Source organism: Chenopodium quinoa, unplaced genomic scaffold, assembly GCF_001683475.1.
Source record: "Chenopodium quinoa cultivar QQ74 unplaced genomic scaffold, ASM168347v1, whole genome shotgun sequence".
NCBI lineage: Eukaryota > Viridiplantae > Streptophyta > Magnoliopsida > Caryophyllales > Amaranthaceae > Chenopodium > Chenopodium quinoa.
In genome coordinates, this window is record NW_018744626.1 from 1,577,799 (window position 1) to 1,649,461 (window position 71,663).

The 71,663-nt window shown below is 33.9% G+C and overlaps 4 protein-coding genes across 7 annotated transcripts in view; 2 read left to right on the top strand and 2 right to left on the bottom strand.

The window, feature by feature from the left end:
• Window positions 1-1,035: 1,035 nt before the first annotated feature.
• Window positions 1,036-3,424, bottom strand: LOC110700389 (protein transport protein Sec61 subunit alpha-like). Its single transcript, XM_021877928.1, has 6 exons — window positions 3,081-3,424; window positions 2,366-2,593; window positions 1,921-2,275; window positions 1,711-1,835; window positions 1,486-1,621; window positions 1,036-1,275 (listed from the first exon to the last, which is right to left on the bottom strand). The coding sequence occupies exons 1-6, from the start codon at window positions 3,422-3,424 to the stop codon at window positions 1,036-1,038; spliced, it is 1,428 nt and encodes a 475-aa protein (XP_021733620.1).
• A 3,314-nt stretch (window positions 3,425-6,738) lies between these two features.
• Window positions 6,739-54,998, top strand: LOC110700390 (serine/threonine-protein kinase ATM-like). Of its 4 annotated transcripts, XM_021877929.1 has the most exons (79): window positions 6,741-6,995; window positions 7,098-7,206; window positions 7,306-7,449; window positions 8,545-8,706; window positions 8,811-9,009; window positions 9,117-9,270; window positions 9,364-9,536; window positions 10,015-10,102; window positions 10,973-11,076; window positions 12,388-12,486; window positions 14,022-14,078; window positions 14,253-14,337; window positions 15,387-15,461; window positions 15,895-15,936; window positions 16,066-16,136; window positions 16,780-16,828; window positions 17,958-18,029; window positions 18,191-18,352; window positions 18,761-18,850; window positions 19,709-19,893; window positions 21,016-21,616; window positions 21,725-21,796; window positions 22,031-22,195; window positions 25,962-26,087; window positions 26,803-26,930; window positions 27,698-27,854; window positions 27,940-27,986; window positions 28,060-28,123; window positions 28,375-28,449; window positions 28,761-28,880; window positions 29,122-29,307; window positions 29,848-29,969; window positions 30,062-30,131; window positions 30,285-30,412; window positions 30,533-30,674; window positions 31,715-31,855; window positions 32,629-32,727; window positions 32,838-32,884; window positions 34,041-34,230; window positions 34,306-34,527; window positions 34,700-34,771; window positions 34,930-34,999; window positions 35,558-35,675; window positions 35,784-35,907; window positions 36,030-36,173; window positions 36,333-36,416; window positions 38,689-38,736; window positions 38,833-38,937; window positions 39,063-39,149; window positions 40,325-40,633; window positions 40,752-40,867; window positions 41,989-42,055; window positions 42,148-42,222; window positions 42,529-42,648; window positions 43,385-43,549; window positions 43,632-43,730; window positions 44,650-44,801; window positions 44,884-45,085; window positions 45,167-45,214; window positions 45,319-45,402; window positions 45,893-45,976; window positions 46,885-46,965; window positions 47,735-47,824; window positions 48,891-48,953; window positions 49,205-49,345; window positions 49,519-49,575; window positions 49,694-49,753; window positions 49,914-50,008; window positions 50,114-50,222; window positions 50,944-51,033; window positions 51,229-51,308; window positions 51,387-51,465; window positions 51,561-51,607; window positions 51,678-51,777; window positions 52,598-52,729; window positions 52,828-52,962; window positions 53,049-53,114; window positions 54,016-54,159; window positions 54,660-54,998. In XM_021877929.1, exons 1-79 carry the CDS (start codon window positions 6,921-6,923, stop codon window positions 54,735-54,737), a joined length of 9,117 nt encoding a protein of 3,038 aa, XP_021733621.1. In that variant the 5' UTR covers window positions 6,741-6,920; the 3' UTR covers window positions 54,738-54,998. The 4 variants fall into 4 exon arrangements, 2 of the variants coding, with proteins under 2 accessions (XP_021733622.1, XP_021733621.1); XR_002507202.1 differs by lacking the exons at window positions 53,049-53,114; window positions 54,016-54,159; window positions 54,660-54,998 and having other exon boundaries at window positions 6,740-6,995; window positions 52,602-52,729; window positions 52,828-52,844; XR_002507203.1 differs by lacking the exons at window positions 50,944-51,033; window positions 51,229-51,308; window positions 51,387-51,465; ... (5 more) ...; window positions 54,016-54,159; window positions 54,660-54,998 and having other exon boundaries at window positions 6,739-6,995; window positions 49,668-49,753; window positions 50,114-50,219.
• A 10,477-nt stretch (window positions 54,999-65,475) lies between these two features.
• On the top strand, window positions 65,476-68,950 carry LOC110700391 (probable inactive poly [ADP-ribose] polymerase SRO5). Its single transcript, XM_021877931.1, has 5 exons — window positions 65,476-66,658; window positions 66,776-67,026; window positions 67,116-67,246; window positions 67,372-67,470; window positions 68,546-68,950. Exons 1-5 carry the CDS (start codon window positions 66,120-66,122, stop codon window positions 68,597-68,599), a joined length of 1,074 nt encoding a protein of 357 aa, XP_021733623.1. The 5' UTR covers window positions 65,476-66,119; the 3' UTR covers window positions 68,600-68,950.
• Window positions 68,951-70,731: 1,781 nt separating this feature from the next.
• The window catches only part of LOC110700392 (probable tRNA N6-adenosine threonylcarbamoyltransferase), a 3,130-nt gene continuing 2,198 nt past the window's right edge, over window positions 70,732-71,663 (bottom strand). The window contains exon 4 of the mRNA XM_021877932.1: window positions 70,732-71,663. This exon is cut by the window's right edge and continues 121 nt beyond it. Within this exon, the coding sequence (XP_021733624.1) occupies window positions 71,449-71,663 (215 nt within the window). The 3' untranslated portion in view covers window positions 70,732-71,448.

A 71,663-nucleotide genomic window follows, 5' to 3' on the forward strand; every position in this document is an offset into this window, starting at 1 on the left:
TGTGTCTTTATTTATAAATGGGGCCCATAATTAGTGGGCCCAAGGTCCAACACTCTTTAAAGTGGGCCCACATTAAATTAAGGCTAGTGTAGTAGTAGTAGTGGTGGCTTGGAATTGGACTATATCGTCCATTAGTCCGTAGATTGTAGGACAGGTGTGATTAGCAAGCTTCTATGCATCAAAGAATGTGCTTTATGACACACTCACCTTAATTATTACGGATTATTAATATTACTTGTGTGAATTCAAGATAATTTCCTTCTACTTTAAGAACCATTTTGATCCCTTGTTATCCATCTACTGTATGTAACATTGTAATTTATATGCACACAATTTTAATTTTTTTTAAAGTTTGAAATTTTTTAGCTTAGTATTGTAAGATAAGAGCATCTTCAATGGTATATTGGTATGCAAAAACAACTTGTTTATATTTATATTGATTGAAAATTACAAGAACATAACGGAGCTTAAAATTGGGGTGGAAAGATTGCTCAGTCAAGCTACATTGCTTGAATTTTCAAAGAATACACTGTTCACTTAAATTATGACATGTGTATGATATAAACATACTCAAACTACTCCCTTTGTTTTTATTTAAGTGCTCTCGTTTGACGGCACACTTAGCTTGCCAATTTACAACTTTGAATAATGATAGCTCTAATCCATAAGTATAAATTTATTTGGTCAAAAGAGTGTCAAAGTCAAACTGAGCACTTAAATATTTAAATATTAAGTGAGGGAGTACATTATTTACGAAGTATTTTATATCTATACAATCAATAAACTAGCTCATAATTCTAATCTTTCGAACAATCAAAATTATGATTATGAATATATATTAGTAAATTTGTATTCTTTTATAATTGGCATTAGTATTTGATGTTCCACTATAAACTATATAGTGCATCAAACTCATTCCAGCCCAACTATCTAGCATTCTAGCTTCATCAGCTCATATTTGCGCATTAATATATTTATTTTCATACAAAATTTTATCTTTAACATGTTTTTCCATTATACATACGTTTAGGGTGCTCAAAGCCCAAGGAATCCTAGTTCACTTGCTCGCTCTTTCTCAAATGTCTCGAAGTACTGATAAATGATGGTCACTGCAAGTAAAATTCCAGTTCCTGAGCCAATGGCACCCATGAGATCTGCCAAGACTGTCAATGCACCAATGCACATGCCTCCAAAGGCGGCAGCAGTGGGAATGTAACGGTTGAGTTCCTTCTGCAAGTTTGAATCACGGTGTCCAGGCATAACCATACCTTGCTCCTGCAAAGTCACAACTCAAATTAATAACACATTGCTGGAAAATTTTAGAATATTATTGCAAGGTCAATGGATCATCTCACAATCACACGATATACCATGAGATAATCTTTCAATCAAACAGACTGCTTTTAACAGTCTCCTCTCCTATGACACCAAAAAAATATATAAAAATAAACAAGAAACAAATTTCACTGTTATTCTATATGTTACCTTGAGTTGTTTAGCCACATCCCTAGCAGATGATCCAGAAACCTCAATCCATGTCTTTGAGAATAGAGCACATGCGGAAAGCATGAAAATTATATAGAACATAGCATGGAAGGGGTGTGCTGCCATGTCTGCTAAGCTGCAAGTTCAACAAATGAATAATGAGACTTCTAATCAAACAACTGGCAGACATGAAACTAATCAAACTAAAATGGGAGCGATACACACCTGGCTGGGGCAGTAATATAGTAAGCAAGTCCACCAATTGGGATTGATTGACCACCATATTCAGACTCCTTCCACATGCCCAACAAATTTACAAAGAAGTTCCTGCCGTATTTCCTGTATAGCAACTGCACAAATCCACAAACATTTAAAATCTTGGGAATAAATCATAAGATAAGCAGTGAGAACATAATCAATTGCTAACTCCAGTACCTGTGAGCAGAAGTAAAGGTTGGACACAAGAGCAGATACAAGAATGATGGGCATGTTGGAGGTGTAAAACAACTTGATGGGATATGAGCCCTGTTGGCCACGAGCGCTCTTTGACCGCACAGCCAAGACAACACGATATCCCTGGATGTAGATGACAATAAGGAAGACCAAGACAGTGGCGAGCAAATTGGTTACATTGGGAAGGTTCTGCCTAAAAAATGCCTCACGAAGGGCCCTAACTTTGTCAGTTCTGGTAATTAAGAGATGGAACAAAGCAATTAAAGCACCCTCAAACTCAGGTCCACGGCCAGCATTGATGGTGGTTGGGCTGAATGCTTTCCAGATGATGTTCTCACTACAAATCAAGAAAAAAAAATGTTTTAGCAAAAATAATCTACACCTTAATGAGATAGAATACCACAACACAATAAAGATTAAAGCTCACCAGATGTTGGTTGCAATGAAAAGTGAAATGCCAGAACCTAGACCATAACCCTTCTGAAGAAGTTCATCAAGGCAGATCACTACAATACCAGCAAAGCATAGTTGAAGAATGATAAGAATTGCGTTGCCAACACCAAGTTGTCCAACACTTCCATACATGCCAGAAAGAACATATGCTATAGCCTCACCAACAGCAATCAGAATACCCAACAACTTTTGTGCACCATTCCTAAAGTTTAAATAAAACATTATAAAGATTAGAAATTTATACAACTCCAACGAAAAAAAAAACAAGCACAACTCACGACTAGGATACACAACTCATCCAATCTACAAGCTCCTGCAGCTAAAGGTTATAGTATTATAACAAAAACACTACATTCCTGCTGAAGTATTCAGTACAACTTGAGCAAAAAAAAAAAAACAGTCACATAACTTAAGACAGTCGTACATTTGCTCACACAATCTGAAATCAAGATACAGGAAGCTATTGCATTTGCATGAATAAACAACATATTCCTGCTGTATCGTCTTTCACCGCATAATAAAAAAATAAAAAAAATCCCCTCCCACCCTCCAAGTTGACATTTTATAACAAATCAGTTATTGATACCTACAAGTAGATTACTAAATATGAAACTTGATAATTCTAAAAGAACACAGACACAAACCATAGCATTCAACAAAAGGATACAAAAGCAGACTATGATACTTACAAAAGTGCACGATCCTCTCGGACATTGTTGTCGACTTCAATAATCTTAGACCCTGCCAAAAGTTGGATGACCAAGCCAGAAGTGACAATGGGAGTGATACCAAGCTCCATGACGGTTCCACGGTTGGAAGCAAGGATGACACGCATCCAATAGAACGGGTCAGCCCCGGTGGTGGAGTGTATTCCATAAAGCGGAAGCTGACTACACACCAGAAATACAAACAAGGAGATAACAGTGTAGATCACCTTTTCTCTGAAGGGTACCTTCCTGTCTGCTGTTTGCACCTCAGGAAGAAACGAAAGAAACGGTCGCACCAAATGCAATACTCTGAATCCTCCTCCCATTCTCAAAACTACTCAATTAAACCACAATTCTTAACACCTGACAAAACCAATTCCTTAAATTAGCCAACAAAATCACCTTGATACCTCATCAAAATCGATTGTGCAACTACTACTACGACTATTAATTTCCAGAAAATACATGTTTCTCTCGATGATAAACAAACATTTATCACATGGCATTTTCGTAAATAAAGGGTGATGCAATACATTAACAAAAACCGTTTTTATTCTATATGACAAGCAACACATAATTCAATTCTAACATTAAAGGTTCTGTAACACATTAGTAACCAAAATTGATTCAATGAAAAGATACATAGGTAATTTCAGGGAGAAAAGGGCATAATTGATTTAATCATCAAATTAGGGTCATAATTTTCTTTCTATCAACAATTTTCGCTGGTTATTAAATTTCATAAAACCTTAGTAATTATATTCGAACCCTAAACTTATAATTAAATTAATTTAGATCAACGATAAACCCTAGATTATGATGACATGATGATTACCAACAAAAAAAATAAAAATTTACCTCAGAAGCTGCTTCAATGCAGGATGCAAGTATCAGAAGACGCTAAGTTGAATGCGCTTCAATGGAGAAGTGAGAGAGAGGAGCGAGAAGAGGAGGAAGTCCGTTTTATGTTATTTCTTATTCACAAATCACAATTAAAGCTGATCGATATTAATTTGGAAGAAGATGATACGGAGTATATATTGATATGGTAGGAGAAATTTTAGGAAATAATGAAGACTATGTTGACAGGAGAAGGAGAACATTCTTTAAGTTTGAGGAAATAAAATCTTTTCAAAAAGATTCTCCTAGTACCAAGACTAATGTTCACTAAAGATTTGTTGGCATTGACCAAAAGACTCGTGTGGACATAGTCCACAATAATATTATTGTTGACTCGAGATTTATCCACACGTAACTGATATTATATTGAACATAGTGAGTTAGTGACCCTTATTTTTAACATAGTAACCTTTATTAAAACTTGTATGATGTTTAATATTATTGTGAATTTTGAATACAATGTTATGTTCCTAATTTGAACATAGTGACCTTTATGATTCATATTAACCAATATATAAAATATTTCATTAAAAAAATTAACCTCTTATAGCGTATATATTACTAAAATGACTTTTATTTCAACATAGTGACCTTGTTTTTATTATAGTGACTTTTTTTTATTAACAAAACAACCATATTTTCTCTAATATTATTGGTTCACAATAAATTAGTGTGAACCAGGTTCATTTAAGAATTTGTGTCCCACTGATTGAACTGAAATGAACTGAACTGAATATTTTATAAGAGAAGGAAATTAGCACCTGAACTGAATTGAAAATAAATGAATGAGGATAGGCCCCAAGTTGGATGGAATATACTTATTTCGGTTCGTATTATATGCAATTTTGGAACTTTTTATATTATGTATCTCACAAATCTAATATATATATATATATTAGAGAGCCACGTAGGATTTAATTTTTTCAGTGCGCCATGTAGGATAATAAATTTTAATGGTTGCCAATTAAATACGAGATTATTAATTTCTTTTAGAATTAAATAATTTAAATGACACGGCAAAATTGGCGAATGAGATTTCCCAATTTAAATTAATGAAATATAAAATATTATTTTTTAATATCAAGAATTTTATCTAAATATATAACAAATTTTAGCACATAAATATATATATAAAAAAAATATTATTTTACAAAATTCAAACAAACCGTGCATCGCACGGGCTTCATCTAGTAATACATTAAAATTGAATATAATACAATTTAGAAGTAATATTAGATATTCTTTAGGCTTTAAAATTGGGTCTTGTTGGGTTGAATCTATTTTTCCTTCAACGTGAAATTTCTTAGGAAATGGGTATTTGTTGTTGTGTTTGGTTAACCAAAAGAAAATAAAAACTGGAAACTTAAAATTTTAAAGTAATTGCTATTTTCCCTTTCCTTCTAACATTGAAATAAAACATGTTGAGTCGAATTTCTTGTGTCAAGTTTTCAGGGAAATGACGATAATATCCTTAAATTTGATTAAAACGTGAAGTAAAAGTAGTTAAAATAGATATATATAATGTCATAGGAAATAGATGTCTACGCCAAACAGAATAGGGAAAGTGATTTCCTAGGCAATTAAATTTCTTACAATGTCAAACAAACAACGTTAGCCCAATTCCAAGGGGAATACAAAAGGAAAGTATTTCCCCGTAAAATTAGAATTCCCATGGGAAAATTATTTCCCATGTGAAGCAAACATCGCCTCAAGATTGCTACATGCCTTGAATTGATCTTGAATAAAACTGATTCTAAATCCAATTCATTCAATCGTGTGATGCAATTGAGGACTCCCATCAGTATGCGCAACAAGACTTTGAGCTGTATGCATGGTTTATTACATGATGCAAAACACCACTGTAATCAATGTCTCTAACTATGAAATGAAAATTTTCAATCCAATTCGATTATTATTTGTATTGGATTGGATTTCAGTTACAACCTAAATAATGGACACCCCTAGGCTCAACTCAACATGTTGAAGCTTCATGTACCACGATCACACCTAATTTCATCAAGTGAATTATGCTTTCTAACTCAATTTAAGCAATCAAATATTCGAATGCAATATGAAATTAGGGTATGTTCAGATTTACTGAAACTTAATTGATTGGAGTTGAACTGAAATGAACAGAGCTGAAATGAATTGTTTACGAGAAAAGGAAATTAAGAGCTGATCTGAACTGAAATTAAGCCGAAGAGAACAGATCCTTAGTGTTCCACAATAATATGAATAATAAACACATTAGTTTAGAAATTTTGTACTTCGTAAGTCATATGATTTTCAATTGCATGCACACCACCAAAAAAGTAAATGTGGATTGTCAAAAATAGTTTCGATTGAATTTTCGAGCCTGAGTGCCGGATTACCAATTTATAAACGGTTTTTAGATAATCTATAATACTTTTAGGCCAAAATGTGGTCAAAATTGAAAAATCCATTATAATAGTTGTAGGCCAAAATGTGGTAAAAATTGAAAAACCCATTCTATCATAGCCTGTTTTTGTGACTTTAAACATGCATATTTTGTCCGAACTTGACCTGACCTGATCTGACCCAACCTGACCTGACCGATCCCTCAAACCAAACTCACCTTATTCCGAAGCTAAGCCTGGTTCAGAGTTCAGACCATGCATTCCAATGTCAAATTACCCATTTACCCATGCAAGAAAAAAGAGAAATAATGGTGGACTTGGGACCCACCGCATGACCTCCAATTTGCAAACTTGCAATATTCAATTGAGAAAGGAATGTAAGGAATGTTCTTCACTTTCTCACTCTAAAACCCTCACTAAACCCTTCCTTTCCTTTCTTCCTTCTTTCTATTTCCCGCCATTTCTCGATCTTCCATACATTCTTTGCAGTTACCAAACCACTCTCTTCTTCTTCCTCCTCCTCTCAATCGCCATTGATGCAACCATGGCGACAGTTAGTTCAAGAGACATACATGAGATCGTCTCCAAACTCTCTTCCGATAAAACAAAAATTCGAGAAGTATGTAAAACCTAATTATTCGTTGAATTTTGCTTATAATTGTTTGACTATGCTTTCAATTTGATGTTTTTTGATTTCAATTTGATGATCGGATGATTTTAGGAGGGGATGAAATTGTTGAATACGTGGTTAGGAGGCGAAAGGTCGATTAAGTTCTGTCGATTTCTTAGTCGTAAGACTGCGATGCTTAGACCAGATGAAATTCCAGGCCGTAAGTCTCGTGTTTCGTCTTTCGAGTTCGTGTTGTGCCGTATTTTTGAATGTTTTAAGGTTTTTTAAGCGGTTTTGAATTTAAATGGTGTGTATGCAGCTGAAACTTGGCCGTTTCTTGTTACTTTGCTGATTGATTGTACAAATAAAGAGATATTGGCGAGTAAGAGGCGGTTGCCGAAGTTGATGTTTGCTAAAACTCTTCGGATTGTTGTGCAACGGGCACATGATAGTAAGAGTTATGGTAAGATTATGGATGGAAGTATAATATATCTGTCATCTTTGTAGTGTATCATTAAAATGTTATGAATTTACGATCATGTTTGTGAATTTTGGAATTATAGACCGTTGGTTATTGGAATTGCATACTTGCATTAATGCATCCTATACATTGTTAGGAAGTTATGTTTTATTGTGTGGAGCAACGGTAAGCTTTGACAATTGACATGGTACGTAGAAAGAGGCAATTAATCTGTTGTTTTGGATACTCATTGTGTGTAATTGCGTAGAAATTGTAAAATATATGCACCAACAAATGAAGCGCTGTTCACTTTGTTTTAGTCTTTTTATGCATGATCAAATATACAGTGTCACTGTCATACTCCCGAGGGATTCCAAAATTTGACCGTTTGCTCCCTCTTATTTTTCTATCTCCAGTAAATAATGCTGTATTTACGCTTCCATTGTCGAAAATAGCTTTAAGATTTTGATGAATTCTTTGCAAAATTGTCCTTATAATATTATATGACTGTGGTACTTATTGCAAGCGGAGAATTGTCATATTCCTTGCCTCCTTGGATGTGAGATAAATTTACTTTTACAGAACAACTTAGTCCAAGGGCTTGACCTATGTTTCTCTACTTTTATTTTGTTAGTAGTCTATGTATGTGGTGCTTTGCAGTGGAAGTAAAATTGTGGACTTGTTCCTCTTCAAGATTTTATTTATGTGTTCTTCGGGTGGGACAATCATTGTGTATTCAGTGTGGAAGTAGCTGACACAGAATGCTGAAGGCTTCTAATGATGTGTGTTCATGGTGGATGGTGATTATGTATGCTATTGCATGATTAGAGTTCACCAATTTCCATTTTTTTTTCCGTCTCTTATAACAGAATTTTCTTTATTTTTATGGTATAAAAACTTGCAGTATATATAAGGAACACCAATAACTCTAGGATGTATTTCTAGTGTGCATGTATGTATATAAACATGCAGGTCTTTACTTTTAATAGTAGAAATATAGAAAAAAGGGGATTATAGTCTAGTTTAATACTTTTTTTTTTTTCCACCTATTCACAAACACGCATAATTAAAATTTTTACTTGCTTCTACTCTTGCTAGGAAACAATCTGCCACTTATTGCAGCTGTGAAGTCTCTCTATAATCACATTTGGGATGTTTTAAAAGATGTTCCAAGCTTTCACTCTGAATACTCTATTATCCTGCGGCATATTCTGGCAGTACATGAATATTGTTTTCACATGAGGAATCGTGTCTACTCTGGTGAGTTGCTTTGTATCTTATTTGACATCTGTATCTCTCTTCAAAAAGATGTGGCCTTGTTTCTCTAGGGTATGTGATTTTTGTTATCTACTATATATTGGAAGGGCTTGTGCGTTTGTACATGGAAAAAGTTGAACCAAGTGTAATGGAGGAGGATTCTTGTCATTCCAATAATCCCAAAGAAGAAGTCTTTCGCTGTATCTTGACACTCCATTCTCTAATTGAAAATCCTCCTGGTGATTTTCCTGATCATCTAAGAGAAAAAGTAGTTGAGTTCTTTATCGAGATCTTTAAATCAATGAGGTACATCACTCAATCCTACAAAAATGCTTCATATTGTATTTGTTGCTTTATCTTATTTTGCTAGTGTCTCCCAGAATGTAGCCCTTTACCTTAACTGAAATTTGCAGGGAGGTTGGGAGGATTTCACGCAAGCTAATTGAGTGTCTGAATTCGTATTTGTTAAAAGATGGTCCAAATCTAGGCCGTCAGTCCCTGGATGTTCATAAGTCTGTGAAGCGATTTGTATTTGATAATTGGCATATTGCTGATCGTGATCTCAAGGTCTCAAACTAATTAACTTATGCCCTCTGCAACATTTACATGTGATTCCTTATATCTGCCAATTCAACTAATAGACTTGTATCTATTTTGTAGGATGGGTTTATTTTGTACATGAAGTTACAGCTACATTTGATGAGAGTTAATGAAGATGAAGAAGATAAAGATAAAAATAAAGATAAAGATGGCATCCCTTTAGTAGAACAACTTTTAGAGCTACTCAGTAAGGAGCTAGATCAATACAGTATCCCCAGCGTTTCTGCATCACGGTGAGATTTCAGTAATTTCTGTCCCTATTCCTCCTCTTGATTCTAGTTGCTTTAGTATTTTGAGGTATATGGAAGTGCTTGTTAGAGATCAAGAGGTAGATGGTCTTGTTTGTTAGAGGCGATTAGATTTCTTAGTGGAGCTTGATATCTGGATTTGCCATGGACATGCAAAGCCTCCAGAAAAATTCTGACTAGATACTGTCTAGAATCTCTAGATGTTATCTAACAAAATATTAAAGTAACATTTTGACTCACTTGTTGCTTTAACATGCTTCTTTGTCGTGGAAAGAACAATTTTTTTACTCACCTTGGAAAAAATACCCACTCATGTATTATATCTAGGATTGATATTAGAATTGAGAAAATATTGTTTGCTTTTCTTTTGAAACAGGAGTAAAAATTTGATCATCTGTCAACCTAACCACAGAAACAATGCTGATTTAGCAATAAAATAATAATGGTTTATTGTCAATCTCAGGTCTGACGCATCAAAAGATGAAAAGTTCGGAATGTTAGCTAGCTCTTATCGTAGTCTACTGGAGCTAGCAGCACTTGTTTTCTACAGGGTAGTTATCCTGAAGCTCTCTTATTTGTCATACTACGCTGCATTGATATAGCTGCCACTTTTCTTGTTTAAATGATTCTATCATGTCGAGAAATTGTTTCTAGATAAGGTAGAACTTTTGATGAATTTCACTGTATATATTGAGGGACAATATTATTCCCTCTCTCTCTGTCTCTCTTGAAGTGAGAAAATTGACATTATACTCTTCCTCATTCATCATTATGTAATTGTCAATTTGTCGTTCAAGTGCTGTCAGCCTCATTCCATTGTGCTTAGACTCATCGATGAGTATTAGGGAGACGTGGGAGATGAACCTTTAAATCATTTATAGTTTTTTTTTTCCCATTACTGAAATTTGTATTTGGAGTATGTAAACCTTAGGGCTCAAGGTATCCTGTTTAAAGAATCTAATATTTGAAATTAGTGCACCAACCACACAAGTCATCATCTTAGAAAAGGCCCAAGTTTAAACCTGGCCAAGTAAGGTAAAGTACTCTGTCCTGCAAAAAATCACATCACAGAAAAACAATCCTTATTTTTCCCTAGTTACAAAATTAAAAGTGTAGCTGGGCATGCTGATCTCCAAAGATTTGGATTAATTGCTCATTATTCCTTTCATAACTATACATAATTACATAGGCAACTAGCAAATGAGCCAATTTAGAAGGAAATGAAGCCCAACAAATCCCCATGTTTCAATGGATTTAGGGAAAAAATAAAAATATCTTATATCATGTTAATTTGATTGCTGCCTCACTGGACTAGTAGAAAATATTTTATAGACATTTTCATCCCTGCTATTTTTTTCAATATTCACTTAGAGACAGGCTTGTAATCATGCCAGTACTATCTTGTTTGCTCTTCTTTGCAGGCATGTGTTGGTGTAATTAAAAGACCAGTGGCTGAAAAACGAGCAAGGAGGGAAAATGCTGCAGCCTACTTGCAAGAACAGTTGACAAGAGGAAAATGGCTGTGGTAAGCTTGAATGCTAAATTTATATATGCTTTATTGAGTAAATATTGTTATTATGTATATTAACATGGCCTTTTGGGGATATAAATACATTTGTTTTTTCTTTTCGCGGGGCTATGTTGTTGACTATTTGACTTGTAAATTGATAACTGAAAGCAATGACATGCAGGGGAAGTGGTTGTTGTTACCTCCTATAAATCTACTCCCTCTTTACTACATACTACGTATGTTGATTCATATATTTAAGTAAATAGTGTCAAAAGATTGATGTTACCCTATAGCAAATTTATTGAAGTTTGGCCAGTTGGGCTACCTTTTAAGGCCCAGTTCTGTTCAAAAATTATTTTGATTAAAAGTTGAATCAAACAAATCCTAGAGTGTCTTGAGTTAATTAAAGCTCTCTCTCCGCAAGATAATTAAATAGTCTACTTAAGCTTACATTTACTTAGTAAACTCGAGCACAAATAACGGGACTATGATAGTTACGAACCTATAACTAATTGACCACTCAAGTTATTCAACTTAAAGATGACTACCATCTTGTCAATTTTCTACAACTTAAGCTACAGAAACATAATTTAGTCATTTGTTTTTCTCTATATCGCAATTTGTTGACATGGGTTTAGTTCATGCAATATCTCTTTGCATAGGACCTTTAATTTCATGATTTTTGACTTAAGTGATTTTGTTGCAATAAATTTTCTAAGTTTATCTTTGCTTCGTGTTTTGATTAGATTTAGTTCCGTTTTGTGCTTGTTGTTAATAAGGAATTATATACTAGCCTAATAACATTCTTGTTGGTTAAATTTTTGTACTAGTATATATAAAAAATGAATATCCTCTTACTATGACTTATTTTAAGTAAAGTTTTGCCTACTACATTAAGAACTTTGTAAGACTTGTTTTACTGATCCAGAATACATGGCTCAATATACTTATACCTTATAGAGTTAATTTTATATGGAAGTTCAAGTTCAAGGTCTAGCACATTTTAACTTGTGATCTGATAACTTGGACCCAAATAAATGAAACAGTTCCAAAGTTGAATCAGTTTTTAGTCTCTGTATCCAACATGACCAATTCAATTGCCGGATCCATCTATGGTAATCATGGGTCAAGGTGGGTGAACTTTTATTAATGAATCTAATTAATTGCAGAGATTTGAAGAAATAGGAAGGTTTGTAAATTTTTTGATTTCTAATATATGCTTATGATGTTTGTTTTGATGAGTAATGGGTTCCTTGTGATTCTTATATACTGAGTGTACAATCTGGAATATATAAGATTCATATATCTAATGGGGATTTACAACAGGCATGCTGTCTTTTGTCATCTATGCCACAGTCACCAATCTCGCTTACCTAAGGAACTTTTTGCATGTTGGTTTGACGGCATATGCTCCAGTTTGGAGAGGTATATTTTTTTTCTTCTTGGTTCTCTTTCTTGATCTTTATACATCCCTCTTCCTTACCCCCTCCTGCTCTCCCATTTGAGAACTTATAACCTGGATCACTGGACAGGGTAATTCAACGGTTTTTAATTATGAACCACCCTGCCCTGCCTAGAAATGGTCAAATCTTTGTTACGAAAAAATGGAAGATTGACTGCATAAGAATTCCACATCAAGGGCATCAACCCTGTTTTTCTTCTTGCTGACGCTCTCTGATGTGGTACTTCACTACTTTGGGGTTAGTGTCAGCCACTGGCATTGTTGTTGGTAGACTAAGCCCTTGCTGGTTTCACTAGGCGGATTTGTCAAGATTCCTCTCTTCACCTGCATAGCCACCTTTGAAACAACAACAAAGCCATTGTCCCAAAGTGACATGGGGTCGGCTAACATGAATCTTCATAAGGAACCGTCCACATAAAATGTAATAAAGACAGAAAAAAGATACAATGAAAGAGGAAAAAAACAAGAAATAACACAGCGAGCAAAAAATGGGGCGGAGTAAAGTGAATATTTTAAATAAAATTGAGAAAGTTTTATAGAAGGGGTTAGGGGAGATAAAAAAGAGCGGAAAAACATGTGCTTAAAAACACCAAACAGTTTGAGAAAACCTTAAAAAAGGAATTAAGTATAATTTGCAAATGAGTTTAGGTACGAAAAGTATGTATTTATATTGAAAGTCTGACATGTCTTCTACATAGAATTTCTCCCTCTACTTTTCCCTATCCAATGCCGTATTTGATGTATTGCAATAAGCTGGCTGCCTGATCTTGAGCACTTGTTTTGTCGTAGACTTCAGCAAGCTCTATGCCTTTTAATCTCTTGATTTTTTTTTTATTTTTTATTTTTTATTTTTTTTTTCTGTAATGGTTGGCTGTGTACTGTTAGACTTAACCTGATTCTTGTTTGTTCCAACTTCTGAAATGCCTGGGTGTATCTTTTCTCTTTTTGAATAATCATCTTCTCATTTATCTTCTATATTTTTCTTCAAATCATTGTATCAGAATATTGGCTAAGGGGTGTATCTTAGTAGAAGCTATTTTCTTTTTGTTATTATACATCGTATATAATATCATTGTAATCAATGTATAAAAAAGCTGTGCGCTAGAGCGAATAAGTGATTAAGGTACGCACCTCATGTGCGCCTCATTGATGCGCCTCTCCTAGGAAACATGCCTAGGCGTGCTTTTATATGCTGTTCATAATAAATTAATAATAATACATTATTGCCTTTTCAATGTCTTTTTTGGGCTAGTTGGTTAGAGTTAAAACTGCAGTTACTTGGTCCACTAAGATCCAATCAATGGAATGGATGTATTCATGTTTGATTTGTTGCCATTATATTGTAATTTAAAGGTAAGGTAACAAATATTTAGCCTTTTTATCTCAGGGATAAACTTGAGTAGTTGCAGTTGTCAATGGCCTTTTAATATTTTTTTTTGCCTTACGTGTTGACTGATTCTTTGTTTATCTGGTCGTTGTGACATGTGCTATGTTGTAGAATCCTGTCTGATGCTAATGTGGAGCATTCTTATGATGGTCTGCTGTGGACACTACGGTATGCTGAACATAAAAATATCATTTAGCTCTGTGATCTTGTCAAGTTTCAACCTGGAATCTTTCTGTCAACTCTTTCTTAGCTTAAATTTAAGAAGTCTTTTTACAATTTTCACAACATATCTTCTTTATTTGTTTGATTACAATTTCTTTAATTTTCATCCCATGCATGAAGGAGCTTACATCACCTCTCAATTGTGCTTCTGCCCCTAGTGTCTGTGGAGAAAGACCTGCTGGAGTCGTCTTCAATCTCAAACAAGGTATACTATTATTATGATAACAATTCTGATTCTGGGTATAATCAACTGGTTCAGTCTCATATAAGTTATCTTTTCCTCTGTTCGAAAGAGAGCCTTTGTTTAATAAATAAGGGCTTACCTCTTTGCGTCCAATTTTTCAACAAATAATTATACGTAATCTTGTGGTGTAAGAAGTCAGATGTGAAAGTGAATCCTTGATATGTATATATTCTTTTTTTTTAATCAGATATTTAATGAAGATAGGGCTTGACAAAGGGATGTATTGTGTATGAGCTACATTACATGCCTACATGGTCCTTTGGTCATAACGCATTGAGAACCCTAACTCCCTAAGTGAAATAAATAAAACAGAAATATTAAGGGAAAATTTTCTTGATAAACCCTAAGCTCTTCGATCTTGATCAAAAAAAGAAAAAAAGAGAAAAAAAAAGATGCTAATGGATCTAATACTTGCTATGAAAGTGATGATTGTTCTATAGTGGTTCAATGATGATGGCCTGCTTCTAGATTAGCTTATAATTAGTTCATTTTCCACATAATCTATTGCTCAACAAGAATGCATTGGGGTCCTAAAAAGAGCCTCAAGATGGTTCTGGTTTAGCTTCTATGGATCGGCTGTGTTGCATGTCAATTGGAAATGAGTTGGGTTAATGTGTGTTGCTGGAGCATAGAGCTTTGACTTTTAGGAGTTTTTCGTAGTAAATATGCGGACTTGTAGATAGGTCTTATGTGAGTAATTCTTTTCTTTTGGTTGTATTTTCTCTTATTCTTTGCTATAACCACAAACTATTTTCCAAAAGGAGATAGGTTCAAACATTGTACGCTGGCTTACCTATGAGGCTATTAACCAAAATTAGCTGAGTGGCCATTTCTTTTATCTGTTTTTACCGTGATATTATAATGTGAGTTCTGAATTCATATAAGACACTGAGATTTTGGAAAATTTCAAACTAAAGCCATAGTTTAGTTCATACGAATATTTCACTTTAATTATCTAGTCTGTATTCATTGTTGGAAAATGGTGATATTGGTTGCATTCAATTTGGCAGATTTTCCGAGGTTGGCAAACAGTTTGGAGCTGCCTTGTTCATGGTTTCCCAAAGCTCAGCAGCATCACTTCTGTTGTAAGTACTAATTTGTAATGTAACAGACTACTTTAACAGTTACCTTTAATTCTATGGTTAATTTCATTAGAAAACTAATTTGTATAGATAGAAAACACATGATTCTGGTGTGCAGTTATTTATGCTAGAATAGTTACTAAATGCATGCTGATGAAGCAAATTTCTTTCTTTTATTATAAACAACGCGTTCTATACTTTTAGTAGTTTTAAATGTGCACTGCAAAAGATAAAGCTTAGCTGTCAAAAGTCCTATTGAAGTTACGAACCAATAAGTTGTTTTTTTCCCCCTTCTACAGTAGTCTATAGGGAAGTCACTATTTTTTCTTACATGTTATAGATTAGAACTCTTGGTTTCTTTAGCATTGCTCTTTATAACATTTAAATAAATACCCCTTTCACTAACCCCTTCTGGACTGACTTTGATGATGTGCAGGCAGACGCTGCGTTCAGACTGCTTGGATATTTGGTCTCACATGTGTGTCTGCATTCATATTACCTTAACATTACTGTTGAGAGTCAGCATTCTGCTATTGGTTGTTAATGGAAATCTGATAACCTCAGCAATCAAACTATTTAAGTAAGCTGCTAATTATCAATTTTCCAGGATATGCTGAATATGACAGAAGTACCGCAGGATGTTTGGGACCTCCAATGCTTCAGATGTATCTCATCTCCGTAAGCTTTTTTTACTTTGTAATAAGATTTTGCACTGCTACCCTCAACCTGCTAATCTACTACGAATTAGTGTATAATTACTTGACTCCTATAGAAAAAGCTGATAAAAAGGGTGTTGAACCTGGACAAGGGGGAGCTCTACCCTTGATAATCCATTGGCTCTTTATTTCCTAGTGCACCACCAGATTGTGAAGGGAACATCTTCCATACTTAAGCTAGCCTAATGTTGTCATTGGGGCTCTACCCTTAATAATTAGCCTTTCTTAGAGTCAAACTCATGGGGATCCCCCTGGCTTGTCTCTTTCAGGCATAATTCAATCTTGGTGCACTTTTTTCCTTTTTGTCTCCTTTTAATCTATCTTTTGTTTTTAGTATGTATTTATATTAAAAATTAGAACTTTTGAGAGATAGTTGAGAGAGTGTTTTTTTAGGAATCAAGTGAATACATTGTGAAGTCAGTGTATAAAACCTAGTCCTGAGTAGTTTAGTGGCAAGTTATTAGTGGCTTTAGAAATTAGCAATTAAGCATATATTAAAGACATTAGACATAGCTTATCTTTGTGCTGCACTCTTCCCCCCACCGCCCTTTTCTTTCTATGCAACCTTATTTGCAGATTTATTTATTATTTAAATTTTTCTACAGGTCTGCTCTGTACTTCATTTCTTGTTATTTCTCCAGAAAAGGCTCTCAAGTAAGCTTGTTATCCAATAGTCTCCATGTTTTCATTGTTGTTTTTTGTTCCTGATTCACATGTTCTTATATGGGCATTATTGCCATGCATCTGTCAGCAACTGTTTTATTATGCTCTTTTGCTATTCCCTTCTCTGTTTGTCAACATACTTTAATCTTGTCATGCCTTCACTGGGTTTGGAATTCTATTGCAAGCTCTAAAATCTTTTGTATTGGCGATGGTTACAACATTAAGGCTCTGTTTGGTAGGGCGTAAAACATTTTCACTCAAAAGTGTTTTCCCATTTTACATTGGTTGGTTTGGTGTAAACATTAAAATGTAAAATTTGGGGTGGAAAATCATTTTCCACCTTACTGAAAACATTTTCCCCCCAATTTAGAAGGAAAACATTTTCCATCACAAGTGGAGGGAAAACATTTTCCTTCACAATTGAAGTAATTGATTTTCAGTTCAACTAAACAATGAAAAATATTCAAAATGAAAAATCATTTTACATGCAACCAAACAACGAAAAACCTTCATAAAAATGAATTTTCCAATGTAAAAGATTTTCCATGAAAAATTATTTTCATCTGAAAATGTTTTACACCCTACCAAACGGGGCCTAACAACATTTGTCAGTTTTCACTTTCTAATTTCAATTTGCTAGAAGATCTACCATGGATAGTTCTGTGTAAAATGAGGTGATGTGCTCTTCTTTAGGGTGTTAACTCATACTCCTCCGTTCTAGTAATATTGCAACACCTGGTCTTTTACACTATTCATCGCGCTTGTTTGACCACATATTATGATTTATACGTAAAGTAAAATATAGTTATGTGGGGTCTTGTTAGATTTGTCTCGTAAATTCTTTCACAATATCTACTTTTTATAATTTTTACTCATATAATTATAGATATTTAACATATAAAATGTGTTTTAGGGTGCGTAATTTCATCCTTGTTTCAATATTTGTGGAACAGAGGAAGAATATTGTATGCATACCTCGGCTGTTATTGTGTAATTGAGATAGAGAACTTGCAATGGTTACCAAAAGTAATATTTACTTACAAATAAGCTTCATTGAAATTACTTTGGTGGTAACAAGGTGACTCATGAGAATTTTGTAATGTGTCATCTTTTTTTGCAGGGTGATCTACGTGACAACTTATATCTCAGACAAAATATTTTGAGAGGAGTTATGAGTATTATCAACACAAGGGTTAGTGACATCATAGTAGCTAAACTTCAATGAGTGTGAATCATTATAAGCAATTTGATTAGTATCTTTATACTCCATATTACTGTATTGTGCTAAACACTTTGTCACGTAAATTTATTGGAATATGCTATAATGGAGTTTTAATTTATCTTGAGATGCAGGAGACTCTCACTTTGGATGAGCATGTGGTTATATTATTGCCAGCAGCACTGTATGCAATATGTGTGGGAGTTTCTATAATCAAGGATCATCGTGGAGGGTTTTCATCTTATTGTGATGATGAAGCTGCTGGAAAGGAAGTTGACTGGCTTAGAGTAATCTATGTAAGTGTATATCTACGGAAAGAAAAGTTGACTGAATTTTTCTGATACTGATTTCTAAAATTCTTCCTCCCAAAATATTATCATTCAATAAATGTGATTGCAACCTTTTTTTTTTTTTTTATATATTTTTTTTTATTTTTGAAAATTTAATAAGTGAAATGCACCCTTGGCTGGGTATGCTAAATAGTTGAAGGATTTTGGTGCTATAAAATAATATATGGGAGCTTCTTTCCTGTATGTTTTCATGTCACCATTGTCATATCTGTCTGGGATGAACATATTGAAAAAATTTCATTGGTTTGGGCAATTAATATCTCAAAAGTTGCTATGATGGATTCCATTGGTTTTTAAGATCAAGTAGTTAATTTGAATTGTTGAGTGATCCTTGAATGATGATCATTTGTGTAGGGAGATCAACAAAAGCATGAGGAATCTGATGAATATTTTGATTGTTTTGTACATACCCTTGCAGAAATCAATTTTGATCACCAGGACAAGGTATCTGAATCTTACTTTGGCTATTGTTTGAGTTCTCTATGTGTTCGTAAACAATCTTTGCGGTTTGCCTGATTGATATGCATTGATCAGTTGATCCCTAGGACCTTGTCACTTTTTGTTGTAAATATTCAACATAATTCAACTATAATTTGGATTCACAAAACACAACAGTGGAACACGAACACCATACAACTTAGGTCCTATTTCTAATCTAAAACACTAACTTAGATATTAAGAAACTTCTTAGTGGCATGGGCTGTGAGATGGATCAGAAAAATTATAATTCTTGTAGGGTTCGGCCTAACAATAGTGATTCATTGCAGTAAGCGGCTGGTTCTGCTACCTAAGTGATAATGGTTGGACTATTTCCATAAATTTTTACTAATTTCCAAGCTGATGCTAGATATTTCAAAAGGTCCCATTATAGCTTGATAAGCTAAAAGATCTTTTTTGAAATCAAGCAATTCCCATGAAAGTTTTTATGCGCACCCTTTTAACACCTACTTTTAATACACCTATATATTATAAAGTAAGATTCGGACTTAGATTACAATGTTCGTGTACAACATGTACTCAAATAGTCTGGCTAGGCTAATTTCACAAAATTTTGATGTCTGAACTTTAAAGTGCTGTTGCAGCAAGTTTTACTGAATGTAACCCATTGAACTCCTCTGTTAAATTGGACAAAATTGAATTCTTAGAATATCGTGTAGTAGGGGGTGTTGGGAGTTAAGATTTACCTACTAATGGGAGCTGGCTGATAAAAGGACGTGATTGTATCATTATTAAATGAACTAGGCTGTTTTAGTTGACACAAGTGCACTAGAGGTAATTTTATTAGTGATTCTCTGTTTTTAGGTGCCATTATCTTGTAACTCTCGAGGTGTGCGCCTCCCACGTCAGCTAAGAGATCCATTGCTGAATGAGATGGAGAACTGCATTCTTTATGATTTGCTGGATAAAAAGACAGAAAAGAATCTGTCTGACATCTTTCTTCGTTGCTCGCTATTGTCTAATATCCTTTATGGCTCTGTTTTAACCAGGTCAGTCTCTCTCCTACTTAACAGTGTGTACCGCTTTTTGATCGCTTCTACTATTTCTAGAAATAGATTTCCACGTGTTGTTAAAATCAGCTGTTTATCTCCTTTTTGATGTTATTGTAATGTGGCATAGTCCAAGTGTTTCAAATTCTTCTTTTTTACTTTTTCATGTTGTGCATTTTTTAACATAAGATATTGTTGAGATTCAATTCTTATATTGTGGGCCTAGGATATCCGGATCCCTTGCATATTCTTTTTAGTATGCCTACATCTTCTTTATAAACCTCTTTGGTTTTTTTAGCATACCTTCATAATATACAATTATATTTCCACACTTCATAGTTTGCAGCATTTGACTTTTGCTTTATTATAACTTTAACTACATATTTTTACTTATGTGTGAGGTACATATAATCTATGTTATTTTGTGAAATGTTGTTGGATTAAACTCAATGCCTATATATAAGATATCTAATTTTGTACATAGTAATTATTTTGATAGACAATCAAGATATTTATGGTCCAAGTTTTGTGTGTGGATTTAAAGAATTGAGGACGCAATTTTTTTTTCTTTTTTTTTTTTTACAATATTAAAATGCACGTTCTGACCCCTTATGCCTGCATGTTGTTTTTACCATACATTCAGACTATGAATTCAGATTCTTTGAATTAGACATTCTTATTGTAAAGCGCATTCTGTTCTGTTGCATAATTTCTCATTATACCTATGGTAATACCTCTATGCTCATAATCTTTGAATTATATGTTCATGCGTGACCGGTAGATACATTTCAATTGAATTTTGTTATTCCATGTTCTCAGATATCTTTGACAACCAAACGTTTTTAGTAATTTTTCCCCATGTAAAAAGGGGAAAAAAAAAGTAAGAACATACAAATTTCCATATATTGCTAGGAGTTAGCTATTTAGGTGCTATGTAATTGTAATACAGCATAGCCCAAAGGTTTCAAATTCACTTAGATCTTCCTATTTATTTTCAAGCTGTTCCTTTTCTACCAAATCTATTGTTGAATATTGTCATTTTTTGTTTTTGACTACATTTTATTTGAACGTATGTGGAATTACTTCATTTGTGGGTAAATTTGATGGTATATACTAATGCAGACAAAAAGACGAGATATCCTCTTTCCGTGCAAAACTTGGCAACTGCCTGTCAGATCTGATTGAATCAGCTGTTGCAATAGTTCAAGGATCAGTAAAGGATGTCAAAACTCATAGTTTCTGGAGTTCAAATCCCAGTCTTGATGGAACTTCTTCTGTTGTCTGCTTCAAGAGCTTTCTTAGCTGCCCAATTTTCAGCGATGTTGGAAAAGAAATTGCAGTTGATCCTGTATTCCGTAGTTCAATTGTTCTTTGTATTGAAAGGCTATTAAAGGCCTTTTCTAATTTGTACCTAGAATTTTCTAATGGTGACCACAATCTACAAGGTGAGACTGTCTCCCCAGAGGTTTCCAGTTTTAGCTCCTCTGGTGATAAACCCTTTTCGTTGGAGGGAAGCAAAAGCAGGCTAATAGACATGGAGTTGGATGTGGCTGATGAGTCTAGTGATGTTGTTATTGATGGGACGACTGGGGCTGGAAATTTTCTTACTGGATCAAAGTTGAAAGTGGACACATTATCGTTAATGGCTAGTTGTTTCTCAGTTTTGCCTATGGCTACATGGGATATTTTGTTTGACATTCTAAGCTCCGAAAGAGATTCCAAGGTATTTTGTTTTTACACAGTATTCATTTCAAAATTTGAGGAAAGTTCCCTCAACCCTTAAAGATCTATGCTAAAATAATATTCCTGTTATTCTCTATGTTTTGGGCAGGTATGTGAAAGGATTTTGTACAGCCTTTGCCAGAGTCCTCACTGGTCTTCTTTGGCGAAGCTAACTAACTTGGTAATCTATTCTCCTCATCATCTTTATTGTAACAATACATTGTAAATTAGAGAATATATGTGCATTCATATCTTAGTCTGCAAAATAAAGAATCCCACTTTGAATTGGTATATATCTTCCTGGAAAATGTTTGTGAACTAGATAACATTGTAATTACTTTTTATGAAAGTGGAAAGTGCAACCTTTATCTTGAGAGAAGGATCGCTTATTGTTTTTTACAAACTTTTGGGTCAGGTTGCCTTGGTGGATGAAATCCTTGAGCTGAAACTGAGCCTGAGGCTTCCTTGCGTTGATGTCCTAACTACAATATGTTGCTTATTAGCAACCTTGCTATACTGGCGTTCCAATGGGAAAGATGAAGATGGAATTCAGTCTATGAAGGAAAGATTTGATGAGAAGGTATTCATAAAATTTGATCCTTTGCCTGTAAACAAATCTTGGATAACCCCCATTGGGCAGTGGAAATCTTATTGGCTTGATGATATGTTTGTCTTTGTCCTAATCCCTTTGTTTTGTTAAATTTTCTTGAGGATGCAGCAAAATATCCATTTATGTCGTTTTAGTAATTTTTTTCCCTTAAAATGTTCTTTTGTTTTGGGATTAAATGGGTAGAAAATGTACAGAGCTCCATGGGACTACATCAAGATGGTGTAATTTCATATTCTTGTTCAAATTCAGTTCTGCCCTTCTGCTGTAGTGGGGGATCTAGCTGAGCTGCTCTTTATTGCTTTGTTATTTATCAGCTCCTGAATGGTTGGCAGCTCTTTTTTTTTTCCTCAAAATTGCTTGGTATGCTGTTCACTGATAGTTGCCGTTTTTTTTTCTGAATTTGATTCATCTTATGAAGTCTTGGGCATAAACTTATTTTAGCAGGTAGGTTTTTTAAGTTTACTCAGGAGATTACATGGAAAAAAATGCCATTTTTGTTAGTGTGGGAACACCTCACTTCTTTTCCTCCTCCAACATCACCTCTTTACTACTCTTCAGATTTCGCTTCTAAATAATACATCACTTCTCTTCTTTCTCTCTCCTTGCCTCCACATGATTTATTACTTCTCGTTCTCCTCCAAATTGCCTCTGCATGACTTACCCCTACTCATGCTTTTATGACTTTCTGATTTCTGCATTGGAGGATAGGGGGGAGGGAACTGAATGAGTGATTGTTTATAGTGGTTCAACCCTTTAACCAAAATAACAAAGCGGGCTCCTTTTGAACTCAAGGGGTTTAGTCTATGTGCCCAAATGCTCAACTGCCCATTAGGTGTTTATTACTCAAAGTGGGTTGCTGAAGTGGTTGGATGTTACAATTGGTATCATTGTTTGACTTAGCCACATTGCTTTGGTAGAGTTCCAGGGGTTTGCAACTTGGTTGTGCTAATTTTCTTGAGTTTTAGTTTGTAAAACCTTTATGCTTGATACAGAAAATTAAAGAGAACTAATGATTTATTAGAGATCTAACCCTTCTAACAAAACTGAACCTCTTCTTTTTAAGAATACTCATCGTAGTGGGTTGTGTTGGGGGAAGGTATTTGGTTAAGCAGTTACACTTAGATAGGGAGTGGATCAGCACTCAGTACCTGTGGTTATTGGTTTAAATATGAGGAAAGTGAAATGGTGGAGAAGAGTTGGAGAGCATGTATAGAGTTGGGGTGGAGTGGGGCTTTGTTAAGCTAGATCAAATAATTTTTTTTCAGTCATTGTGTTTTAGGGATGATCCATTATAATTCATGGATTTACTCTATTATGTGATATGTGATGCAAATTGATAAACCAAACAAGAGCTTGCTAAATTGAATTTAAATGTACTTCCTTCGTACTTTTATCATTTCAACATTGGGTTTGTCACGCTTCCTAATGTACACTTTATACCATGAGCATTTGTCATTACGCTTCAGTAAAAATTATAAAAACTAATAACATATACATATATATCGAGATGAATTTAACTAGACTCTACGTGACTATGCTTTTTCAAACTTATTATTCACAAAAGATGGTCAAAGGAGTTTGTTTGAGTAGTGTAAAATTTCCAGCATTGCAATTTAAAAACAACGGAGGAAGCTTGATTGCTGAACAAAAGGTTTCCAAATCATGATATTCATATAAAGGACGACATCCTACATATTAGACTACAACATGGCTTGTGGTACATCTAATATTTGCTGAGTATTGTCTTATAGAGGTGCTATGGAGACAATGTAAAATTAGCTGATATGTTTTCTTCCCCTTATTTTTGGTGATTGAAATATTTTTTTACTAAATTGAAATTATTTTTACTGAATTGAAATTATTTTTGATCAATTTAAATTTTTGTTACTGAATTGAATTGACTTTTACAGATTAAAACTTAATTTACAGATTTAAACTTATTTTAAAATTATTTTTATTTTTATTATTATTATTTTTTTTTTTTTTGGAGGTGAAGAGAACAACCAAAAGCAAATTGAATTATTTTACGTATGCGGCATCTCTTTATTTTATTTATTTTTTCAGTAATAATATTAAGGAAAATTTAACAACAACAAGCCAACCTTTGCCCCATTCTCCCAAAATGGACCAACCTTTAAATTTTCCCTAAACAAATAGAAGTTTGTATTTTTTTTTTTTAATTTTCCTTTAATTATCTTTTTTTTTAATTAAAAACCTTTAATTATTTTTTACAAATTAACAAATAATTAAAAAAAATACAAATAAAAAAAAGACCACTCTCCCCTTACCCCACACTCCCGGCCACCCCTTCCTCCACTTCTTTGGCCACCACTCTTTCTCCCCCTTCACGACTCCACCTCCTATTTTCGACCATCCTTTTCCGGCCATCACTCGCCCTCCCCCTTCCTTTGCATTTTCCAACCGCACCTCGCTCCCCATGAAACCCCAAACCGACAATCCCTAAGTCGTAAAAAAAAAGTGAAAAATTGATGTAAAAACAAAAGAAGAATTGGAAGATTGAAATATTAGATCATCTCCAATAATGAGACTCAACTTTGAGTATTGAAATACAAAATGAGTTGTTTTTTTACATCCAATGGTGAGATCATACCCATTTTTCAATTTAGCAACTCATGTTAAGTCTAATTTTCCAATGGTGAGACTCTAAAATATAAAAATGTCACTTTCAATTTATGGCCTATAAATTATTGTAAGATTAAAAAATAATAAAAAAAGGGGTAAAACTTAAATAAATTACAAAATATATTAGAATATTGACTTGGGCCCACACTTTTTGTCAAATGAGACTCAAAGTTGAGTATCTAAACTTAGCAATTTTCTTTTGGAGTTGCTAAGTTTAGATACCAACTTATTGGTATACATTGCAAAAAATACTCTCTCTCCTAAAAATACTCACTTGAGTCTCACCATTGGAGAGGGTCTTAAGGGTTTCGGTGGGGTGGGTTTCGGATCTTGGTGGTGGTGAGAGCGAGGATGGTTATGGCAGGCTTGGGTAGTGGGTTTTTGGATCTTGGTGATAGTGGGGTACGTGGGTTGGTATGGTGGTTTTGGTGGTTAGTATGGTGTTTTCGGTTGGTTGTTATGGTGGTTTCGGTATTTTAGTGGTTAGTATGGTGTTTTTTCTGTGTTGGTATGGTGGTTTCGGTATTTTTGGTGGGTTGGTAGGTGGTTCTGTGTTTTCGGTGGGTTGATATGGTGGTTTCTTTGGTTGGTAGGGTTATTTCGTTGGTTGGTAAGTGGTTTCTATGGTGGTGGTGCAGTGGGTGGAAGTGATGGTGGTGAAGGTTAAGGGGGTGGCTGATTGGGAAGGGGACTGGCTGTGGTGGGAAAGGGTGGTTTGGTTTTTTTAATTTTTTAATTTTTTATTTTATTTTTTATTTTTTTGTAAAAATTATCAAAATTAAAAAATAAAAAAAATTCTTGACCAATGATTTAATGACTAGTGGATCTTTACCTGGTATAACCGGTAGTGGTTCATTTTGGGAGAAAAAATGCAAACTTCTGTCCATTTTGGGAGAAAAATGCAAACTTCTGTCCATTTTGGGAGAATGGGGCAAAGGTTGGTTTGTTGTTGTTAAATTTTCCTAATATTAATTCATTAATAAAAAGTCATACAACATCTACAAAATTTTATATGATCTGTTTTCCTTTTTTGAATGATTCTGTTCAGACAAGAGATTCATTAATATGAATTATTCATTCATTGTGATTACAGAGCTTGTTGCCACTTGGAGATTTGTTGAACAAAGTTGCCGAGTCTAATTTGCTTGATTGGTTTGGACGTCGAAAGCTGGTTGATTGCATTTGTGATTTTATTCGTCTGAATCCTTTGATTGGTCAGGTAATTAACATTTTCATCACATATGTTAAAATAGCTGAACTAAGGAAGATTGGGAATGTATGTTGCTAAGAAGGGGGTACCATTTATTTGCTTTTTAGTTCTCCCCTATTTGTTTTGTACTAGTATGATGACCTTTATTTTGCATGGGTACAATTTTATGGTAAAGATGATACATTGAATTATAATGTATCAACCTTTCAATTTTCATTATCTCCAAGGCACCTTATCGACCATAAATAGTTTAACTTATGTATTAGTAAGAATTGTAAAAAATCGTACTTTGAAAACATGTTTTTTTCTTATACATTAGTGAGCATATGCGATATAATCTAAGTTCCCCCTAAAGTTCAAAGTGCTGCAATTTTTATGGATCGGATGAAGTATGTTTGTTCTTGGAAAAACCTAAATTTCAATCATCTAAATTAATGTTTGGGAAAGATATTATGAAATATAATCTCAAAATACTCTTGATTTCTAATAATGATAACTTAATTGTTTTAGTTTCCTTGACTGTATTATTCTGTGTATTTTAGCTTCCTATAATATGGTATGACTTATATGAACGCATTTTCCTAAAAAAAGGACAGGCACTTGGCTTTGAAAGGATAAGAAAATTGTTGATACCAAGGAACATTTTGTGCTTAGGTCCATTTAGGCACTTGTCTGACTTTAAATTGCCATTAGCCTAAAACTTATCCCTTTTTTATTTTAACAGACTATGATCCAAAGGTTGTTTATATTGCTGAAGGATCCTGATTATCGAGTGAGATTTATATTGGCTAGAAGAATTGGTATTCTTTTCCTCACATGGGATGGTCATGATGTGCTTTTTCAGGATATCTGGTGGGTTTGCTTTCTTTCTTCTGATTGACTAATGCTTAGATTTTTTTATTTTTTAAATTTTTTTTATTTTTATTATTATCTTTTTGCGGGGTTGCATGATTATGTGGAATTGATGTATTGTTGTAGTCCAAAATTTCGCAATGGTCTTCCTCACAATGATAATTTAGTAAGCTTATGTAAGTAAATCAACTATATAGATACATCAGTGGTGATAGAATGTATAATTAAATCTTTAGCTATTGCGAGTGTCTTAACTAAACTGTTAGAATAACTTTGTCTTGTAAGTTGTTAGGAATCTCCTGTTATACGTATAGAAGTGTTCGCACTTTATAAAGTATGTATATGTAAGGTTTGATTGTGTCAAATCAATCTGTTGATGAAAAATCAAGGCCAATACAGAAAATTAAATAAATAAGCATAATAATTTTTTTTAACTACTTTAAGAATTTCAGCAAGCAGACATCATATTAGAAGCTGGAGCATGTCAAACAGAAATTGTGGATAAATTAACCTAGGGAGTATATTTGTTTCAATAAAGTCAATCTGGTTTTTATCATTCACTTACCCTTCAGAATATCCACTCTTTGGAAACTGAAAAATGTAGGGAATATCCCAATTTAAGTTCTATCACATTGTTTGGGTGGACTAGTTCTAGGTTTTAGTTTTTTTCTTGCTAGTTCCTTTGTCAAATGCTTCTATCACATTCTTGTTTGTTGGCTTTTTTGGCAAGTTTACTAAGACATTTTTTTTCTTGGTTTTCCTTGTAGCTCCAACTTTGGTCCGAAATTGATTATGTGTTCAAAAGAGAAAATTGTTACTGAAAAGGAGGTTTGGCCTGATGATTATGCTTCTCATCCTATTATGGAAACCATTGTCATTACTCTCATGCATGCTGCCTTTCACAGTGAGAAAGTAGAATCAGAGGTATTTATTATGCAACATTTATATATACAATTTATCTTAGATTTTTTTATTTTTATTTTGCCTTCTATAACCATGATAAATGCAGGCAATTTTCATGATATGTGTGATTTCTGCAATTGGTTGTTGTCAAAGGTAGTTATTGCCACCTTCTTTAAATTTACATGAAGTACAAGTGGGCAATCTTATGACTACAATTTTAATTCAGGCAATTGGTCAAAACAGTGTTAGATAATCTTGCAAGAAAGCTACATTATGCATGTCGGTCAAAGGTAATGATTGTCTTTGCCCTAGTAATAATTTCTGCTAGTGATTTTTTCTTTTTTTTTGTTAAAATTATATTTATATCTTTTTTTGCATGGAATCAATGCACATTCTTGTTTATACTGTTTGAATTCCCCTTATCAGTAGTTTGTTAGTTACTTGCTTTGACAAATTATTATAATCAGACTTGCATTAAGCTGGTTCGGTTCTTCATCTTTTTAAATTTGTATTTCATAGATTAATGTCTGCTTTCCTGCAGTACCTGGAAGAACTTATGGGTCCTATCTTATTTAGCTGGGTTACCTGTGGCATGAGCTTATTTGCATTTGTACAGGTGAACATTAAACTCTTATCTTCTTTTCCCCATTCAGTGTATCAGTACTTTTATGTGAGATGTAAGTATTTTACTGAGTATAGGTCATCTTTCATCTAACAAAGAAACTAAGGATAGCGTGATTAAAAAGGAAAAAAATGGTAACCACAAAAGCCTTTTCTATTATATGTTTGTTGAGTTTTGCCATAATTTTAATTAGAAGATAAGTGATATGCCTTTTTCTGCAACAATCACGTCACAGTTAAAGGGTTTTCTTTTATAGTTTTAGTGTTGTAGCTGTGCTTTCTAACTTTAAAAATCTATCTTTGCAGATAATGGATCTTTTTGGTTTAGATATTGAGCAAAATCATTTTCTACTTTTTTGTTGTCCGTGGCTTCTACCTGCCCTTGTCTTGCATGGTGATAGCGCCAACCTACAATGTTTAGCTGAGGTAACTAACCTATCCCTAACTTTTTTTCCTTGTGGTACACTTTTCTTTTCTGTTTGTCTGGGGTACCTCCTTCAGTTCCAAAAGCTTTAGGACACTCATGATGAAACTATCCTTTGAGCTTCTGACACTTTCCATCCCTTCCCTTGTTATTTAGGGTTGGCTTTGTTTGATTAGAATATATTATTATTTTTGTGATATTTTTTCACTTCTTTGTCTAACATCACTTTCTTTGTGTAAGCAGCTTACCAGGCAATCTGTACCTTTATTGGTTAGAAGTCACTTTGTCCCAGTCTTTTCTATCTGTATGGTGTTGTATTGCAGCAAAATGGCTGGCTGGGAAAAGGGTTCCGCTGCACTTCAGAGCAAAATTCTGCACTTTGCTGAGATTTCTGAGGATGAGAGAGACATGCTAATAAAGAAACACATGGTTTGAATGTTGTTTTTGCAAGTTTGCTTATCTTGTATTTTTAGTGATTTGAATTGTTTTGCCATACTTGTAGTTTTCATCAGTGCTTTAGAAATTACTCTTATGCCCTGTTTGGTAACTAATTATAAACAATGGTAATGGGAATGAATTACATGTAAATTTTAAAAGAAACTATATGTTCATTCCCATGGTCACTCAAGATTATCCCTAAATTGTCTATTTTTCTTCTAAATTTCCATTTCCACCTAATACTATCTCTCAAGTGGTTATAGAAGGCAAAATAAAAATTAAAAAAATAACAAGATTTCAATTAAGTATACATTGAAGGAAATCTAACAAGATTCAACATGGCTATGTTTTTTATGTATCTGTAAATCACAAATGTTAGTCAAAACAAAGTTTATGAATAGTGTCAAAAGTCAAAACGTGTCATCTAATTTGAAATGGAGGAAGTATTTCTTTTCTACTTTATTTTTGTAATGTGATAGAAATAATTGAAAATATTGATGTTTTAAAGTGGTGCTGAACTTATACCTACAGGTTACTATAGTTTGTCAAATCCTCAGTCTTGCTTCCTCTGCATCAGACACTATGGTTCCTCTGTTTTCCAGAAAGGTTGTTGAACTTGCAGTACGGACTGTAGTTGATGGTTTTATGGAGCTGTAAGATATCCTATTTGAGTTAGTTTTGTTTGTTCTTTTTTTGTTTGTTTTTTGTTTATATTTTTAAGTTAAAACATATCTGGTTATTGCAGTGATAATCATTCTTCAATTGAGGGTGTTGTTGATAAGATTAATGTTTTTCGTCCTGATAGAGTATTCATGGTATTTCCTCTTTCATTTCTATTTTGAAAGTTTCCTTTATTTGATGGTAAGAGATGCATCTGTTGGTTAATATTTACTTAACACACTTCAGACAAGTGCAATATATCCAGGTAATAAGGCTTTTCTGTCTGACTGCTATTGCCAAATTTGCAGCTTTTGGTAGAGTTGCATTACAAAGTAACTGCCGCAGTTCATGGAAGACATAGGTCACACCGTTTAGCTGGAATCGAGGTGCTTATTAGTATCCTTGGCCATAGAGTAGCAGTTCCGAGCACATCATGGCAAGTTCTTATGGACCTTATCATTTTTTTATATTCATTCTATCTGTTAGAATCCTGATTTAGAATCTTCTCTTCTGGAATTTTGTCTGACAAATCTTGTTTTTGCTTTTGATTTTTCAGTTACCTGTTCAATTTGATCGGTCAATTAATCAGTTCTCCAGCTTTACAAGATCAATGTTGTCATATGATTTCCATTTTGCTCAAAATGTTTAAGACTAATCCCTCCAGAGAGACTACTCACATTCTTGGAGAACAACTGCAGGTTTCCATCTTTTTTTTTTTTTTTATTTTAAAATTTTAATTAATGTGTTTGACTTGTTTCCAGAAGCAAGAAGTTTAACACATAAGCATTTATTCATGTTAAGTTGCTATATGATTGAAACAAACTTACTGACTAGGCTCTTTGTCGAAGATTGTGCTTTTCACATTTTGTAGAGATCGAGTCTTTGATGTTAAAATCGTTTAATTTCATGGCTTCTTTACAGAAGCTTGTTACAACTGATGTCCTCTGTACCAGGGTTATTGTGGTGTTCATGTGTTGGGTTGGTGTCTTGACTTGTCTGGGTTGCTTGTTTTGTCCAAGGATTAAAATGGAATAAGAGGAATACGCCTTTTGACTTTTGAGAGTATTGTGCATCATTTGGTTTAAAATCTCTTTCAGATTTTAAGAATTCATAAGCGCTTGGACCTATGTTACTTGGACTTGGATACCCATGTCCAACCCAAATATGTGTCCAATTGGCTGACCTGGTTATCTTGTGAAATATTTCTTTGATTTTAGCCCAAAATAAAGTGTCGAAGTGTCCTATCCATGTCTGAGTATCAATGAGGATCCGAAACGGGTACTTAAGGCGAAATGAAGAGTTCAAATAACATAGGTTCAGTCTTGGAGTCACATTCCAAGTATGGTTTCCTTTTTAAAGATTTGTAATAAATCTGACTCATCCTTTCTCCTAGAAACTATATCTGTACATCACATGAGGACAACAAATTCTGTAGGATTAGAAACTAATGGCAAAATGTGTTTGCTAACTGATACTCACACAGTCATAAATATCCTGGAGGCATAAGACCAAATAAGGTGAAGGGAAATTTATGTTATGATTGTTCATTGGTTTATTGTGGTGATGTTTAATACAAATTCTCAATTGGGCTTTTGCTGTTTTAACTTGTTTGAAGATTGCCTTTGTTTATTTATTATTATTATTATTATTTTAATATTCAATATATTGCATATCTTAACCCAAATTCTAGTGGTATCAGAAGCTTATGTAGCTTGATGCATCTCTTGGTTCTCTGCAGTTTCTGGTGTCAAAATTGGTTGCCTGTTGCATACCCTTGGGGTCTAATACAGATAATTCTTGTACTCCTTCATCCCAAGTATTGTCGTTGCTTCACCTTCTGACAGTGGATTCTGATCCATCTCTGCATGATTACATTAGAGTAAGGCTTTTTCCCCCCAACATTGTAGCTTTATTTGGTGTTTTCCTCTTCTTTTTTGGGTTTTTAAAATATTGCTTTCTGTTGGTAGGGGTGTTTGTTGTTGTTGTTGTTGGGGGGGGGGGAAGTTACTGTGATAATCTGATGGTTAACTGGGGTGCCTGCAAATTGCTGGTTTTTGTGATCTTTGGCTATTTGGTACTCTTTGGAAAAAGTATGCAAAAAACATGAAGAGTGTTCTGACAGAGTTTATATCATTACACTAAGGTCTTAAGGAGCAAGGATGTGAAATGTGTGTCTCTTGTAAACTTGTTGTTCATAGCATGTTTTCTGTTTCTCTATCTTTCAATGAAGGGCAGTGGCCTGCCATAAGGTAGGAGGTAGAAAGCTCTTGGCTGAAGCATCTATAATTATATATCATTGTTGTTGTGAATTATAATCCCCATGGTTTTAAATCGGATGTGGTCACAAATGCGGTAACAGTCACGTAACCACTTTTGTGGGCAATGTGGATTGAATGCGGATGTTGCAGGCCTTGCAGCTTAACTGTGGCTTAACAATGAGGTGATGCGGCTGAGATCTAATACCATGATGCCCCCTGCTTTCGTATTGTGTATTGTTATTTATGAGGACTTTTATAGCATGGCCAAGTATTGATAAGAATATTTAAAAGAAAAAAAAAACAAGTTCTGTGTCTTTTCTTCTCCTTTAATGAACATAAAGTTAGAATAAATTCCCTTTAACTTTTTGGTTTTGGTCCCCCCCCCTTTTTCTAGGAATTTGAACCATTCCCCGAGCTAGAGATCTTTGACAGGATTAGGACTTTCCATCTTGAATTATGCAAAGATTACTCACCAAGAGATCACTTTTTGAAGGTACAATCTGCCTTCTGCTCTTTAAATATGTTGGTCTCTATGATTTTCTTCATGCTCATGCATTCAACTTCTTGGTTTACTACTCACTGGTTTGACGTATTTTATTGCAGTTTGTAAAGAGATCTTGCCATCTTCCACCTAGATTACTTCTATGGAGGTATGCTTTATCTTGTATATATTGGCTTTTCTTTAGCTGTCATGTGTATGTGTGCGTGCACGTCAAAGTGATAGACTTCTCCAACTTCTTTATTTAAAAAAGAGGAAACTGCCAAAGAGATTTAACCCATGGACTCAAATGTATGAGATGATAAGCATCCTCTTTCTTTTAGCAAAGGCTACAAACTTGGCAATTCTGTTATTTATACTTTTTAAAGATTGGCCCAGAATAAGGTGCTGAGTGTCCATACTTATGTCGGAGTCTGAAAATTTGATGCTAGTACTTGAGATGAAATATAGATTCTAAGTAACATAGTGGATAGCCAATATTTTTTTGAACCCTGTAACTTTTAGAAAACAAGAAAACCCTAAACTATATCATAAGTACATATATCTATATTATTATTATTATTATTATTATTATTTTTTATTTTTTTTAATTTTTTTTAGGATTGCTAGAGAATCATATAAAGAATTGGCTTGTATGTTTAGTGTAATCAGATTCTTGCATTTTTACGCAACCTCTTCAACTCATTATTTGTGTGAAATCTTGTGAAATTTCTGAAAAACACTCTTTAATATTTTACAAGTGATGAAATTTGAATACAAGCACTGCAGTTTAACCTTCATTATTATGAGCATTTTAAACTATGTTTAAAATATTGTTGCAATGTACAATGTTGGTGAGCACTGTATCTCAAATAACAAATGCTGGTGATCTGAAGATAAAAATCATGAGGATGTACTATAATTGTATGGAAATACTATATATTTCTGTTTCCACTAAATTTCCGTTAACATATTTGGCAGAATATTGTATTCTAGTAACAACTTGGTCTAATTGGTTCTTAAGCCATGTCTGTTGTTAGAGTGAAATCATCTGTTCTGTTTTGACACTTAGATTTTTCAAATGCTATCAGATGTCGTGACATGAATTATGTCCAGAGGAAAGATTGTAATGTCATGTTTGAAATACTCCGTAATTAATCTGAAGTCCAGCCAAGTTTGATATCCTTGTGTCTGATTAGGAATGATTTTTGTATGTTGCTTGACTGATATCTATAGTTGATGGTAGGGGAGTAAAAGAAAGGGAAATAACAGTGGAGTTAGTTACACTGCAATCCGTGCTAATTTCAAATTGTTTGAAATACTTGTAGTCTCCAAGCATTTCACAGGAAGCTACTAGGTGGGGAGAGCTTCTGTGTCGAGGAGAATGGTGGAAGCAAATCTGTAGATAATTGTTGGCAATCTGACCTAGAGATTGTACAAGCTGTCTGGTCACTTGTTCGGATATGCGGTTCACAGGATGCAGATGCTCGGGCATTGGTGTCCGATCTGATTTCTAAGGTATTCTGGTTGGTTTAGCTTCATACTGTTTTTTGGCTGATCTGGATTTTATGTTTTTTCCCCCCCTGCTTTTAGGTTGGAATTGGAGATCCACGTTCGGTGGTTTTCCATCTACCTGGTAACTTACGCCATGTACATGTTTGTGGAGCATCTGATGGAAACTATGCCACTGTAATGAATTTTGAGTTGGATGCTGTCACATCTGAAGAACTGTTGATTGTCCTAATAAGGAATTTGAAGAAATATTTGATGGATGATTCAGTGAAAATAGTTGATTTATCATCTAGAACTCTCCGTGTAAGTTTATCAGTCATCTCTTGATTGACATATGGTTTAGCTGTATATAATCTGTTGTTTCATCTTTTTCACTTGCCCTCCAAGTTTTGATCCGGATAATTGATTGTTTACAAGATGTATTGTTGGTCCATTTGAATCTTATAAGTTTATCAAGTTCTTTTTCTTTATTCAGGGTTTACTTTCAACAGAAAGAGGCAATAGAATTTTAGGATCTTTTGAGTCTTATGAAAGGTCTCTTATTGAGGTTAGTGCAGTGCTAAAACTTGTTTGGTTTAATGTCTGATTAAATTTGTACTAGTTTATATGGACTCTGGTCTTAAGTTGAAACACTGATTAAGTTCATATGTCAGATAATAGTGTACAGAGCTTACGATTATTATATTTTGTTATATTGGGCTGTAGGTTCATTCGAAGGGATTCAATATGCAACTGGTAGAGAGCATATTATTGGATCTGCAAAAGAAGTTTACTGGTAGGCTTTTGATCTAAGCTCCTCCTATGAAGCATATACCTCTTAAATCATCTACTTGTAGATTGTTAATGAATGCATATAGGGATCGTGCTAAATATATTGATTGATTATCTGATGCATCTAAATATTAACCTAGAAAACGAAATATGTTATCATTTATTTTCTGGCTGTGTGGTTACATGTTCTTTACTTGTACGCTTCACTCGTGGTGGGCCTTCTTTTACTTTTTTTACAAAAAAAGAGAATAGATACTATTGGCGGAAAAGAGAAGTACATAGAACGTGGACAAGATTTTCCCAATTTCCTTGAGCCTCCCAATTGAGTAATTCTTAAGATCCCAGCCTACTTATTGAACAGTGAGTAGTGACGATGGATAAGGTTGCGTTTCTTATTATTTGCACTTTCTGCTGTTCTGCTGCATATGTTAGAATCTGGTAGATTATAGTTAGCACCATATTTTTTGATCTATGATGCTATATTTTTTTTCTTTTTTATGATACTATTTTATTTATTAATTTGCACTCTAAAGCTTGTTTGTTATTTATGTGAAATTACTAGCTGAAGGAAAATCGTTAGAGGAGTCATCACTATGGAAAACAAGTGACAAAACGTTTGACTCCTGGATATGTCCACTTGTTTACTCACTGATTGGTCACTGCAGTGATATCACCCTTAGGTAATTTTCTGGGCCTTCAATGTCTAAGGCTTGAATTTACCCAAAACAATGACCTGTGGTACTGTATATTTGGCTTTAAGTCATTTTATATGAGTTGATTGCTGGCAGGTTATGTCAAGATATTGTGTTGCTAAAGGCTGAAATTGCTGAACTTTTACTGCCAAGTATCATGATCAATCTGGCTGGAAGAAAGGATTTGGCAACTGATTTTTGCCATCTTATCTCTGTCAAGGTTTCCTATTCATTCACTAAAGCATGTGTTTGTGTTAAAGGCCACTTCTAAGCCAGTAGGGCTAGGCCTCTCCAATATCTGTACTTTGTTTAAACTACAATAATCTCCAACTGAACGTGCAGGTGGAGCAGCATATACTTGTTGAGACGAATAAGCTAACCAAGTCTATTCAGGCGATGTTGGAAGTATTAAATGAATTACGACTGTGTCATGTGATGGAGAGAGCCAGTACAGGTTCAATATCTAATAAACAAGAAAATTCAAAGGTGAACTTTTAACTTAACTCCTTGTTTATTTGATTACCCCCCCCCCCAAAAAAAAAAAAACTTTTTAGTGGACAACCATCAAAGGAGGGTGGTGAAAGAGAATATGTTTGAGTGTTTAATTTTGGCATCTTCATGTAGCAAGTATTTGATGTCATGTAGGCTTCTCGGTCTTCTTCTGCACAAGGTGCAAAATCACGGGCATCTATGAAGGCCCAAGGATCATCCACCGCATCGTGGCATAAGGTACGGGATACATGTTGATGGACAATTTTTTTATTTTATTTTTGGTGAAGATGTTGATGGACATTGGAGTATGTTGACTTAGTTTTATCCAAGATTTTGTCAGAATTATAAATTATAATTTTAACTTAAGTGTCGTTTGCCTTTCTGGTTAGAATGGTTGACAGGATCTAGTCGTATCACCTAATCAAAAGTAATTCCTAAAACCACTAACTAAAATAGATAAAGAAGTAGGGTCAAATTTACATGGAAACAATATTCTTTTATTCTTAATTAATTATTATAATCTAAATTATCAAGTAAAAAAAATGATTCTATGTGAATTAAAGTAAGGGAATTGATTAAACTAAGCAATAAGACTAAGAGAATATCAATAATATATAGTGCATAGGTTCACCAATAAATAATACTCCGAGATGAAAGACAATAATAAATTGTTAATGCATACATTAATCAGATTCTAAAGGGCTTTCGCTACGTATTACAATCACAGAATTAATCTAGCGGAATTAAATTGCATCACTTGAATCTTGACTTAACCATTTATAAATTAACCTGCCTATTGAAACTAAGCCTAAACATCAATTCTCATATATCGAATCTCGAATCAATATTGCATAAATCATACAATTAAACCAATGCTAATCTAATTGCATAACATTATAACAATCAATAAGAAATTAACCCAAAACATTAATAATCAATAATAATAAATCATCCCTTGATATTATTCATGGATCCCAAAGGCCCTAGATAGTAAACTACTCACACATAATTAAATCTAAACTAATCAAAGCAATTAAAATAAGAATAATTAGAAAAATATAATAAAACTAATGTGAACGCAGTAAATTAAATAAAATAAAAGCATAAGAAAAGTTACGAAATCTAACTAATGAAAACTAAAAGAATATTACTAATGAAAAATTAATTAAACTTATAAAAGAACAAAAGCTAAAACTACCTAACCTAAAACAAAGCTTAATATACCTACGTAAAAGCCTCCTTTAATAAGAAAGGAAATAGGAGTTTGACTCCTAATCAACTTCTAATCCCACTAAACAATAAAAACCGACTAAACAAAACCCAAATCAGCAACAACAACCCATAGCAGTAGGCCCAATAGTTGAAGAAAGCTGACAAATGAAGATATCCTCCCAAATCAGCCTATGTACCAATAATGGGCCCGAAAATCATTAAACTGACTTAATAACATGCTTGCATCTTTTTTATCCGATCGGGCATTGGGCCGCCTGATCGGGCCCCGTTAGCTGGAGCTACGAGCTGGGCTTCAAACCTACATTTCCCTTTTGTTCTTAGACTTGGTCTTTTAGAGTTTGTTAGCCCAAGTTTCTTCACCTGCTTGGTCCGTATTTCGCGTGGGAACTTTGGACCTCTTTTGCTTAATCGAACCCTTAATCGTCGGACTAAATCTCTCTAATTAGGCTTTGGGCTTAAAATATCCGGTCATAAATTTCAATCTAACTCCAATATCTTCGCAGTGGCTCAATAAGCTGTGATAAATCTGCAAATTTTAACAAAATAATATCAATTCTACAAAAACACTAGAAAATGTATATTAGTAATAAACTCCAGAAAATGTATATTAGTAATAAAAATTGCTCTCCATAGCTCAAATAAGCACAAATATGACTGGGACGGGGGATAAAAATATATATAAAATAGACTCATCAATGGTCAAAGAAACCCCTCCCTCCCCTAAATGGATTCTGTTTTGGTCATGAGAGAGTTTGGGAAGGTCCTGAGGAGACCATGATTGCTGTTATGTTTGCCCATTGAAAATATGTAGTCTATTTTTATATAGGTTGATAAGGCTATAGTGGACAACCCCACATGGCATGCATTTCTCATTAGTCATATGGTTATTAATTGCTGGAAAGCCAGGGCTTGGATTCATACCGGGTGAAGGATGAAAACGTCTGTTTTGGCTTCTTATGGATCGTATTGACTATTGTAAACTGATACATAATGGCCTTAGAAAATTCAAATTGGTTCACTAAAGAACTGATGTATCCACTGGTGCGTTGTGTACTTGTGGATAATTGTTTATCTGATTAGAAGTACTAAACCAATAAACCATTACTTGTAATAATGGTTATGGTAGAAACAAATAGTATCGATAATGTTAGTTGTATTTCGATTTGAATAATAGAAAGAACAAAAGAAAAAGTGGGGAAAGTGATCATGCTAGATGATTATTATGTCGTCATTCCCTTGATTTCGTGTTGAGAGGTATTGTTCTTGATATTGGTAGGTATACTGGCTCAATGTTGATTACCTTACCGTGGCGAAGTCAGCAATTGTGAGTACCAATACAGCAATTTACAGAAGCCTTTTCAGTTTCTTTATTATTATTTTTTTAATATTTCTCCTAGCTAATATTGCTGATAAAAAACAGCTCTGCGGGTCTTACTTTACCGCTATGCTGTATGTTGAGCACTGGTGTGAAGACCATTTCAAGAACCTTACACTTGGAAAGCCTGACTTTTCCCATGTTGAAACAGTGAGTGAATGTTATAGAGATACTGCTTTAAGTTTTGCTGTGAAATGCATGAATTAGATATAAAAAAAAAAAAGGGATGAGAAAGAATTCTTTAATGTTAACCTCTTTAATATTTTGACATGCAGTTGCCCAAACATATTGAACTACTTCTCTCAGCTCTCACATGGATAAATGAACCTGACGGTTTATATGGAATTATTCAATCCCACAAGGTCTGTTGACAAAGTACATGGTTGCATAAAGTCTCTGTCTTTGAGTTGTATTTGGTTTGAAGGAAGCACAGCATGCTGCAGCCTTTGATAGTTTTTTTTTTTCTTCTAATTTTGGAAACTTTATAACTGAGCTTGTTAATTCTGAAAATGTTTGTACTGCAAAGAATGTTGCCTTTTGTTTAGAGCATTGTTATTAATTAAATAGCTTGAGCTGTATTAGTATCATGCTAGATTATAGGTTTCTCAAGCGAATCGTTGGAGGCAACTGATGATCTTCCACTAATCTTTAGTGCAAAATTTTTCATCCATTTGTCAGAATTATAATTATATTATATGACTAGTGCCTCATTTGCTTATTGTGTTAGTATATATTATAGCTCGTACATACTAAAAGGTATGCTATACATTATTTCTTCCATTCAGATGTAAGGCCCTGTTCTCTTCACCTGATTTATACTGAACTGAAAAAAAGCTCTACAGAATAAACTGATTTCTGCTGAATAAAACTGGATTTTATTGATCAGAGCTAATTTTTACTGATCTTCAACTGTATGACATGTACTGCTTTACTGATTCTAAACTGATTTGTTCTGATCAAGACATTCTTTTTTTACTGCAGTGATATTATTTAGTTGAAGAGTACAGGGCCTGTGTTTTAGGATCTTTTTCTGTAGTTCAAATTAGTTTATATTTTCCAAGAGATTTATGTATTCAACCTCAAACAAAATCTCATAGCATGTCTCCCCCCCCCCCCCCCCAAAAAAAAAAAAAAAAACTGACCTGATTGAATATGGGAGATATGTCCTTTCCAACCTCTCATATTATGTCTTAGATTTGGGCAGTAATCCTAAAATTGCACTTATCTTCAACTGAAGGGAGTATATTGCTCAACATATGCATCTATTCTAAGATTAGAAGGAGAATGCTCATTATCTTTATAAGAAGCTTTGTCACAATTCTCACAAAACTTTGGCCTTACCTTTATCCAAGAATCCAAGATATATACTGGTAGAAATTGAAGAAATTGCTATGATGAAATGCTTTTTGATTATCTGAATTCTAGTTTAATCTCTCTGCCACCCTGCCTTCAATGTAAATTTCAAATACTGATGAAAGAGTGCAATTAGCTCATATGTAGAACTGATAAATATTTCCTGTTGTGGGATTTTGTGAAGCTGACCTCTCAAATTCTGACCTTCGAACATGAGGGCAACTGGAGCAAGGCTCTCAAATATTATGATTTGCAAGTGAGGCTAGAGTCATTGGAGAATTATCCAAAGTACTCAACTGATGAAAGCTGTAGGGCAACTTCTTGTGTGTCTTTATCGGAAGCAGAATTAGGGGTGAAGCGAAGAAAGCCATACAAAGGGGTCATTAAATCTCTGCAACAAATCGGGTGTGCCCATACACTTGATTTGTATTGTCAAGGGTTGGCTTCTTGTAGAGGGGAATTCCAACATGATTTGGAGTTTGTGGAACTGCAGGTTGTCTGATTATATGAAGGAACTTGATGAGCTTTGAGATTGTTTTTAAAGTTGTTCTCTCATTATGCTTATTAATGCTAACTCTTTTAATTGATTTGCCTCTTTTAATTATATGTAGTATGAGGCTGCTTGGCGTTCTGGCAACTGGGACTTCTCTATGTTTAACATAGGAGACACTTCAATAGCTTCAAACCAGTTTACTAGAAGTGACCGTTTCAATCAAAACCTGCATAGGTAACTACTTTTCATCAAACCTGATAATGAATGTGAAGGTACTTGAATATTCTATATGACACCTGTCTAGTTTTTGGCTAATTGATACCCAATGATTATTACTTTTCACATGGTACACTTGGATTTGGGCTTCACCATGTTTTGCTGGTACTCATAATCTCTTTTTGCGCCGATTTATTCAAACTGTTAATGAAGTTGAACAAACAGTCCTCATTCATGTATTGGATGTCCAACATTATTGCTGAATATTCCTTCATATAGTAGCTAATAGAGCCCTTTTGGCATGTCTCTTGCAACTTCATCCAAGCAACAAAATCTCTATTCTCTGGGTATAATTGTGTATTTGAGTTCCTACTTGAACTCAGCCCCTGTTTCTGTCTTCAATCTTCTTGCTTTAAAGTCAGTGTGCTTCGTGCACCGCAACTTAGCATCGTCCGATTAGTACATGACTGAGCAGTTCAAAAAAAATTGATGGGCTGATGGATGAAAGAGAAGCGCTCCGTGAGCAATTGAACTTTTTGTAGGGGAAATATGAACAGTTCAAAGGGGTACCATGAGAACAATGTATTTCAGTTTGTACAAAATAGGATTGCCTTCCCAGTGAGACTTTTTTGTTTGGTACAAGGATTCGTCTAGGCAGCACTCTTTAAAAGCCTAACTCAGGCCCCTCTATAAGCACATATTATTTCTGATAAAGTTCTAGGTATACATATTTATTATCTTAAGATTTTTTTTACTTTGGTTCTTTCCACCTAACTAAAAAGTTAAATGAATATTTGAAATTTTTTTATTCCTTTTTCCTTATTATTAATATCAACAATCTTTCTGCTCATCAATGCAATTAATGCATGCCATATGGATTTCTCTTTTTGATGTATTCAGTTGTGCACCCTTCCACACATGCACACACTCATCATTGAACATACACACCCACTTGCCGCTCAATTATTCTTTCGATGTACATGTGTTTGTTGTAGCTACATTTTAACCCAACAGACTCTGGAATGTAAGATTTGCACAACCGTATCCTATATATACTGATGGGGTGCCCTGATTTGCAAACAAAGAGTAAGAGTTTTCATTCTCTTGATTAATATTGTGCCTCTACTTTATATGATCAGCTGTTTAAGGGCATTGCAAGAAGGGGATTCCCGTGAATATTTTAAAGAACTGAAGGATTCCAAACAGGTCATAATTATGTCTGATTTTCTGTTATGACAGGCAGCATATTAATGTAATATAGGAACATAGGCAACTCACTTACGATTTTATGTGATTAGGAGCTTGCATTGTCTCTTTATCATGCAAGTGAGGAGAGCACAGAGTACATCTACTCGACAATAGTTAAACTACAGGTATATGCTCTGGTAAAGTTAATTTACTGTTTTAGGGGCTGCACATCATAGAACAGCAGTTACAATGCCAAGTGGTATATACCTTAGTTATTTGATGCTCATCTTTCTTTCCATTTCCAATATTTCCACTGTTGTTTATCTTCTTTTAACCCAATTTTGCTTCAAAGGTTTAGCCTCGTATTGCTGTGAAACTTTAACTAAGTTGTGCACATCTCAGAGTTAAAATTCCGTTTTTTTTTTCATTAGTAGTTGAAGAGGAGAATTGGATAGACCCTAATATATGTATTCCCTATTCACACTATGCAGATCCTTGATCATCTGGGCATGACATGGGATTTGAGATGGAGACCAATGTGTAACAGTACAAGTTCCTGGCAAGATAAGTGTAATGTGCTTTCTGAACCCACTTTTCCAGTGCTGGATGAGGTACTTGAGGCTATCTTATTGTTCATTTTTTGGTTCTCTCTCAGACAAAAAGGTTAATGTGTGTGTTATACTCACCGTCAGTTCTTTGTAGTAAGATATTCCTGAAGACAATTGTTATTATAGCTTCTCGTCTATCCATGAGAAGTGTGAATGAAAGAATTTAGATGGATTAAAAACAATCATTTTCATTTAAACATATTATCCCGTAAATGTAATGCTTTGCCTTGATACATCAACTAGGTTCTTTCTCCTCTATACCCCCACAGTCTTCATCCTCATAGCATTATAGCTACTATGACTTGCAAGTCCAGCAATGCCTTCATATTAGGACACTCAGTGTAAACTATTCTCTCCGTCACTTTTTATTCTCTACGCTTTGGAGTCAACGGTCTCTAATGCTCCTCTTTGACCGCGTATTTATTCAATATGATATGAGTAAAAATTTTGGAAAATTGATATTTAGAAAATTCATTTCAAGCCGTATCTAACAAGATCCCACATGATATAATTTTGATATTTATAATAGTGAATTTTTAAACTCAAAGTACTAAAAAGTTGAAGATATTAGTCAAAGCATAAAGAATGAAAACTGGCGGAGGGAGTAGCATACTTTTGGAGGAGCATTTTTAACTTACATAATTTCTTTGTAAGAAAAGGGGGATCTTTTTCCAACTGGTTTGTAGTCATATATATGGTCATAAAACTGGTGATCACACTTTTCTATCTTATAATGTAGCTATCAAGTCTGAATGCACAGTGGAAGTACATTGTGAAGCAGACACAACTGCACATGAACTTGTTAGAGCCATTTGTAGCATTCAGAAAAGTCCTGCTCCAAATTTTGGGTTGTAAGGATTGTACAGTTCAGCATCTTCTGCAATCTTCATCTGTTCTTCGCAAGGTTTTACTCGTTAATTAAAATACTATGTTTTCTTGTCAGGATTTTTTGTCAATTTGTTTACTAACAATTTATTTATTGATAGGGTACTATGTTCTCTCAAGCTGCTGCATCTTTACATGAATTCAAATTCATGTGCATGGAATTGGGTGGCCAAAATACAAGTTTGTACTGGCATGGCAGGGTAAAAAGTTTAATTTACTCTTTTATTAAACTGAAGTGTTAAATGTGATTTGAAAGAAGAAAAAACACCGTATCAGTTTAGAATTTGCCAAGAAAGGAAGGGGGGGGGGGGAGACAAACTGTTGACTATTTATTAGATGCAGTAACTCAAAAAAAAATTTGGAAATTAAACCCTTCACTTCTTCAACAGTATGTAGGTTGGGCTGGTTCATTTCTAAACTTACCAGTTACCGCTTGTGCTGAGAAATTGCTATAGAGACACTTTTCCTGATCAGGACCTAACCATATATCAGCTTAACTTTTGGAATATGGATAGTTGTATTGCCAGGCAAGAATGATGTGCTTGTTCTTATTAGTTCAAAAATATGAGAATTTGCCAGAGATACACTGAGTACGAGGGACACAGGGCAGTGGGAATTCTATGATTATGGGCAAAATAAGAAAATATATTTCCTGGGTATGGGAGAAAAAAATGTTAATAGAGTATATCATTATTTTATAAACCAAAACATGGGAAAATTGATTGCCCACAAACTTCTAGCTGACCTCTTTAAGTGAACATGGCAAGCTTCACAGGAGCTAGTAAGCATTAGGTGACGTCAAGAAGCATTATGAAGCTGTTAATAATAGAATTTTAACCATTGAGAGAGATGTTTTCGAGAGGAATGATGACAAGCATTTAATTGTGTTTCTCCAGAAGCACTTAATGGCCTTTTTATGCTATTATTAGGCCTTGTTCTCTTCACTTTAAACATATAAAGCTTTTAAAAATATCAGTAATAATTACTTGATCAGTAACTTCAAAGAATATGGTAACACTATGTCACAAGGTTACATTCGGGAACAGCGTGGAGTCTGATACCAAAAATCTAAGGTGTCATTGAAACCTGAAAGGTCATTACCTACAATTGTGTTTGCAGCTTGAAGAGGCCAAACTTCTGAGAGCACAAGGTCGGCAAGAGATGGCTATCAACCTTGCAAAATATATTGCAGAAGAGAACCAATCAAATGAAGATGCATCAGATGTACATCGTTTGGTTGGCAAGTGGCTTGCAGAAACTCGATCTAGCAAGTCGGTCATAATATCATGCATGTATCTCCTGTATATGAACATTTTCTATACTGTAGGCAACTTATAGTTGAACTGGATGCAGCTCAAGGACAATATTGGAAAAGTACTTGAAGCGTGCTGTGACATTTGCTGAGGAGCTCAAAGCTTTCAACAGGAAATCTGTGGACAAAAAATGCCAGGCACATTTCCATCTTGCACATTATGCAGATGCACTATTTAGAAGTCATGAAGACAGGCTGAATTCCAGCGAATGGCAAGCTGGTTTGCGTTTAAGGAAACACAAGGTACTAATTTAATCTTGTTAGAACTTAGAATGCAATATACCAAGCAAAGTGAATTAACTCGTGAAATTTATCTTAATGCAGAAAATGGAATTGGACGCTCTCATTAAGAGATTCAGGAGTTCAACAAAGGCAAGTTAGCACTGTTTACTGGTCTATTGTACATATAGATGATAAATATAGAGTATAATCGTTCATTATCCCTTTCCTCAACACTTATTTTTTCTGCTGTATAGGGGGAGAAAACAGACTATTCACTAAAAATACAGGATTTGCAAAAGCAACTTGCTTTGGACACTGAGGTTGCTGAAAAATTACAGGTATGTTGTAACCGGAAATTTTCAGATTTTTGTTTCTTCTTTGTCACTAAATGCTGTATGCTGTCATAACATGTACATGCTGTATTAATTCCATGCTTATAGTCAGAGCTTAAGGATATATGGAATTTAATATTGAATGTGATTAACAACTCATTTCGAGCTAAAATACTTTCCATTAGAGCACATCAAACACTCTTGTTAAGTGCAATTTGATGATGTAACTTGGTAGAAAAAAATGGATGTATTGACAATAGCAATGAGATGAAAGGAAAAGTACGTACACTCTTGTCTAATGTGAAAGTTCTACAAATATTTTCACTGTTGTACTTGTACTTCATCAGCCATATAACAGGTGGTTGTAACTATGAATTCCGCCATTTAATCTTCTGTAGTAATTTTGTTTCCGCCTTTATAAGCATAAACATTTGTATAGAAAGTGTGATTCATTCTCAATATCCAGCTTCTGAGACATTTTTATTTTATGTTTCAGGATGACAGAGATAAATTTTTGAACCTGGCACTTGATGGATATAAACATTGCCTCATCTTAGGGGAAAAATACGATGTCAGAGTGGTTAGTTTTCAATTTGTTGTGCTCTGGTACTTAATGCTTGGACTTTTCTATTCTTCTCTTCTTTTGTGATAAACATACATGTCAAACCCTATAGGAATTTCCGATGCTGGAGCTTGCCAGTGATAAAATTAGAACAAAAGATAAATATACTTTCTTAAATGCTATCTGCATAAATTTTATATATAAATGATACTCCCTCCGTCCCATAAAGATGTCCATGTACTCCTTTTCGGGTGTCCCAAAAGTTTTTGCCCATTTGTGAATCCTTTCATTTTTGTCATGTGGTTTTAGACAATTATACCCTTAAAAATCTTGTACTACCCTTTTGTACCAAAAATTGTACTATAACAAAGTTGTTGACATGTTATTGGATTTTTGCACCATTTCACATTTTTCCATTTGCACCATTTCACATGTACCAAAAATTGTACTATAACAAAGTAGTAGCACATGTACTTGTCATTCAATGCAAACAAAGGGATCTTTCTTTTCCTTATTTCTCGTGCAAAGTGAGAAATGAACACATCATTATGGGACGAAGGGATTAATATAATTCAATTTATATGGTCTCATTGTTTTTCTATTCTTTTGAAAGTTTGATCCTGTAATTAAGATTTGTTAAGTAAATATACCATAAATAAATCTTGTTTCTAAATACATTTTAAATGAATCTATGATATGATGTAGAAATTATATCTGCTAAATGAATTTAAAGATACAAATAATTCAATTGTGACCCAAATTTTAGTTATAATTATATCTTAATCATTATCTAGCCTCTAATTATTACAAAATTATTTATATAGTTGCTGGCATGTTGTGTCGAGGCGCACACTTTATTCTTTTCTCGTATGCCTGATTGACTCCTGCGTTAGCAGTAATTTATCTAGTTTCTACCATTATTTCAGGTATTCCGACTTGTTTCAATCTGGTTTGGCCTCTCTTCTAGGCAAAATGTTATTAAGGCAATGGTTAACACTGTTAATGAGGTATGTAAATGTTGTTGCAAAGCAAAATTAGTGTATTAATCATATGTCAGTGCTTAGAAGCTCGATGTTATACAAGTGAATGTTTGATTGTTTGACATCAAATCATTTCTTCTGTCTGGTATTCCAGTTTGTGCCCTCTCTTCCTAAGTTCCAAGGCCTGCAAATAGTGTAATCATGAGGGATCTAGACTTGTGCTTTGCCAGTTTTTTTCTGAAAACAATTTAGAATTCTCCAATGAATATCTGGAACTCAAAAGGTTAATTCAAAATGTATTAGAATCATTAGTTTTCATTTTATTATCTATCGATAGGCTGTCACAGTAAATATTAATTAACCCATAGAAAATTAGAGGGAACAAATACAAAAATGATCTGAGATGGCTACTTGTCTGTAAAATGGATTGTTTCAAATCATGATGTTTTATTGGCTTTCTCTTATTACCTAATCTCTCCTCTTACTAGGCCCTTTTGCTTCATCTCCAAGCAAATCCTAAAAGCCTTATCTGTATTTATGCTCAACTGAAATCATCCCATCCCCTATACTCAATGCTACCTGGAGATAGAAAGCCTACACGGAGTGAAAGTGATATCAAGAAAGACAGTTTCATTTTGCGTCGTTGTGTATCCATTCTTGTCATGATTCATGTGCATTGTGATTGACTGCCAGCTTTTTGATTTTGTATTTCAGTTTCCACAGGACTATTATTCTGTAATTTTAATCTGTCATAATTTGCAATCATATTTGTTAATTTTGAAATTCATGTTTGTAGGTTCAGTCGTACAAATTTATACCACTTGTCTACCAGATTGCATCTAGGATGGGCAGCACAAAAGAAGTTCAAGGTCCCCATAGCTTTCAGGTATACCAGAATGTATACTTCAGCAGCAACAACACTGTCTACTAGTTTTTTGGCTTTTGCAGATAGATTTTTGTATAATTGATGCCACAAGTCCTGGAGAGACCTATGATGTGAGGATATTTGATATCTTAGATTAATTTAGAGATTTGAACACTTCAAGGGAAAGCATCTTTGTAGAGATGATCAAAGGGCGAGTCGAAGAATTAAAAATCGTCTCACTAAATTGGGCCGGGCAGGGTTTGGACTGAAAATGTTTGCCCAAATAAGTCCAAAACCCATATATTTAGACCGGGCTTTTGGGCCATTTTGGACCAGCCAAAAGTATTAGATAAAAATGTTTAAAATGCATGTCCATAGCCCGCCAAAAGCCCGGCCCATCTTGATCACCTCTAGAGACTTGTAAGTTTGAACCATGCCCGCCGTACTAGGGTTGAGCATCATAAAGAGAGAATGATTCTTTGCAAAACAAAACAACCCAACCTTTGGAGAGACTTGTATTTTCAACGTGCATAGAAAAAGTCAGCTGCAATCATAATCACAGAAAAGGCCTCAGTTGAGTTAGTTCCATTAATGGCATCGTTGGGGTTACCGCATGTTATTAGTGATGCTACTCTTGCAGTAGCATCCCTTATTCTTTCTAAAGTAGCCGGTCTTTCTATTGATAACTTTGTTCAAGAGTGTCTATTTATCCTGATAACTTTATTCAAGAGAGTCTATTTCTAAAGAGAGAGAGAGTAATGTTAGCTGTTTAAATCTGCAGAAGAGAGAGGGCAGAGTAGAGTGTAAGATAGTTATGGCGATGGTGGATGTGATTTGATAGAAACTTCTGCTATGCTCTTAGTTTCATTATATATAAGGATTAATAGATTTGTAGATTCTATTTTCACTTATCTTACACTTCGCGCGCAGCATTGTTTAGAATTAGAACAGTCTCCTGTTCAAGTTAAGTCTAACTGTCTAAGTATATGCTTCTGTTCAAAATCCAAATACAATTTGGCTTAATAAATTCTTGATGCGAAAGCTCTTTTTACGATATAGCTGACTGACTACCTAATAAATCATGCAGTTTGCTTTGGCTTCACTAGTGAAGAAAATGGCCATTGAGCACCCATATCACACCTTACTGCAGGTATATTGTATTTTGTATCCAGTATTCTCTGTAATGATATTATATAGGTTCAGGGAAAAGGGCAATGTTGTTTTCAGCCTTTCCATTTCATAGCATATTCTCAATTTCATATTCCTCTTTTTTTCTTTTTTTTTTTTTTTGGAGGGGGGGAATAGGGAGGGGGAGGGGGTTCTATAATTTCCACTTAAGGTGATCACTTTTTTTTTTTTTCCCTTCACCTCACCACTGCATCATTTATCTCTTGGAATCAGCTTTTGGCTCTTGCAAATGGTGACCGGATAAAGGACAAACAACGTAGTAGAAACTCGTATGTGGTTGATGTAGATAAAAAGGTTGCCGCAGAAAATCTTTTGAAAGAGTTACTTGCACATCATGGGAACGTTATTAGACAGGTAAACATGTACTATAATTAAGTAATGTAGGCGACCATTTTGTTGTTGGCCCTTTCAAGTTGCCAGTTTGGTTTGAGCTCCAAGGTTTGATTAAAGTACAATTATGTTGATGGCCACTATACAATAATGACCTGCTGTTTTGATGATCTATGTGGTTATTATGTGTCACGTAGATGAAACAACTGGTGGAGATTTATATTAGACTAGCCGAGTTAGAGACAAGGAGAGAGGTTAGTTCTTCTTCTTCCCCTTTGATATCCTAGATTTAAACCCTTGAATTTTTTGAGCCTTCTAACAATCTGAATATAAATTGTAATGGTAGGTTTTTATATCTTACTTTGTTAACAGGATACCAACAGGAAGGTTGGCCTTCCAAGAGACATTCGAAGTGTCCGGGAACTTGAACTTGTATGTTCAATTAGTCAATACCATGATTTTTTTTTTTTTTTTTTTTGAAGAAACAATACCAATACCTTAATCCTTGGTTGCATACAGTAAATATCATAGTCTTAGCACTTTATGTGGTTATAGGTTTGCTTAATAATAAATCTGCTACGCGGAATTTCAGGTACCAGTGTTGACATCCAATGTCTCTGTTGACCGTAGTTGTCAATATAGTGAAGGGACGTTTCCCTACTTCAAAGGATTGGGTGATTCTGTTGTGTATGTTCAATGAACTTTAAATCTCAAGTTTGTTGTTCCTGTTACTTCTGATCAGTATTTGAGCAATGTGTATAATCATTTAGTTGATGAACTTGCCTTGTGTAGAGTGATGAATGGTATCAATGCTCCAAAAGTGGTTGAGTGCTATGGTTCTGATGGTAAAATATATAGGCAATTGGCAAAATCTGGAAATGATGATCTGAGACAAGATGCGGTATTTTGTTTAACCTGAAGTTTCAGTTCTTTATCTCATCTTTTTGTACATCTTTCACTCGTAATTTATTGTTATCTTATCTGCTTCTTAAGTCTTGATTTGTCTATTTGATTTTCTTTTTCGTTCATAATTGTTTGCATGTGATGATGCTCTGTCCTCATCTCTTATCATTTAGCATATGCTTTCCCTGACATTGTCTTTTATGTCATTGTAACATTGTTCCTGACTTCCAGGCTACTTTCTCAAAAAATAATTTGGGATTTTGTGTAGATAAAGATGAAGATAATGTTGGACTGAAAATCTTTAAATTTTCGGTTCTTTCAGGGAAATACCAAGTTATTTCTCATAGTCCTTTATTGTGTGGTTGTTTTCTAATTTTGCAAAATTGTGATGAGCTTTTGGCAAGTACTTACAAAGTATATAATTTCCTGTTAAAAGAAGAACATAATATATAATAACTAATTATCCTTTTATCTCTCCTCTTCGATGTTGTAATTTGATTAAAAACAATCTCCTGTTTAATTAGGAGCATTTTGTCTTGAAATTTTTTCAGTTCCAGAAACATATATATTGGCAAACCTTGCTGAAGCAATCTTTGATACTAATCATGGAATCTGAAGTTTCTGCTGCAGATATCATTTACTTGCTACAATTCTTATTCCTGTGTTTATATATTTATTTGGTTTTTATTGTTAGACATCATTTTTTCTGTGGCTAACAGGTCATGGAGCAATTTTTTGGCTTGGTCAACACATTTTTACATAATAATCAAGACACGTGGAAAAGAAAATTAGGAGTACGCACATACAAGGTATGTACCTTATATTCTAATGTTTCTTCTTCTCAAAATCAATGATATCATAGTGAGTCTCTTCATGAAGGTGATTTAGCTCATAAAATGACTAAAAGTTGAATGTAGTTGGCGAAGTATCTGGCTTACTGGTATCCGTAAGTGCAAAAGTTTAAGATGAGGTTCTCTTTGACTAATATTGGGAGGGCTGTGCAGGTTATCCCTTTTACTCCTAGTGCGGGTATTATTGAGTGGGTAGATGGTACTCTTCCCCTGGGTGAATATCTTATAGGAAGGTAAGTTTGATGTGCAATAGATTATCCTACTCCATGTATGTTTTGAGTTATGGTACTCAAATGTTTATTGCTGGTCAGCTCACGTAATGGAGGTGCACATGGGCGCTATGGTGCAGGAGATTGGTCATTTTCTAAATGTCGGGAGCACATGATGAATGTAAGTCTTTTTTGCATCCTATTCTAAGTTTTCCTCCAGTTTCAACTTTCAAAAGTTGAACATCTTGATTAAATCTATGTAATTGATTCTCATAGGTGAAAGACAAGCGCAAGGCATTTCAGGAAGTGTCTGAAAATTTCAGGTACTGGTCACCTTCAGATAATCCGCTTAGAAATTGGGGCTCTATCTGGCTGATGTGATGATTATTACAGGCCTGTCATGCATTTCTTCTTTCTGGAAAGATTTTTGCAGCCAGCTGATTGGTTTGAGAAAAGATTGGCTTACACTCGGAGTGTGGCAGCCAGCTCAATGGTGAGGAATTGAGGATTCCAATTTCTCGTTTTGGCATTTAAAATAAATTGATTAGTTGATAAAAAGTCATGGAAAATCAACAAGAGATAATCTATTAGCTACCTATCAATCAAATCAAATTTAAAATTTCCTTTACTGCAAAGCTACGATCATTGCAAAGCTACAATCATGGCCTAATATTCTTGATACCCTCTTTCATGTCATGTTTAATTGCTTTCTTCAACAAGGGGGTCTATAGCTCTTTTGTATCAGTGAAGATGAACTCTTTCAGATCATCTGATTGTAGTAGAAAAATTAACCTCTTTTTCTAATCCACATAAATCGTTACCGTATAGATAACTTAAGCCATCGTAGTAACTATCTTTAGTTGGGCCTTGGCTTCAAACCTTAATGAAAATCAATTGAAATGGAAAAATTCTCAAAAGATTCCAACAGAGTTGAAATGAAGGTGACATCATTGGATGAAAACATGTACGCACCAAGATTTTTGTTTTAACCCTGGGCCCTACCAGTGGAGTTGCTGATAAAAATAGTTATTATATGTTCAATCAACCTCTTAACTGCATTGACCTGATTGGCTTCAAAATACCTGTAGTTATGAAATTTCTATATACTTTCTAGGGTAAACTTCCACCAGACCAATTAAAAGATTAAGGAGATTCTTTCGCTTGCAAGTGCTGCAGTACACCTTAAGTTTTCTCTTCGTTTACATACTTGAGTGTATTATTAACAATCTAGGCTGCTAATTGCTTCAGCTGCAAACAGTGAGTTTTATCTTCTATAGAGAATTTCCAATGCTCACAAAGTTTCTCTTTTATAGGTAGGCTACATAGTTGGACTGGGGGATCGACATTCTATGAATATATTAATTGATCAGGCTACTGCAGAAGTTGTTCATATTGATCTTGGTGTAGCTTTTGAACAGGGCTTGATGCTTAAAACACCAGAGAGGGTTTGTCTATGAATTCCATTGCCTTTTTTTTCATTAGTATGGTGTTACCTGTGTTACAATTCTCTGCTTGATTGTGTGAGTTCATCTATCTTTTCCAGGTACCATTCAGGCTTACACGAGACATCATAGATGGGATGGGCGTCACTGGAGTTGAAGGTGTTTTCAGAAGATGTTGTGAGGAAACACTTTCCGTGATGCGAACAAATAAAGAAGCTCTCCTGACTATCATTGAAGTACTGCCAACTCATAAATTCTCTTGTCTTCACGGATTTTAATAAGCAATTTAGTATTTTATAGTTACCTTGTTATCACCATCCAGGTTTTCATTCACGATCCTCTTTATAAATGGGCTCTATCTCCACTGAAGGCACTACAGAGGCAAAAGGTAATTTCTCTTATGCAAATCAAGAAAGCAGTCCAAAACTAAGTGAGGAATAGTAATAGTAGCTTTCAACTTTCCACAACTAAGTTAAACGTGCAATAGATAGTTTCGTGACATCAAGATCACACTTGCTAGTGCAATTATTAAGTTTTTGAAAATGACCCAAAAAAAAAAAAAAAAAAAAAAATGAATAACACGCATCAGTTGATAAGGACGACCTGGCAAGAGGGTCGTTCAGACTTCAGAGTCGTCATGCTGGGCTTAATTCAATTTGTCTGATTCTGGTCTTATCTGGGGTGATCAAACATTCCAGTCTTTTGTCAATTAGGTTATCGTAAACCATTAGTCAAATATTAGGCGTTTTAATAAGGATCATGTCATTTTTAAACTATCATCAGTTTGCATCAAATTCTGGTTATAATTGTTTGGGACAAGTTTAAATTGAGTAATTGGGCATGGATCATTTTTACCGGCTCTAAAAAAGACCATTTTAAGAACCCCCCCCCCCTAAAAACAGTGTTCATCACAGATGTGCTCACTCCCTAAATACCTTAGACTGTATCCTGGGTGTTCTGGCCTCCTGGGTGGGAACTATGCCTGATGTCGAGTGGACATGAGGTAACTGGCTGCTATTTCTGGTCTAGCTAACACTCAGAGTCTCAGACAGAGACCACATGTAACATAAGCTATCATCTTTTGTGAATCTTATCTTAACGTATTGTATCGTAGAAATCCTTTATACTTTGTATAAAGTAACCTTTTATATATTTATTTTTCCCCTTTGCGCAAGCATGTGCTGAAGTATAAATAAATGAAAAATATTGATAAATTAGAAATGAATTTGTGCATCAGTGTTTACAACGTGAAAGTGATGCTCATCCATCATGTATTTTGCCTTTGGCAGGAAACAGTTGAAGATTTAGAGACTAGCTGGGAAGACTCGCAAGATGAATGCGAGGGGAATAAGGATGCTGCACGTGCACTGATGCGTGTTAAACAAAAACTAGATGGATATGAGGATGGTGAAATGAGAAGTGTGCATGGACAGGTAAATTGAGTTGGTAATAATTGACAATGTAGATCGATAATCAAGTATATTTACATCCATCCACTGTCGAGCCCAATCTTTCAGTCTTTCCTCCATATTCTCAGTCTTTCCTTTGTTTGTCTTATTCTTTTATATGAAGTCCATACTATTATATCCTTAATGCTGAACTTCCACTAACAAATCAAAGGCTAGTACAAGAACATCACCAAGCAGGATTTTTGTTTTTAATTTTTTGTGCTTTTATAAGTATAATACCATTTTCTGTTTTGTAACCAATTGTGAAATCAATTAGTGGGGTTCATTAGCTCACTGACAAAAGTATTGCTAAATTGATACAGTTCATCAGAAACCTACAAGTTAAATTGCATCATGCCTTATGCTCAAGCCTCAGTTAATGTAGTTTATATATACGTGATACCTGCCTCGCAGATGACTGTTTACAGTCATTTGAAGATGGTTATGTCTATTAGAAATTTTAACATTTTGCGTCTGTGTTTTAGGTTCAACAGCTGATACAGGATGCGATTGACCCAGAGAGGTTATGCAACATGTTCCCTGGATGGGGTGCATGGATGTGAAGAAACAAGTAATTAGCCCTCAAAATTCTCTGTATAGTTGGTCTTATGCTCTCTCCCTTCTCTGTTTTTTCCTTTCTCTGTATATCCTTTGTTGTCGAATACTCGAATGTGTCCATATTGAGGCTGTACATGACTATATGTATATGAGTATATCAAGGTGTTGTGTTCGAGAATTGTACAGTGCGGCTCATTCAGTTTTGTGTACAAATCTTGTATCTGATATGTAAATGAATGCATAGTAATCAAAGTTAGTTTCTTCAAGAACGTTGTCCTTGCCTTTGTAACTTTAGACATCCTCAATTCTAAAATTCTAATATAGCCTTGCAATGTTTGTTCTGTAACATGATATTTTATAGGGCAAAAAAAAAAAAAAAAAATTGTTGCACATCTAAGTTAAGCTGTCAAATTAAAAAGAAATATTTATTTGGTTAATGAGATTAAAATACAGCATAATTAAACTTTACTTATGACAAACCTTTTTATTGGACATTCGACCCTTTTACCTTCATTTTAGTATCAAATGATCTTCATGAACCGTGAGTTTGACGCTCCAATGTACTGTACATATAAAAAATGTGAATCTTCCATGATAAAAAGGAATATTCTAGATGGTTGGAGCTGCAACATTCTTGGAGAATAAGATACTTCAATAATTATATGGTGATCATGATATATATACATTTATACTATACAATATACATTTATATAGTTGGGAAAAGAAAATAAAAAAGGAGGGTTTGGAATATTTTTGGATGAAGCTTATGGTAGTAGGAAACACCTTAATGGTGAAGTATCCAACTCACCATAACAATGAATAGTTTGATTGACCAATTAAAAAGATTTTGTTTTGAAAGAAAAAGGCTATGAAAATTTAAATAATGTCTAAAGAAACACACAAAAAATTTAAAAGGGAGGATGAAGATTTGATGTCCCTTTATTATTCCTTTCTCCTACATTCGGCTTTTGATAAAGTCTATTTTGGAATTCTTACCATCCTAAGAATTCAACGATGAGCGCATTTGGCTTAGGTTTGGCTGTAATTGCAATATTTACAAGCTTTTCAAATTCATTATTATATCTCATAATTTTTTTTGTACGATTTGAGGTGTGGTTGATAGGTCGTAATAATTTATGGTAAAGATAGATGATAAGATGATTGGGCGTAATATTCTTTTAACATAAGAAAATGATAATGTCCATGGTGGTGTTATTCATTAATAATAATTCTTTCTTTATTTAGCTTATTATGAGCGTCTTAGCTTGTGCTACATGTTAATGGAAATTTTCAAAAAAAAAAAAAAATAAGGAACATTATATTGCATTGCAGATACCATTATCTATTGCTATTGATAGGATGTTGGAATCAAAATTAAAGGAAATGAAGTTCAGTATATGTGGCCTAATGTAATATACTACCTCTGTTACATATTATTTGCAACGATTTCACATAAAGTAGAGAGAAAAAATGTCTAATCGTTGCAAATAATATGAAACGGAGGTAGTACATATATTTATAAAAATAATGTCACTTTCAAAGTATAAATGGTGTAATATGAGTAATCAAGTTCTTTGACTATAAATGAAATTAGGTATGGACTAATTGGACGAAGTGCAGAGTTTATCACTTACAGAACAAGCTTGTACTAGCATTAATAATCCTATATATCTAACAAGTAAAGATAAATAAAGGCTCAAGGTTTAGAGAGATTAATAATGATCTACACCTACTAATTTAAGAGTAATACGGAGTAATTATGAAAAGAGAAATCAGATTACTTTATTTTCTTGGATGAGCTTATTACATTACATTTCTTATTGCTAAGTTTTGAAACTCCTACACTGTATGTTACAATTAATTTAAAAAGAAAAAAACATGATCTTTTCTGTTTCTGTGACCTCTAATTTCTTGCTGAATATATGATTATATTAAAATTAAGTGAGTCAATTTAACATTATGTTTTTCTTGTACAATCTATTGCTAACAATTCTAAGTGGTGAGAAAAGTGATGCTAAACTATCCGATCCAATCATAATCCTAAAAAAATAAAAACAAAAAATAAGGATGTAAAAGAAGAAATAATACTACATATATAGTTTCATATTATATTATGATTGCATGTTAGACCTTTTAAATCCACTCAAGCCTAAATCAGTAACTGTTTGTTTCAGTTGGTATGCAACAATCATCCATCTAAATGAAGAAAAATAAAAATAAAGGGTGAATATCAGATCATTGCATTTTGGAAATAAACTTCACTTGGAAATTTCTTGTCCCCTACCTTCCACCTTTAATTTGGTTGATAAAGCTTTAGAAAAAGGTTAATTTGTTCACTTATATTTCAGACAATTAAAGGGGAGAAATTTACTGCAAAATCAGAGCATTATAACTTGTTTTGGAAGATGTCTAATTAGGGTTAGCACGCCGAACATTAGTTTTGGTATAATAAGAATAGAATGTACTTCCTCCGTCCTAAAAAGAACGACCCATTTGGCCAAAACTTTGTCCCAAAAGAATAACCCATTTGCATTAAAACACCACCAATTTGCAATAATATTTGTGCAAAATTAGCTTCCCCATATAAAAATTTGATTTTCCATGTTATTTTATTACTTTCTCTCTCTATTTCTTTACACCCCATGTAAATTTATATTTTCAATATATTTTTACTTCTTTTTACTTAACTTCCTTAATACCCGCGTAATCAACCCAAATGGGTCGTTCTTTTTGGGACGGAGGGAGTAAAATGTTATACTCGAATATTGCTAAACATTTACAAAATAATATTGTCACGTGATTTTGTCATAAATTTTGGATTTGATATCAATGTTATATGTCAAAGGCTTAATTAGCTAGGATCAATGGATATAATTTGATGGATGGTACAATCAAAGTGATGATATGATATATAATGATGTTTCAATAAAAAGGGTCAAGTCAAATAATGCAAGACCCTCATGTGGTTTTTGCTCTTTGTTTCTTTCATGCATGAAAGTTTTCTCGTGTAAATAATTTAAAAGTAGATTGTATAAATTGATGTATCTACAGGCCGGGTAGAATGTCATAAGCAAAATGAATATAATACGGAATATGTATATTTTCGTAAGAAAAATAAAATTTTGTGTTATATTACTAAGTACTTGTAGTTTGTTTTCCAATCTTCCTTGGCTTCATTCATACTATATGAAGTATAACAAAATATCATGCAATCTAGATAGAGATCTTCGAGAAGGATTAAAGGTTCGGTGGCGGTTACTATGATTGTGTCAGTCGGTGATTGTGACAGTGACTGTGACTGTGTCAGTGTCAGTATCGGTGATTGTGATTGTAACTGTGTCGGCGTCGGTGGCAAAAAGAGAGAATACGTATAAGATAAGTTACTTACCATATAAACATACGAGAACAAATCATACAAGAACAAAGATTATACTTGGAGCTAGTATATCGGATTTACATATTTTATGCCCTAGCTAGCTATCAATTAGTAATTTACTATATCAATAAATGACAAATAAAGATTTAAAGAAAATAATAATAAAATGACTTCACCATGTCACGAAACCTACATGAGATTTGAACTTTTTTCTTGGAAGGTCAACTACTACCATGTTAAATCAACAAACCTAGCCATTATGTGGGCCATGATAAAACACTTAATACTTATTAATCCTTCTTTAAAAAAGGATTTTCAACGACTCAATTGCACAAAAACTACAAATTGCAACAGTTAAGTCACAGCTAACCCTTTTATTTTTTATCTATGGAATTGACAACATACGTGATAGATCATAGATGAAGGTCATGCCAAAAGAGCATCGAATCACATACAATCCCAAACAGTTTTTACCCTAAAACAATGGGTAATATGAGTAGTATACGTAGTCCAATGATATAGTAAGTTGACTACCATTCCTTTATTGTTTCAATATGGGAAAGGCATTCTCAAATCGTAGTTGAAAATCAAGGTTGGCCTACTTGTTGGAGGCCCTCCTTTCAACTCTGTGAGAGGGGTTTGGTTCTCACCCCAAGTAAGTTGGATCCCTTATTTCCCCCCAACTTGCAAGGGAATGCTCCTTACCTTAAAAAAAAAAAAAAAAAAAAAAAACAAAAAAAAAACAAAAAAAAAAAAAAAACAAATCGTAGTTACATATTACGAATATTTCATTTGGAGAAACTATTATTAAGTTTCATTTATATTACTCCGTACTTAGTAATTTGGGGTGAGCAAACTCGATATCCGGTTAAAAGTTTAGGAGATCCGAAATTGGTTGGGACCGAGTCTTAAAATTCGAAATTGGAATTTAAATCTTTGGACACCGATTTTGATTTCGATTTCGATTTCGGGTACCCACTTTAGTACATAAATGTTAAAGTTAAATACAAATATACAATTATAATACTAGAATTTATTTTGATCCATTTTCATTTTTAGAGTTTAATTTATATATATATATATATATATATATATATATATATATTTATATTTGAAACAAATTCTTATATTTATATATGCATAATACTATTTTATTTATGTTAGGTTTTAATAATATACGGAGTATATTTTTATTTTACTAAATACAATATACATTCAACATATTTTTGATTTTTTAAATATATTTGGTTTAATATATAATGGGTAATCGGATACCTAAACCGATTTCGAGTCCATAAAACTGAGAATTGGAATTAGAACCGATTGTTGTCTTGCAACCTGTTCCTTAATTTATTACTTGGAATTAGAATCATCAGATCCATCAATTACAATTTCGGACATGTCGGTTCCTAAACGATTCTGATTCCAATTACGGGTACCCGGAATTTTTGCTCACCCTTATTGATTACGTATTACTAGCTAGATTGTTAGAGTAATGTACTAATGTCATAATATTGTGCTCTTGAAAAAAAAAAATATGATAATTCTTTTAAATGCTTTGGTAAATCATGATATGATTGACATTATATTATTGGCATCTTTCCTCCAATTGTGTTACACGATTAACTTTCTTTCTTAAACGTGAAATTACTTGTTTTGCAATCCTATTTGTTTTCGGAAAAGGTAAAAGCTAAGCTTCATTAATACTATACTAACCCTAAAAATAGCTCAAAATAAACGAACAACGCAAAGTCGGAAACCCACTGAATACCAGCCCCACGTTTCCTACGTGGCCATACTGGCCACAAAAAAAGTACGATCATTATTCAGCTTATATACTTCTTGTGCAAGGCAATTCTTATTTAATTAATTTGACTTAATTACATACCTTTTTTTAATTATTAATTAGAAAATTTTCTGCTAAAGAAGGCTATGAAGATTTAAAAAGTCTTTCATATTTGACAAATTTTAAGTAACATAGCCAAATCTATGAATTAGGATCTGTTCTACACTCCAATGCTAAGCTACGTGCTTGTAATCTATTATACTACCTCCAATCCACTTTAGTTTCAACTTTAGGGGGGTTTGCGAAGGCCGAGGCAAAATTTCCTAAGCATGTTTAATAAAAGATAAGGGTATATAATTAAGTATTAATCAAGTAATTAAAAAAAAACACCACCACCAACCCAGCCACGACCACCAAACCACCGACCCCAGAAACACGACCCCTAACCCACCGATTCCACCAGCCACGACCACCAAACCACCGACCCCTAAAAACCCACCGACCCCAGAAACCCAACGATCCCCGTACCCACCGACACCGAAACACCAACCCCGAAACCCACCGATTTGAAAACCCAACCACCGATTTGAAACCCACCACCCCAACCCACCAATTTGAAACCCCAACCCACCGATCCCCGCCGATTTTAAACCACGAGGAAGGAGAGGAGAGAGAAATCGCCGATTCACGCTCAATTCTTCGCCGTGAAACTTTGGAACTCGCCGGAATCGCCTCAATTGGACTCGATCAAGTGACAGGTTGAGGAAGAGAGAGAAAAAAAATTGGGGATGAGGAAGTTTATGTAGAAATTTGATGAATAGTGGTGATGAGGAGGAAGATGAAGGAGGGTGAAGGTGGCTGGAATTTGTTTCGGTGGCTAAGGGGTTGATTTGGGTGAAAATAGGTAACTTAATTAATGTTCGGGTTTAAGCTAATTAGATAAAATCAGTTTTGTAATTAGGGTGTTTTTAAAAAAAAGTAAGGGTAAAATGGTAATTTTACCACTAAAAAGTTACTAAAAAAGGAAAGAAATGGGAAAGTTGCAAGTAATGTGGACCGGCCCACAAAGGAAATTGTTGCAAGTAAAGTGGACCGGAGGTAGTATAATTGCAGAGTCATTTTTACAATACTTAACCATATCACTCCAACTCTCAATTCTCATGCACTCCCTCTTTTTTTTTTTTTTTTTATATATGTGTGTTTAATAAAATAATTTCCAAAAAATTGCATGCTACAACTCCAAATTAACACTTGTCAAAAAAAACAAAAAAAAAAAAACACTTATTTATAACTTCCTTTACCAAGGAAAAAAAAAAAAAAAAAACTATAACTTCTACTTATACTCCGTACTATTTTTTTCTAAACATACATAAATCACATGCAGTAACACGGGTACATTCTAGTTTTAATTAATTTATAAGCGTAATACCTTTATTGTTAGTGTCGCTTAATCACAACATATTTAATTTGACAAATGGCAGCCTTACAATCTCATATTTGTTCGGTGGTTATGAAAATAAGAAAATCAAGCAGTAACGAAAATAAATACTACGTACAAAAAATACCCCGTATAATACAACCATTTTATGACTTAATTCCGACAATTTTGCGTCAATCGATCTCATGCATGCAAAACTTGCACTGATGTACGGTGAGACGGTATAATTGAAATACTAATTTTAGTCTTTATGCTGTTGCATGTAATATATTATCAATTTTTAGCTGTTATGATTAACAAATCAGTATACATCCAATGTATAATAATATTACTCTATATATTGAGATAACTTATATCAAATTTAGGATAACTTTTACAATTTTTGGATAACTTTTGTCAATAAATCATAGATAAATTGTACATCGGATTTTTATAAATGTTTATCATAGAGTATTCCATAAGATTCAAACCTCAAATCATATATAGATAAACATCAACATCGTCATTAAACTAATGTTTGATTTATCAACGTCTTAATTCCTAAAGTGTATACTACACAAATTAAACAACCCATTGTTTACTTAGCAACAAAGAGTCCATATTTTCTCATTTACCATCAGGTATTCAGGTATTGAGATTCAAAGTCGTCACAAAATACCATTAAATCAAGTTGACAAAAACAATAAATTTTGCTAAAATAATTATGCAACCAACAAAAGTATTAACCTTAATCCTTTACACACCCTTGCCCCACGTTTCGTACGTGGCTCTAACAACATACAATTATCAACCAGATTATTCAACTAATTTACTTCTCATGCAAGGATGCATTATTTTCCAATAAACAATAATTTATCAAGTATATACGAGTACGTATTTTGTATATTTATATACTTCTCAGGCAAGCTAAGGATAATACATTATTTTCCAAGTATAACATACGGTTAATAATTACGGAGTTATACTTATTCCATGTATATACTACGTATTTTATTTACTTCTTATGCAAGGATACATTACTTCCCAATGAGCAATAAACAATTATTTTCCAAGTATATAACAACTACGGAGGAAAAATTGGTGAAAATAATCCCAACTTTGAGGCATTTACTTTTAATAATCCCAACTTTGTATTATTATTGAATAATCCCAACTTTATGGGGTATTCGCTTTTATTGGTTCCAAGTGACCGGTAACCTGTCAAACAGGTAATATATATATTTATTTGTTTTAAAAAAATATGGCACCACTTGATTGGCTAAAAAAGGCTAAAAAGAAAAGAAAAGAAAAAGAAATTTTTTTTTGAAAAAGAAAAACCATCACGCCACCCCTCCCCAACCCCACTCCGGCAGCCCCCTCCCCAACCCCCACACTCTAGCAACCTCTCTCCCTACACCCAACCTGCCAAAAAAAACCCCTCCCAACCACCGAAACAGCCCCCCTTCCCCTAAATTGACCTGATTCCCACAACACACCCACGAAAACTATCCCAAAAAACCACCTATCCCCTTCCCTTCACCCGAAAACCACCTTTCTCCCTTCCCTAGCCCCGAAAAACGTTTATTAGCGTTGGGGAAAGGGTAATGAGTGGTTTTTGGGGTGGGGGGAAGGGGAGGGGATGGTTTATTGGGAGGGTTTTTGGGGGTGGGGGTGGGAATCAGGGGCGGTTCAGGGGAAGAGGGGTTGTTTCGGTGGTTGGAAGGGGTGGGGAGAGGGGTTTCCGACGGGTGGGGCGAGGGGAAAGCGGCTGTCGGATTGTGGGCGGTGGGGAGGGGGCTGCCGGAGTGTAGGCGGTTGGAATGGGGCAGGCGAATTGTGGGCGGTGGGGGTTGTTTGGTTTTTAATTTTTAATTTTTAATTTTTAATATTTATTATATATATTTTTTTACCAATTATGTTGCGACACGTGTCCCATAACCTGTTATAATAGGTTGGTTTACCGGTTGGGACCAATAAAAGCGAATACCCCCTAAAGTTGGGATTATTCAATAATAATCCAAAGTTGGGATTATTAAAAGTAAATGCCTCAAAGTTGGGATTATTTTCACCAATTTTTCCTAATACTTATTTCTATATTTTATTTACTTCGCATGCAAGGATACAATACATCCTAGTTAATAGTTTTCAAAAAAAAAAAAAAAAAAAATACATCCTAGTTAATACGGAGTATGTACTTTCTAAGTATATCATTTAATAGAGATAAGCTAAAATACAGTCCCTGAACTATGGCATTAGTTGCATATTTGGTCCCTCATCTTTCAAATGAGGCAAATTGGTCCCTCTACCACCCTGGTCTCACCATTTCTGGTGGAGGAACTTATGATTCGGCAAAGTTTGGGGATGTGTACTGCCAACTAAGCAAAACTTAAGGGACTTATCCTAGTTAGCATTTATCTAGGGATTACAAATCATTTTTTTTTGTCAACTACTAATTAATATTTATTATGTACAAACTTTGATTAAAATGAAAGAAAACATACCCAAAATTTTTGCTTTTTAAAAAAAATTAAATGACTATTTTTAAAAAAGATATATGACTTAGAGAATTAAAGAAGAAAATTAAATATGACTTAAAAAATTAAAATCTTTGACTTTCTTTCAAAAAAAAATTAAATAATTCGAATTAAAGAAATAGGAAAAGAAAAAAAAGGAAAAAAAAAAAGAAAAAAAAAAAGGGTCGGCCCTCTCTTCTTCTCTTTCGGTTTGGCTGCTCTAATGGGGAAACAATCCCTTACTTTGCACCTCATTAACGATCATCATCAATCACCATCTTTTAATCCCAGCCTTTTATTTATTTTGTGATTTAATCTTGGCCTCTTGATTTAATTAATTATGTACAAGCTCATGCACAATATAGTTCAGCCGAACCGGAGGTTTGGGTTGCGTGGTTGATTAATGACGGTGGTGAGGCTGCAGACGGGTGGAAATGGGGTTATGTGTTTGTGGCAGGTTGTTGGTGATGTGGGGTGAGAAAAGGTGGAAAATCCTATAGTTTTTTTAATTTTTTTTTTTTTGGAAATTCTATAGTTTGATTAATGCAAATCATAACCAAAATATTAATGTTGATGGGAAAAAAAAATTAATGTTAGTTAAAAGATTCCCTTTTAAAAAAAACTGACAAAAAAAAAATTAATTAATCATGGTCCCTAAACTTTTGCTAACTAGGATAGGTTCCTAAACTTTTTTTAAAATATTATTTTTTTTGCCACATGGGCACTTTGGTCCTTAAACTTTGGTGACTCATCTTTTTTCCACTGGAAAAGTAAGTTATGGGTGGTTGAGGGACCAATTTGCTTCGTTTGAAAAATGAGGGACCAAAATACTACAAATACTATAGTTGAGGGACCGTATTTTAGCTTAACTCTCATTTAATAATTAATATGTATTTCACATTTATTATTAAGCAGTACGAGTATTTTTTAATTTCCTTAAATGTATTATTAGAGTGTTGCTCACTTTTCAAATTTGAACTATTTCCCATTAAAGACTTGATAAAACTTATCTATACCTGATTGCCTAAGCTAGGACTAAATATTTGATTTAAAACTCAAATTATACCCAATATCATTTAATTAATCTAATTTGATCTGCTGGTTTAAATTGACTCAATAATCAGTGAATATAATGATGTTATTTTATTAATTAGAACCAAACATATTTCAACTATACTAAGACTAGAAATAATATTTTGAATGAGAATTACTTGAATTTGTCCAAACCAAAATCATCTTATGCAAAACTAATCCAAATAATCTAATTACCACCCCAAAACTCAATTAATTTACGTAAATATCTTAAACTCATGTAACCCAATTAGTTTACTCATATGATTCAAATTCAATCCAAATAATCTACATAAAATCTCATAAACTCTATAACCCAGTTAATTTATGTAAAATCCCAAAACTCTATAACCCAATTAATTTACGTATTACTTCCTCCGTTCTTTATTACTTGACCCGCTTTGACTTTTACACTATTCACCACCCCTTCTTTGCCTATATTTTGTGAATAATATGTAAGGAAATATATATTCATGTACGATCTTTTTGGATTCGTCTCAATATGTACTATCATAATATATAACTTTTATAATTTTTACTTTCGGAGAATTTAAGTTATTGATTGTTAAAGTTTTGCATTGGCAAGCGTGATAAAAGAAACAGATCAAGTAAAAAAAACATAGGAAGTATGCTATTAAATTCACTTTCTTAAAACTTACATCGTATTTTTTCTTTTAAGAAGTAAAATATAGGAATATTTTACCTTACCAAATAAAAAAAATAAAAACAAGGGTAAAATAGTCAATTCACCTCAACCTCTACAGAGGCCCTACTAGAAAGTAGATACCGCCTCCCTCCCCAAGTTTCGAAGTCCATAATATTTTATTTTTAAAAAAACACTTTCTTAATTTAGTAAACCGACGGCAAACTCAGAGTTAGATATTTCCTGTTATCCACCCAAAAAAAAAAAAAACAATTTGCGAAATTAAACCGCCTAATTTAAAAAATCCATAAAACCGCCTCTAAAAAATAAAAACCGGAAACCAGTTACCTTTGAAGTCGGTTCATCTGTTACGTAAATTCTTTCCCTTTCTCTCTCCTCCTCATATAAATACAACCCCACTATTTTCATTCTTTTATTATTTCCGACAAATTCATATTTCTTTCATGAAAACTAATTTTCTGAAATAATCACAAATTTAGATGAAATTTTTTTGAATTTTATTCATCATAAATTCTCAAATCAAAACTCTTTGATTTTGATTTTCTGCAAATTTGATAATAATGGAAGCTTACAATGTCCAACACCTTGAATTCCCCAAGAATTTCATCACCATCGATTACGACAATGATTCCTCCTCCGTCTCCGATTGCGAAAGCGGCATCACCGGCGGAACCGGCGGCGGTCCGGAGGTGGTGACGTCATCATCTTCCTCCGGTGACCGCCGGCGAGGAATCTTCGACGAATCTCTCGCAGTTGAGCTCAGTGACGATGAAAGATCCTCCGAGGTGATTCGCCGGAGATTCCTCTCGGCAATGGAGGATGAGACGGAGGTGGTTTCCATTCATCGGAGGAATTGGTCATCGGATTTTTCTGCTCAAGCTAGGGTTCAGTCGTTTCAGTTTCACTCCAAAGGTTTGGCTGCTAAGCTTGGCGGCGGCGTTAATGGCGGTGATTCAAACTCCACCATTAAATTCGCTTGGTATGGCGGTTCTAAAGAGAGGATTCAGCGCATTTTAGCTCGCGGTTTTAGCTTCCTTGACCTCGAACACAACAATAATGCCGCCATTTTTCTCTCTCCTGATCATTCCCCTGCTCCAAGGTAATAATCAAAATCAACTGTTCATCTTAATTTGTACAATTATTACTCAAATTAATTCAATCCAATCACAATTGATTTCTGATTTTTCTGTTTATTGATTTTGATTGAATTTTGTAGTGTTGAGAAGGCGATTCCAGACGAAAATGGAGTTCGACATTTGCTACTATGCCGAGTTCTTCTCGGAAAATCGGAGTTAATTCTCTCAAGCTCAGCTCAAACAGAACCAAGTTCCGATGAATTTGATTCAGGAGTTGATGATTTTGAGAATCCAAACAAGTACATAATCTGGAGTACAAATATGAATTCACACATTTTGCCTGAATATGTTGTTAGTTTCATAACTCCACCGCCTTCTTCTCCTTCAAGAGGTAAATCCCACCGCTCCTTTTTCGAGTAATAGTCACATATACTATTTTGGGTCGTATTAATTAGATTTTCTTGTGTTAATTTATAACAGGGAATTCGCAAAATCGGGTGAAAATGCCAGCATCCCCTTGGATTTCTTTTCCAGCATTAATCTCAGTATTGGGGAGATTCTTGCCTGCTGATGCTATTTCCTTGATCAGCAAGTATCATTTGGAGTATAAAGTATGTCTTTAACAACTTTAATTATTTATTTAATTTAATCAAATTTAATTTAAATCATTATTACTCTGTTTTTTTTTTTTTTTATTAAGCTAATTGTATTTATTTTGTTGATTTATAATTTCCAGGAAAAGAGGATTTCAAGACCAGAGCTTATAAAAATAGTGAGACAGATAGCAGGGGATAAGCTGCTTATTGCTGTTATTAAATCTTGTAAAGGCGCTAAGGTAAACTTTTTTAATTTTCGGTCACTTCGGATTTATAGCTTATATCGAAATGCATGATAAAATCAATTAAAATCTTAATTTCATAAGTGGAGTCGACTTAGAGGTTAAGGAAAGCGTGATGAAAATATATGTCGATTTTTATGAATTCGGGATTGCACGATAAAATCATGATTAGAGTTTACGGGTATTGGAATGTTATAATAAAATCATGTGTCATTTTTAACGGGTTTTTGATATACGTGTATGTACATGCCGAATATCATTTAAACATCCTATGTTTGGATTAAAAAATTGAAGTCGGTTAAGAGACGTTTAAATATATTAATAATAGGTCGGCATCTTGTTCATGTTCATTCAAATCCGTATAAAAATAAGTATTTATTATTTATTAAGGGATCAAATTCGGGGTACTTATTCAACACACTTTTAAGAGTAGAATCAGATTCAGATTATATTTGACAAATGTACATGTATTTTTATAAATTATAGTACTCTCAATTTGACAAATTGTGCAAATTGGGAAAATGCATAATTGTCGTGAGCTTGATACACCTTATCGATTACGTTTGGTGGTTGCTGCTTGCTTGCATGCTTTCCGTGTTCCTTTCGTTGTTTCGATCATTTCCGATTTTTTTCCCCACATCTATATTCGGCGCGTCTTTATAATACTTCGTATAGAAGATAACTAACTTAGCTGGTAAAGTGTTGGGTGGACGAATGGACCAAATCTCATTTGTAACACCGTATTATATACATAGTATGATTTCATTATATTTGTTGGAATTTTAAATAAATTACATACAACCTACACTCAAATTATTTTGAGGTAGCCTGTATTTTGTGATTATATGCATATCAGTTATAAAAATCGCGTCATTATGAACTATGATAGTTTAGACCGTATTTATCAAAAGAAAAAAAAAAGATTGTTTAGACCGTAAGATTGCATATATTTAGACTTAGTCTAATAGAGTAAGATTTTTCTTAATTTTTTTACTAGCTAATTTGGTTATACATTGTCAATATGGAATTATAATAAGCTAATGTTTTTTTTTCCCCTTCTTACGTTACGCAGGAATTGAAGATGCCATTTGGTTTCTTTCGCAGTAGGAACACTAACAAGGACTAGAAATTGAATTTTTTGGGGGGAAGGAGCAAAGTTGTAACGCATGAAGAGTGTTATAGGGTTTAATTCATGTCATTTTGATTTGTTACAGTTGTAAATTTGTATTTTCGGAAATGGGAGGGGCGATATGGATCGGATATGATATAGAAGAAGAAAAAGAAGAAGAAGAATTAACATGAATGGATACATGATTAGCATTAGTTTGTAGTGATCCTAAATGCTCAAAGAGCGTATGATGTAGTGGTTGTTTTTGTATTGATAGATTAGAGCATATACTTGTTTCAAATCTTGTAATAGAACAATCTTTTCACTACTGTGAAAGAAAAGCAATGAAAGGGGTGGCTTAAATGATAACTCTTCAACTTTCTTCTACTTTCGTTTCTCATTTTTTTTGGGTTTTGGCTATAGTTCGTATCTACTTCGTACAAGACAATTAATACGCGAAGTATTAATTATCTTACATTACATAATAAATAACGAATTTAAATATATACTCCTTAAGATTTAAGATATTCTCATTATCTTGCTATTAGAATGAGATTGAGAAAACTTCTTTTATCTCAACTAAAGGGACTAAAATGATACTTGTACATGGTATTTGCATATCTTATATGAAACGATACATGAAGCATTATTATAGATTTAACAAATCTTTTCCAAGATGATACATACATAAATTATTATTGCATTATTGATAGACAAACATCTGTTTTATACGACGATACATGAAATATTATGAGGAAAAAAAAAAAAAAAAACGTATTTGGTAATATCTTATCTAAAACGATACATAAAACATTAGTGATTGACAAGATTCACAAGAAGAGTCAATTTGAATAAACAAGACACATGACACTGCCATACAAGAGCATATGGGAGGTTTAACAAATTAATATAGTAATAGATAGAAGTAGACCTCAACACTTAGAGAAAGGATGATTAAAAATGTAGTAATATTATTAAAAGAAGTAAACATGAAAAAACGGTGAATGAACAAGCTTTACTCAACTCAAGGGGCACGTGAAGAGAGAGAGAGAGAGAGAGAGCAATGGCACTTGCACAACGGCCTGAGAAAGCGTCCACAATGTCGAGCCCACTACAACCCACCCGCACCCACAGCAGCTCACCAAAACCGTGGGTGGGGTGACTCGTGTTAAAACCGTGTGTTTGTGTTAACTAGTTTTTTTATAAAAAAATTCATTTTTTATATTTTACTTGTATATTGTATGGTATTATTAGATATGAATATGATTTTTATGATTATGATCACTTGTGGTGTGGTCCAACTGAATCTAATTTTATTAGTTTTATTGGAGGGATCTAACAACGTCAATTATTTGCCCAACTTGGGTTGTCATATGTTCAATTGGATTGTTGGATAGCTGGATTATTAGCTATGCTTATTTATTGTTTTGTTGATTGTTCCAATATGGTATTGTAGATTTGGAGAATATGCTTTGTATGAGAGGTTTTCTTTTTTCTTTTTTTTTCTTTGGCAATTACTATTAAAAAAGCAAAAGAAATTATTATTTCGTGAAAATTCACTTATTTAATTGATAATTTTAAGCGTTTATGCAGTCACAAGTTTATAAAGTGGTGAAAATACCGTTTTAAAGTACATTCTATTTTGCCTTAAAAAAAAGTACATTCTATTCACCTGATTCTCATGTTTTTTTTTTAACTTGTCTCAATTAACTAAAAGTTGTCACAACTTATTTGAAATTAAAATTTTTCTCTTCGCTTATTTATTACGGAGTAATCCTTAAGGTTGTTCATCCTAAAATAAGTGATTGGCATAAACAGTAATAGACTTTAAATAATACACTCTCAATTCCTTTTATGTGTTCCCCATTTCTAACACTCTACTCACTTTTGGTACAAGTGGGTTCATTCTTTTGCCTTTAATCTATCATACTCCGTAAATTATACTTTGTATGTGACAAACTCAAAGAGACAAACCATAGAGAGATGATATGGTAATACTCAAGAGGAGAACCAGAATTGGAGAGATTTCTTGGTAATTGCTATGAAGCCAACTCTAGCAAATCAATTTATAACATTGGGCTGAAAAGTAGACAACTATTCACATACAAGCCCATTGATACTTATAAGCCCACTCCAATTATAATTCTGCATTTGATTATTGGGTTTTCATCTTTCTAGCATAATATGAAGGCATGAAGCTATATTTTCTACTCTAATCTCTAAATATGTGCTCTTTTATCTCACATATTCTTCCACAATTCTAAGGACTAAGGAGAGCTATATAAAACCCTTCTTGTCCTTAAATTCAGAGCATAGAAATTTAAATTTTGAAAATAATGGATGAGTTATGTTAAGAGAGTCATAAATTATACTCCTATAACAATCTTCTCAACGTTAACTGGTACCAGTGAGAGCATGTGATAATGTCTTCAAGTCCTTCACAAGGTGGATGAAATTTTTCAAAGAGAATAGTTTTCTTCAAAGAAGCCTTGCAAGGTCAGCCTCAAAATCATTCAACTCGAGAAACCAGGTGTCGGCCATGGTTCAGGGTTCAAATTAACCATCTTGATTCATAGATGCTTTTAGGAACTGTCAATGAATCAGAACAAGATTAAATTAATATTTCTCAGAAAGCTAATTTGACAAACACATGAACTTGTTAATTGATGATTAATATCGTTTGATTATACATATGCCAACATTACAATAAATCGTGTATTCCCCTTCCTACTTTAAAGAAAATTTCACTTTACAAGTTCAATTGGTTCGCCATGGAAAAATGTAAAAGATAAGAAAAAAAAAAAAGTAATGAACCAATAAAACTACTGCTTCAGAGCACTGGGTACCTAACATAGTTGTGGGTTTTCCTAACTGTTTGCATTGTTGTTGATGGATTCTTTCTCCCTCCAAACTGCATGTACTTCATCAGTTCGAAATCTTTGAGTAAATGTTGATTCCTCGAGGGGGGTAGATAATCCATGAGCATAAGCAAGAAGACCAGTGTATGCAATCATGGCTCCATTGTCAATGCAATATCTATCATCAGTAGAATATAACCGCCCACCTCTCTCAGAACACATTA

Excerpts from the sequence above, each read along its gene's own strand:
- LOC110700389 (XM_021877928.1), bottom strand. The coding sequence starts at position 3,424 with ATGGGAGGAGGATTCAGAGTATTGCATTTGGTGCGACCGTTTCTTTCG. Across the intron at positions 2,594-3,080 it reads CGAGAGGATCGTGCACTTTT|GAATGGTGCACAAAAGTTGT; the intron begins GTAAGTATCATA and ends TTTAAACTTTAG. Across the intron at positions 1,836-1,920 it reads ACCTTTACTTCTGCTCACAG|TTGCTATACAGGAAATACGG; the intron begins GTACTGGAGTTA and ends GGATTTGTGCAG.
- LOC110700390 (XM_021877929.1), top strand. The coding sequence starts at position 6,921 with ATGGCGACAGTTAGTTCAAGAGACATACATGAGATCGTCTCCAAACTC. Across the intron at positions 22,196-25,961 it reads AGGAAAGATTTGATGAGAAG|AGCTTGTTGCCACTTGGAGA; the intron begins GTATTCATAAAA and ends TTGTGATTACAG. Across the intron at positions 39,150-40,324 it reads GAATTATTCAATCCCACAAG|CTGACCTCTCAAATTCTGAC; the intron begins GTCTGTTGACAA and ends GATTTTGTGAAG.
- LOC110700391 (XM_021877931.1), top strand. The coding sequence starts at position 66,120 with ATGGAAGCTTACAATGTCCAACACCTTGAATTCCCCAAGAATTTCATC. Across the intron at positions 66,659-66,775 it reads GATCATTCCCCTGCTCCAAG|TGTTGAGAAGGCGATTCCAG; the intron begins GTAATAATCAAA and ends TGAATTTTGTAG. Across the intron at positions 67,247-67,371 it reads AGTATCATTTGGAGTATAAA|GAAAAGAGGATTTCAAGACC; the intron begins GTATGTCTTTAA and ends TATAATTTCCAG.